The 72,089-nt window shown below is 45.7% G+C and overlaps 1 long non-coding RNA gene across 1 annotated transcript; it reads right to left on the bottom strand.

Annotated features, from left to right (window-relative positions):
• Positions 1–2,432: 2,432 nt before the first annotated feature.
• On the bottom strand, positions 2,433–42,093 carry LOC129386277 (uncharacterized). The gene is made up of 3 exons (XR_008613728.1): positions 41,716–42,093; positions 24,086–24,256; positions 2,433–2,712 (listed from the first exon to the last, which is right to left on the bottom strand). It is a non-coding gene; the product is annotated as an uncharacterized lncRNA (long non-coding RNA).
• Positions 42,094–72,089: the final 29,996 nt, after the last annotated feature.

Consider the following 72,089-nt stretch of genomic DNA (forward strand, 5'->3'; position numbering starts at 1 on the left):
GTAAGCTTCATGCAAAATTCATTACGACGATGTAACACGCTCAAGGCTACGGCTGCCTACACCTACATGCATGATTATCAAGGAGGCTATATGGCAATTCCGCTGCAATGACAGTGGTACAACTTTATGCCCTGAAGAGTGGGCCGTAGGTTTAAAACCACAAACGTTGTCGTGTCATATTGCGACGATGATTAACCAGTTCGTGCCCGAAGCTGCGAGTCATAACTATAACTCTTTAATGTACTAAATTTTTATTGGGCAGCCGCGCAATAAAGAGTTAGATTCGGGACTACATTACACCTGAGTTTTGAACGGAGAAGAAGAGGTTAATATAGAATGGGGGATAATGAACGTTAATTAGGTCATTCAATGGTGCATCTTTCTTTGAGTAGTATTTAGCCGACAACTTCATTGCTAGTGGGCACTAACCACTGCAATAGGAATGGCACAGCACCTATAAAGCACACTCTTTTGTTATTGAATGAAGAAAAAATGAGAATTTAGGCCTCGTTAGGGCCTGCAATCCCGAAGTCCCTGACACTACTCAGGAAAAAAAGAAAGAAAAGAAGATGGGAATAGCATGAAAGTAAGAGACGCACAAATAACAAGGAAGTTTAACGAGAAAGTCAATTGAACGAAATTGTTACGGCGCGTGACGTGCCCATGTTTCATTTTAGTCACCGTGAAATGGCATAAACGGACGATCTAATTTTCTGGCGCACTCTTTCAAACAACAACAACAACAACAACAACAACGACGACGACGACGACGACGACGACGACGACGACGACGACGACGACGACGACAGCAGCAGCAATAACAACAACAGCAGCAACAGACACAGCAACAACAGCTTTAACATGGACTCGCCTAGTTATACAATTATATATTTGTAATATATGATTACGAGAAGCAAATTAAAGGCAACCGGATATCTAAAAATCCCAAGAACTATTCTGGCAAGAAGATGAGGAGGAAATAAGACAGAAATAAAAAAAAAATCATGCACGTCACCTTCTATAACACAAGCCATAAGCATGCAAGTCAGAGTAACCACGCGTGGATGACGTATGCTACAATTCTGTCTGCCGTTTTCGTCTCAAGGGTGCATGACCTTCTGATTCCTTTAATCATCCAGCTCATTGCCAAGAGGCATTATGAAACGGAGGTGTGTCACTCAGTGAAAATAAAAAGAATAAATAAAGGATAACTATTTAACTTTGCTCTTAGAAGCCAGGCGTAACAAGCGGTGTGTTATTTGAATATTGCGTGAAAGTATTTCTATGAGGATTGCAATCGTAGTGTATCATATTCATGATTGAAAGAGAAGTACTATGCTTGCTCGACCTAGTAGCGCTCAACTAGATTTAAAGCTCAAGTTATGTACTTTATATCGTAGCTGTATTACGGGTATACAACAGACCGTTATGCTTTAGATGCTACGTTTACCAGTCTGTGCGAACGCGTAATGTGTCATTAAGAGCCAAAATGGCGGGTAATGCGCATAAGAAACGCTTCATCTAGGCTCGTGAGTCGTTCGGTGGGAAACGACCATTAAGGCCTCCGGAATAAATAAATTATGCACTGAATTATGCAGTCAGCATTGCGTAGTAAAGCAAGTAACAAGAAGAAAAGAGAGATACAATAAGGGAACTGTTTAGTTCTATGCATGGAGCTGGAGGTATAAAAAATAAGAAGTGCACAAAGTAGCAAAAATTATGAATGCGTAAACTGATGCGTGGAGGCTGGTTCCTGCTGCGCTTCTTACTGCCGCGCAGTTTCTTTTGTGAACTTTGTCTTGACATGTAAGTGCACACAATTTATTTTTACTGTTCTCGCTGCGTATATTTGCGAAACCTTTTCATCTTATTGGCGATGCATGCGTTGACGAGCATTTTATCTTACGTTACATTTAATATTTCGTTCACCTAAGCACGAGTACAAAGCGTGGACGAGGTTTTTTTCTATAAAGGCCGAGGCTTTTTTCTTAGTGATCAGATAGAAATAAAGAAAAATAAACCTAGGAAGAAACCACACTAAGAAACAGCCAAAAATTATACGCCACGGATGTCGAAGCCAAGTATAAAAAGTGAGGGAGCTGAAAAAGAAAGCAAGAAAGAAAAAAAGAAGTTTAAGGCTGCAGAGGGTCTCATGTCGGCGAGCTGTGTTTGAACATGTCGCTGATTATCGCTTTCATTGTTCTACCAAGATGGATGACCTTCGCCTTGTTCCAAGACGTCTCGGCCATATTTGCGCCAATGCCCTTTTGTGTCCCCCCCCTCCCCTTCCCATTCCTCGCCCTTTTGTTTTATTCTTCTAGCGTTTCCTCGCGAGAAGTCGTTAATACAAGCTCTGCTCTTTTACCCGTACGTCTTTCGCACACGGGCAAAAAACAATCGGGAGCTTTGAGTAAGAGAAATGGAGTCGCCGAGAGCCCATGGTTTCCATTTATTTACCTTGCACCGTGTCTCCAGTTGTTTTCCTATCTTTCGTGTTTTAGTGCATTCCCGGCGGCAATCACCAGAGCGGACTTCTTAAGTCTTCTATTGAGTCCGCGTAGCCGGGCATTGCTTAAGTTTGTTTCTTTTCGTTTCTCGGGGTACCGGTTCAACAATGGCTGCACTGGCTGGACGGTACAACCTGGTCGTCGAAGCCGTATACGTTGATACGGATAATGAAACTTCCATGCCGCAGAGGCCCATTTGTCACCGCTAAACGGAAACGCAAAAAAAAAAAAAAGTTTGTGAATGCTTTGTTTGTATGGTAGCCACAGCACACCCGCACTTTTCGTAATATATGGCTATCCTTTCACGTCGAGGCTTTAATATTCTCTTCGCCTTATACCTTTTTACGTTGGACGAAAAAAAAAAAAAGAGAGAAGGGTAATGCAATCCCCAGTAAGCGAGTGCCTATGAAGGCTTTATGAGCATTCGTCCACGTCCACGTTAGCATCTTACTTTTTTCTCTAGTACGAGCGAAGAGTAAAGGTTTTCAGTGCGCACTTAACTTTACAGAAGAGTAGGCACAGAGTAAGGTTGCAATGCCTGCTTTGGGATGTCTTCGGCAGCGAGCTGGTGGCCGCCCTTTTTAACGAAATCACGCCGATGATATTCGCGCTACAATTGAAGTGTTTCCCACGAAGACTAAAAACATAACTATAGCTACATTCACAGAGAACATTGTCGTTTCAGAAGAAGATGATGATGATGACACCGGATACTGTAGTACACACTTAGTGTGCGGGATCGGCAAATAATCGAGACGCGCGGGAAAAGAGAATTTGAAGCGTATTCGATTTCCGTTAGATCTATGAAAGTTTGACTGCAGGAAATAGGAAAGCGGGACTAAAAACAATCAGACGGCATGAAAAGACAAAAACAAATAAAGAAAATAATATGGCACGAGAGAGAGAGAGAGAGAGAGAGAGAGAGAGAGAGAGAGAGCTAATCAAGTAAGCATGCAGACGGCAAGATTAAATACGTAAATTTTGCATCGCTTTGCACACATTCTTGAGGTCGTGCCCGAGAGAGAGAGAGAGAGAGAGAGAGAGAGAGAATCAACTTTTACACTGAGCCCTTAAACCAAACGAAAGAAAGCGAAATTGACAGTTTCGAGGGAGGGCGAATTACTGAAAGCGACATCAAGGATTAGCGTTGCGCTGAAGGAGTCACGGAATGTTAAATTATGGGGTTTTACGTCCCAAAACCACTTTCTGATTATGAGGCACGCCGTAGTGGAGGACTTCAGAAATTTCGACCCCCTGGGGTTCTTTAACGTGCACCTAAATCTAAGTACACGGGTGTTTTCGCATTTGGCCCCCATCGGAATGCGGCCGCCGTGGCAGGGATTCGATCCCGCGACCGGAATTCGATCCCGGGACCTCGTGCTCAGCAGCCCAACACCATAGCCACTCAGCAACCACGGCGGATGGCCACAGAATGTTGGCGTGAAGAGGGGCGCCGATGCCGCACCTCGATCACGCACGAGATGAGACCAAAAGAAAACCGTCGACATTTGTCAGCGCACAAAGAAAGAATTACACAGATTTAGCCTGATGTTCGCTGTCCCTTCTTCTCAGACCAGTGTATGCCCCATGTTGTGGTCTGCACCCGAATTGTCAGGATAAACACTAATGTGTGCGCGCACAGGGCTAATGACCGCAGCGGAAGCTGCAGTACACTGCCCTTCCTCCGGCAGAGACAATCGAGCGGAACGCGATAGAACGTGACGGTGCTTCCATTTGGATTCTTCGTTTTTGCAGCCATTACGCTCTTGTGCTCCAAGGAAATTAAGCGCGCCGAGGGAACGATGTGTGTTGGTATTGTTACGTTTCGCCTACAACGCGCGGTAATGCCGGCGCGGATGCAACGGACGCCGGGGCTTTGTTCAAAGCGGCGGACATTTTGGCCCGTCCGACGCCGCCGCAACGCCTACCCGCCAAGCGTGTCCAGGCGTGTTTCAGTGCCACGTGTCTTCGTGCGTGCGTGTGTGTGTGTGTGTGCCCACGCTTGTCAAAGCGCGGCAGCCGGGGAGCGGAGTTCCCCGAATGAGGAGCCTGGAGGTCTCTCGGCTCAACCGTTCGCGCCGTCGTGTGGGCGGGTTGGCGATGCGTCACTACACTCGGTTCAGCAGGTCTCTCGGCTCGACCGTGCGCGCCGTCGTGGGCTCATGCTCCGCCGTCCCGTGACCTTCATCCCGTGACCTTCATCCCGTGACCTTCCCTTTTGGACCGCGACGCCGAGAGTATAAGAGCAGCTGCCCCCGGACGCCAGGAGAGAGGCTCCGATTTGTACTGTTGAGTTACGTGCTCTCCCGTCTCTCCACTTCGGTCGACCTGACCGGCCGCTCTTTTGCTATGTTAGAATAAACAAGTTGTTCTGTTACCAGTCTTCTCTTGCTTTGCCGGGACCTTCGGATGCTTCCAGTGCCCCAGGCCGCCAGGCCAACGCTACCCTTGGGGCTTGCGACCCATTGGCAATAACGGGCGTCAGCACCGAGACCCCAACAACTCGTGCCAGCGGTGCGATTCCAACAGTATACTTAGGAAATATGTTAGTCCAGATTTGGAGATTCATTCATAAGCGCAGATTTTTATTACCTCGCCATGGTTAGGATCGCTCACGTTGTGATAAGCGGAACAACTTGGTCTGCAAGGGAATCATCCGCTGTGGCCAACAGGCAGGCAGCGACACTTTCACTGCGCTACCGCTTCGCTCTTCTCTGCTTTTTCTTCCGCACGTGTTCTGCCAATGGAATGCGCCATAGGGTTGCGTGTGGAAGTGTTAGCTGCCAGGAGGTAATAAGGGGAGAAAGTGACACGCTCCCGCTGGTGACGCAATCTGAAAGAGAATGGGAAGTCTGGAGCCGCATGGAAGCTATGAATAGCGCGCGCGCACGCGCTCTAACTCGTGCCATCCGACGTGTCGCGTGCAGTAGTCGTCTCAATGAGCTGGCTGGCATTGGCACGACCAGAACATGCATGCGATCGTGGCTTACGATAAAAACAAAAAGAAAGAAAAATCTTGTAGGACGCTTAAGCTTCGTCTCTAAGAGTGGAACGCGATAGATTTCAACGATCCCTGACTGTTTGTCGCGCTTCCCGGAAACCGCAGCTTTCTTGCGGGTGCGCGGAGGTGAGCGCGATGGTGGTGTTGCAAGGAACCAAGCGGGCCGCGCCACTCGGATACGGGGGATTGTGTTTGAGTTTCCGCACGAAAGAATTGCATTTTCTTGTATATTCAAATTAAACTCCGACGCTATCATACCTGTAGCTCGTGTTCAAGTCGTACTTTACGATTTTTCTATGAATTTTACTTTGAGGAGTTCAATTCTTTCAGTAACATCTCTGCGCCAAGCCTCTGTTTCGTGAGGGCCTGCGTGGTTGTGGTTCGGGATGATTTTTCGCCAAGCGACGTCCGACGCCGATATCGGATATTTTGTGACACGGGGCCCTCGACGCTAGCGCGTCAAAAGTGTGATCTTGGTGTAATGGTTAGACAATCGTGCTGCTGTGGTTGGCGGCTTGAGAAGTTCGATCCCACGATCGGACACTTGAGTTTTCTTTTTATGAAAATAAGGCGAGACAGGAACCTACTTACATACCTACTGCAAGTGTGCCTGGCATGAAGAGGAGGAGGACGTTGTAGGCGGATATAACCTTGCAAGGCAGGCCAGCAATTGCTCGGCCCGAGTATCTCCTCTCAGAAAAGTTCGTCCCTGTTCAGGAGTGCAGCACGAGATCGTCGAACAAGAAGACGCGCACAGCGATCTGGGAAGGGACACGAGTCTGACCAAAGACTGCTTCACATTAAAGCTTAGAAATGTGCGACGCCAGCGATAACTAATACGTGAAACTGCTGACCGGACGGCGTTGCTTGTTTTCAGTCACCGCAAATTACATTTGCAGTAGCATGCAGAGTATGACTTCAGATCTTACTGCAGGGCAGGGAACGCATTTCTCAGAGTTACCAACACGGGAGGGAACTCCTATGTCGTTGACGCTGCACAGCTACGGCGCTAATGCCACTGGTACCTCTAGCTGTGCTATCGATTTAGCTGCCTCTTTCATCGAAATATTTAGCTGTAACCGGCAAAACAAACGGATACTGCAACTCCAAACAAAGCAGCACAGGCAAATCTCGGCGTAAGTGGACACATTCACCTAGTTGAGCACGACAAGGCAGTCGTGGTGCTGTGGCACTGACTATGAATGCTTACTCGGAAACGCACATAGACAGAACGACGTTGAACAGAGTCCCAGTGTCCCCGTGTGTGTGTAATTTTGTCATACATGCAAAAACAATTGGCCACGTATCGGCGTGCTCCGCTGCAAAGGACGTCTAAGTGCGTAAGCACGGTGGCGTTTAACTTCAGTACGTCGTGGAATGCAAGGAAAATTGATTGCACATATTTTACACCGGTGTCGCGAAGTGACACATAGTCTTCACACTTCTGCATTCCCCTGTAGGGGAGTCTGGCGTCCATGTTCCTTAAAATTTTAATAAAGTTCTGTTTCGTGAAGTGGCACATTGTTTTGAGACTGTTACATTGTGCAAGGGATGTTCGGCGCGCATATCTTCCTTAAAATTCTACTAGTAACGTTCCGTGTCAAATTCGGTCACTTTGTTGTTGCTCCAACTTGTTAGATGGGCTGACGCCTTCTACAGTAAAAACAGGCTTCAAGCAGGAGGCTGCGTTATTAGCGCAACTTGCACTGCGGCGCATAAGTTCAGATTGAGTGTAACAACTTCCTCATTTAAATATCTTAAAGGAAGCTTAGAAATAAATCTAAACAATAAAATTTGTAGACTTCTTCCATAAAGAAAATTATTGTTACGGAAACCGTATTCAGAAACTTAACAACCGTCTTTTGAAAAAAAATTACGGAAATCTAGGTTTTTTTTTTTTTATCGGAATTAAGGGAAAACAAGTATCGAAGGCTGGAAGCACTTCTAGGGACCCAACCTAAGTGGAGAAGACGCAGATGATGATGAGACAATGAGTCCACTCACATTACCCCATTACCACAATACCACATACCACATACATTACCACATACCAGATGGTATGTGGTGATGTTCCGTCGTATTAAGTGACGAACCGATGAATAAAAATTAAATTGTGGGGTTTTACGTGCCAAAACCACTTTCTGATTATGAGGCACGCCGTAGTGGGGGACTCCGGAAATTTCGACCACCAGGGGTTCTTTAACGTGCACCTAAATCTAAGTACACGGGTGTTTTCGCATTTCGCCCCCATCGAAATGCGGCCGCCGTGGCCGGGATTCGATCCCGCGACCTCGTGATCAGCAGCCTAACACCATAGCCACTGAGCAACCACGGCGGGTAACCGATGAATAAAGGATGAGTTAAAGATAAAGGATGTAAATTAAATATTCTTCTTTATGGATGGCTATAACGTAAAGCTATGTTATTGTGATTTTGTTCTAACCTCCAGACGTCAAATTTACGTAACCGCCTACGCAAGTATGGGCGGGAACTAGCAGTGTTTTCTGAACAGCCCAATCAAACGTTCTCGTCTACAGGTGGTTCCTCTTCCTTGATTAAAAGCGAATAAGGTTGCCTACTGTGACATCCTATCTCATCGACTGACGAGAGGAGAGGAGCGCACACAAGTGGAAAGAGTGTTTGGGACTGAGCCAGTGGAGCAAAAGTAGCACCGAGAGAGGAGGGTTGTGCCGGCGTCGTTGCAGGAGCGACAGAAGTGGGAAGTGGTGCCAGCGCCTCCGTTCCCCTAGCTTAGCTTGCGGTGTCGCCTAGACAATCACGGCGACGGGCAACGGTACGCCAAGAACTCTGATAAAAGCGATACTAGCTCAGCGAAGAACTGGTAGAGCGACGTCGTCTACGTGCCGAAAGGGCTCGGCAACATTATGCTGCCAAGAGGGAAGCGAAATTACAGCACCGAGTGGACTAAATGAGAAAGTTCCTTGTTCAACGCCGTGAATCGGAGCGTGTGCAAGCATTCCTCGATTGCTGCGCTAACAATAATTTCGGGAAGCACTTCGTTAATGAATATTCCGTGCTGTGCGCACGATTGGCTGCGGTTCTAGTGAGAAAGTTAATATAGATAAGCTAGTAAGAGATAAATTGACGTCATTGATTGCACCACGAGAACAATTGTCTTTACTCATACAAACCATTACACAGCAAATATCGTGCATACATTATTAAAAAAAAAATCACTAATGCCCTAAGCAGCGTGTCTTCAGACACTTGTTAGTAGGTCCATTGTATGTCAGTGATCCACGAGCGATTCACCGGGGTAATAAAGCTATTCACTTACGTAGATAATCATCTTCGATGTTTTCTTAACAATTTTTGTTCTTAGAAGGTCCTTATAGCAACTTCATTCTTGACAGAAAGGCCTAATAAATGAACAATTGCGTACTTCTGAAAGTAAGACGGTTTTGATGTGAAAGCATCAAATGGGTCATGGAGCGAAAAAGCCGGCGTCTGTAGCAGGGAAACGGCACCTAAAATCCCATTGGCTGCGACGTCACGGCACGAGCGCGCCTCGCCGGAGCAGAGCGGGCGAAAGGGGCCTCCTGTTGCCGCAGTATATAGCGCCCCAGGTCTTGCGTGAGGGGAGAGGGCATCGCCGCGACGCCACGTCAACCTCGCTGTCGCTCTCAGAAGCCTGTGTTATCCGCGCAAGCTATCGCCTGCGTTCTTGCTGGGCCTTCGTAACGATAAATAAAAATGTGCCAAGCGTCTCACCGCGCTTGCCTGCCCGCGAGGAGTTCATAACTCGAAGGACAACTCAGCGCCGTTCAACTGGACATTAATGCTTTCGCATTCACAACTCATACGAAGTGATTAGGCGTCCTCGTTCTTTTTATAACCTTTCAACTTAATGAGGTAGGAATATATTTCGAAATAAACACAAGTACTTCGATTTTCCCGAGCCGCCGCTACATACGCGTCGATTCCACATCCTGTACATCTAAGTCATTCAGCGCCCACAAGATGACAACCGGCGTTGAAACGTTGCGTGAGCCACGTTACCTTCGCTTTTGCCTACATATAGGGCTGCGGGATGAAGTCTTGGCTACCGAGGTGTACTTTCGACCGAGGAGTATCGTATTTGATGCAGTTGAGCGAGAGACCATGAAAGAGTAGAAAGAGTAAAAGGTGAGCGAAAACCGTTTTACATAACTTTGCTGCGCTCGGGCATAGGCTAAATAAGTGCGTGGTGTTTCACATAGAATATACTCTAATTGTAGCTTGAGGCTCCGTGTCGAACTTCATTTTTATCATACGCAAAGAAATCCGTACTCGCCCGTGGCTCCGAGAAACCAACGCCATAGGGATAGGTGGGCAGCCATCTCATATTCCTTTCGGAAATGGACAGTCTCCGACTATTGAAGTTTCGACCAATAGCGGAAGGCTAACGGCGATAAAGCGTATAACGACAAATACTTTTTTTCTTTCTTTTCTGCTTCCCCCTAGCCTAACTAGGGAAGAGGCAGTAACCCTCAGAAAATGGCAAACCGATAGCTACGTCCACGGTATCCTATTGCACCGAATCTCGCCTACTCAGCATTCATACTTCTGCACGTACTGTAATGTCGCAGACACCCTATGTCATATGGTACGGGGATGCGTGGGGAAAAATGGCACTGTAGTCACCCAACCACTAAGCGAAGGGGCAGTGGGAAGCCAAGCTATCAGACCCGGACCCGAAGAGACAGCTTTTTTTCAGCTTATATATTTTTTTCAGGTATTGCATGGCAAATATCAAACTGAAATATCGGCAACATTAATAGTGGACACATCACGTTCGCGCACAAAGCACAGTAAGTACATAAAGCCTTTGAGACATAAGACAGAGCGTTTAAAAATTCATTTATTGTGTGGGCTAGGGATACATGGAACAAGTTACTGAATGGGGGGGGGGGGGGGGATGTTGCACTGTGCAATGGCGTTAAAATATTTGAGGAGGCTTTGTTGAGCGAAATTACGTTTTGTACTTAACATCACTTCCAAATATTGAAATAAGAATTGATATGTCCCAATTTACTGACTTGTGTCTTGCTGAGTTGTGCTAATATGAGTATTGTACGGTAGCATTTTGCTTGTTTGTTTTTGGCTTCTTTCTTTAGTTGCTGGGCTTTTGTATTTCGTAAAAAGAAACAAACTATGTATTCGCGTTGATAAATCCTGTATTCCTACCTAACACAGCGTAGCTCCTGTTTTGGCACGTATGCTAACAGCAAGTAGTGAGCAAGTATGGATAAATAAATATGTGAGTAAATTAATAAGCATGTTGTACACATCACCTTGAGATGGGTAGATTGTGCGGTTTCCTTGACGCCGCGTGACAGGCATGTGAAGCGGGCGAGGTCAGAAAAATTTTGATCAGTCGCGGAAAGTTAATGGCGGAAGTGGAATAGAAACAGATTGGAATAGCTTCCGGTTATGGTGCTTTAGAATGATCAATAAGAATACCGCAATGTACGCATGTAGGAGCACAGTCAAGACGTCGAATACCAGTCGATGAAAGCAGAAATGGAAAGACAAGCGCATTCTTTGTCCCCTCTTCTAAACCAGCAGCATGTGCTTAGACTTTCACACTATTCTTTATGGAATGCACGCAAAATTGCCGGGTGACTGGCCGCTCGAGGCACTTCGAGTGTATTCACGGGCTACTTTCACGTTCGAAAAAACACTTATGCAGCTTGTATTGAGCAACAGAAAGCTCTATCGAGAGTTTTTATATTGCTGTACAATTTTCTCATTGATACTTTTCATCTGACTATAATATTTGAGAAGTTGCTTAATTAATAAGACTAATTATGTAATTAGGCGGGATGCAAAATATAATCTGAGTATCTCCAAACGACGGCAAACAACATTACCTTGGTTCTATCCCGCTAGGTGGCGTGTGCATGTTTTTACATATTGCTGCATGATAGTTGGGACACCCTGTATAAGGCACACGTAGCTCATTTCGGTTCTGCCAGCTGCGCATGGGACTTTTTTTTTCGATCTACCCGTGTCCTTTATTCAGAGCACGTAATTTATTCCACGTATTGAAAGTATACGGTATGTTTCTACCACGACAAGTGACACTTCTGATGTGAGCTATCACTTCACATCACCCAACGTCTATGGAGCATGCGTCCTGCCGTATGCTCAACGTCAAGGAACACAGAGCTATATCTCGGTTCTGTTATATCTCGGGCTTCAATTTTTTTCTCGTTATAAATTGCCTTCAGGATAGTTTTACATTTCTTTACCCGTTTTTCGCTCATCCCAGTATGTCGTGCCCTCTTAGTTAGGTTCACCCATTCTTTCCGTGATGCTCCAAACTTTATTTTATATTGTTAGGCAAGAATGAACATGCAAATCTGTGAGGATGTTGTTTTGTGGCTGCGGTAGCTATTTATATTTTGCAATAGCTTAAATGTTAAGAACACAAGTGAAATGCTGTGCGTAGTATTCAGCAATTCATTTCAGTAATTCAGCTGGTGGCGTCAACGTATATTTATTGTATGTTGAAAATGACAATTGTTTGGCCTTCAGACGTATTCCAACTACGTTAGTGTTTGCAAGCGTAATTCGTTAAGGCCCTAATACACTGCATGCCACTCTAAATTGAAGCTCAGAAGAGGAGCGGGTAGAAATACTGAGAAAAAGAAATGCTTCCCGTGCTCTAGCTCTCATTCGTTTTAACTGTTTGCAGTGCTTTCAAGTAATTTCGTCATTCAACACTGATATTTGAGTTCCATCGTAACGCCAATAAACAGCCAGATTAAACGAAACTGAATGAGAACAAGCGGACCAGAAAACTGCCATAAGCGACCCAAAGTCTGTAGGCGAACGCAACAAGGTGGAAGCAGCTTCAAGTAAGCGGAACTGGCCACAATTGCCTGCATTCACTCACTCACTTTCTCACTCTTTAACTCACTCATTCTTTAAACCATTCAATCTCTCACTCCTTAACCCAATCAATCTCTCACCTCTAACTTCCCCCCTCCTTCCTCCTTTCCCTCACTTTTACCCAGAGCTCCAGGCATTCGGCGCAAAGAAAATGTCGCCAAACGTCGGAACCGGCACACTTTGCGCCTGAGCAAACTGAAGTGAGTCCTTTCTTTACCTGCCTGCCGTCAAGACAGAGATCATGCGAGCCAGCAAGGAGTCGTCGGCTATTCCAGCATATACATAACAATATTTTCCTAAAGTACGAACCCGCTCGAAACGGTGGAAGCATATATATACCGAGTAATCACTTTTAAGGTTTACGGAACTTCTAAATATTGCCTGTTGCAGGTAACATAATTTTAGTTCTAGATTATTCAGAGAAGCGTACATTATTGCACGGGAAATCGAAACCCAAATTCAGCTAATTAACAAAGACTCACACTTTAAATTCCTAATAAATTACTTTATGGCAAGTATTGCAAATTAAGAACTGTAGCCGGCGAGTTTGCAAGGAATATTCACTTGGAGTTAATTTCTAGAATGAGACGAGTTTGGAGATATGCGTCATCAAAGACTTCGTAAACATGCGCTATTGTTCCACTTACTTCTTTAACAAAAAGCTATTTTATACATTGAAGCACAACAGTATGAGTGGAACGCTCATGTATTTGGTTCCACAATTTGGGAAATATCTCGGCACTGATGTCATCACGGAAATTCATTTCAAGTGGGTACATCTTGCAAGCTCACCAGCTGTATTATGTAAATTGTTATACGTGTCGTAAATTATTGATTTAGGAAGCTGATTAGAGAAATTTTATTAATTAGTTGGATATGTGTTTCGATTTCTCATGCTAGTAATGTCCGCCTCTTGGAATAATCCAGCTCGAGGAGAAGAATTAGGCTATCCGCCAAGGGCGATTCTTAAAAATTCCGTACAACTTAAGAATGGTCCCACAGTATCGGAGGCGCTTCAGCGGATGTGTGAGTGTGCTTTTAATGGTGCTACTTAATGAAGTCATAGCAAGCGCTCAAAATGGCTGTTGATAGCATGATACGCAGGCAGTTCTTGATCCTATCAAGATGAGCGGCCAAATACACTGAGTGTCTGAGCGCATTCCGTCAGTCGGGGAGCGTAGTGTTTCGCCTAGTCCGCACGAAATCGGCGATGCACCATCACATTATCTCGCTCTGTGCAGTTTGCGATAGAAGAAGCACAAGAAAAGAAAAAAGAAGAGGCCCTAACGTTGTGTCGTCGTCTCATACGCCCGGCGGGCACTACGCACCGCCTACGGCAGTGCGGTATGTGCGCGTGACAGTTCCTTCCCTCTCTCCTTTTCCCTTTCTCGGGCCACAGTTTTCCCCGAAGCGCCACATCCCTTGACGAATGGCGTTTGCTAATTGGCGGAATAAATGGGCCGCCGCTTATCGCGATTCCTCCTCCTATGCCAGCGCCTCTCGCGAGCTCGCCGCAACCACGCGCGCGGTCCACGCGTTACCGACGATCAGTGGTGCCGACGACAAACAAGGGCTTCCCGCGCGCGCTCTCCTTCTTTCCCTCTTTTTTTCCTTTCCTCCACCCCTGCAGACGACAGCGCACCACCACCACCACTGCCCCTCCCTCTCTCGTCTTCCCGCGCACCCCTAATTTCCCGACATTACGTGTTTGTCGCGACGCGCGAGTGCCGGCGTTGATGACGATGGCGATGATTACAATAACGATCACGGCGATGGCGATGCGGGAGACCCGGAGCGAAAGAGCACCGCCACTCGCCTGCCGCGATCATAAAGCTCGCATAAAGCGGGAGCGGCGTGCAGCGGACGCGAGCTTGACTGCGGCGTTCTCCCCGTGCGGTCCGCTCACCGTCGTCGTATAGAGTAGCGCCCGCGTTGCCGCCAGGTGAAGTGGAGTGTGTCTTGCTCTCACTCGGTCGTTGTCGTTGCGAGGAAAGAGCGCGTCTCCCTCCCTTCCAACTCTCCCCCCCTCCTTCCTCCCTCTCCCTCTCTCTCGATTCCACCTCCTCTATATATCGTGCACGCGCGAAAAAAATACACCGCTGCACGCGCATGAGTTGTTTCCTCTGCCTGGCCTCCCGCCTTTTTCACCTCGCTTTCCGTGCGCCGTCATTCGGTGGCTGTGAACGCGGAGATTGCATTATAATGACTTCCTAAACGGCTAAGGGGAGGGCAGGAATAAAGGAACAGAAATATAATGTCGCAGCGAAGGCCCGTGGCCGAGGCGAACGCAAAAAGCCGCCCCGGGGTCGCGTTTCTCTGGCAGGTAGTTTGGCCGTGAAATTAAGCCACCGCGGCGCGGCTTGCCGAGAGAATAGTGCGCGGAACGTCCAGGAAAGGAAAGCAGTTCTCGAAGGTTGCGCCCTCTGCTGGCAGATACGGCACAAGCCCCGCGATGTGTATATACGGTGCCTCGTTACTAATGCCATATTGATGATGCTCACTCGGTGGTTCAGGAGCGGAAACAAAGCTGTTCTTTTGTTATGACGCTTAATGCGCCTGCCTTTTCTTTTGTTAGCCCTAATTATCCCTTCATGCGTGCCAGCAGACTGGTTTAAATAAGCGCGCCTGTTTTGCTGTGAGAACGAGAAAAAAGATGGCTACGTTCATTAGTTGGGAGTAATTGAACTGGGAGGTTAAGACACGGGACTGGCATGCACGTGCAGTCATATTTTAGCCAGGTATACTGCGTGGGCAAATTAGGAAAGTAAATTTTTTGCTGTACCGCAAAGCGGGATGACTCAGTTACATTTGCTGCATGATAAATTTCAGCTTCATGAAGCCGAGAGCACCGAGGATATTTTCCTCCAGCTCAATACATTTCGAGCGAGCAAATGCCTTTGTAGCGACAGATGCTGAATTAAGCGATTAGCGTTTCGTGCAACGTCTCCGACACTAAAATTGTACATGAGAACGTACGAACAGCTCAAAAGTTGACTGCTTTATTTTAAACACGACAGTGCTTAGTGAACCTGAACGTAAAATAATGTTCCATTTCCAAAGCCACCTGCACGGTGGCTGTATAGGCGCGCAGTTTCTTTATCGAAGAGGCCTTGCCGCGGGATGACTCTTTGCTTTCTTGCGGGCTTGTCTTTCTTAAGCATATAATAAATCAAGCGTAGCTTAATATTTTCGAAGCCACAATGGCCATTTCTGTGTTTTAGAACACATGTTCAGGATTACTTTGTCTTATTCGTGCCAGAAAGAGAAATCGAAGTCGAAGCTTAGTGTTCCTTTTATCGGGTAAACAGTTTACCAGCGAATAAGCCGTGATTGATATCTTAAATAGCAGTTAAATAAGACTTTTCGATACCAAATTATCTAAAGGCGTTTGTAGAACATGCTCATTTTGTCAAAACAATGATGGTCATGTAACGGGTGCAAACCGCAAACATTAACCTAAACAAAATATCAACAAAGCCAAAGCTCTCACGTACCCTAAGCTTAAATGCACGTCGGGTATCCGGGGATAATATTCCATCGTACTTCAAACCATCTGTTCATTGCTCTTCACAATGCTCTTGCTCTTGATTAGCGGTCATATTTTTCCGCGTGCTCTGGTATGACATTTGCAATGACTGAGCACTTGTTTAACTGTTAAGCTGTCCCATCAGCTATATATAGACTCCACGACTACTAGCGCTCGACGGATAGTTCAGTACGTCCGTGTGCTCTGTGCTGGAGTTGATATCTTTGCTGTTATGACATAGATGTTCCGTTTTATGCAGACTCCACACCATGGGTTCGCGAAGAGGCTCTCCCCGAGGGCATGTACGGCACAGAATATTGAAATCATCATATAGCGATGTATGCAAGGGTAAAAAAATGTGAAAAAGAAATATTTTGCTTACTTAGTGAATATTTCAGTGTAACACCTTGGCCCACCAAGTGCCTTCTCCAACAAATAATTCAAAGAGAAGTATTATAACAGGCAATGTTCAACTTTACATAATTGCCTATCATTATGCATGTGCACGTTAAATGGTGTATTTGAATGCTATAGCATTAGCTTTCTTAACTTTATTACTCATATATGAAAGGGTTCGTCTTAACGTACCAATGCATAAACTTAATCTTGAGAGCAACAGAAGCAGCCTTGTCTAACACAGCAATGTTATATTTTCTTTATAGGGCACAGTGCAGGAGGCGCCACAACTGGAGGTGCCCTCAAGGGGACATCTACAAATTGGAGGATGCTTAAGTTTCGCCTTTAAGAGTGGGACGTGGTAGTATTAAAAGATCGCAGACTGCTTCTCATGCTTCCCAGGAACTGCATGTTTTCCTGCAAACGCTTGCGGCGGACGCTGTGCACGATGGCGAGCTTTGTGGGTTGCGCCGCTCCCACTATAATAGAGACCTCAAACGGAAGCTGGAAGAGGGGTTTGTGTTTGAGTTTCCGCGTAACATAATTATGTTTTCTCGCATGTCCAAATTACAATCCGACGCTATCATGTCTGTATGTTGTGTGTAAGTCATACATTATGAATATTCTGACGCAGTTTGCTTTGAAAAATTCAATTAGTGCAATAACGCCTCTGCGCCACGCGGAGGACCTGCATGCATCGGGATGCGTGGTTCGGTATGATTTTTCTTACACGGACAACGTCGCCGGCGCCGACGCCAGATTTTCTGCGACACGGGGCCCTTAGCGCTATCGCGTTAGAAATCTGTTCTCGTACCAAATGACACGGTTGTGTGACATATCACTTAATAGAAAACCGTAAGTTATTTAGGTACCCATACAACAGCTTCGACTAAAATTCGTATTTATCTACATTGGTTGCCCAATCATTTGTATTTTCTTGAATTTTGATAAATTCCGTGTACAAATTTTAGCATGTCTAGTTTGTCTCTTTTTCGTACATTGTGAAAATCCAAAGACCCTTTTATATCTATACATAATGTGTACACAACAGCTGTACGTTGTGTACACAGCGGTTTAATCAAGCAAATGGTCGAAGCGAAACAGTCTGGCGTGAACTTAACAAGCTTTTAAGACCAGACCGTGAAGATGAGTCGGAAGTTACTGTGGCTGGCAAATTGTTAAGGGGCGAAGAGCTAGCAAACAGCTTTAATGACTACTTTACTTCTCTAGCCTCAAGCAATTTCAACAAAACAGCAATTGAGTTTTTGGGTGTACTATCCAATAAACATTCAGCCTTTTTTGGGCCAACGTCTCCGGAAGAGGTTTTCTTAGTTTTCATGTCCCTGAAAAACAGCAAAGCGTGATATTGATGGGGTGCAAATAACACCCATTAAATTTGTGCTCGATCTTCTGTCACCTGTCCTCACTCATATATTCAATATTGCTTTATCTACTGGAGTCCTTCCCGAAGCAATACAACATGCCAAAGTTACTGTGCTGTTTAAATCGGGGAACAAAAGCGAATTTTCAACTTACAGACCAGTTTCAGTATTACCTGTAATTTCAAAAGGATTAGAAAAAATTATCTGTAAAAGGGTTACATCATTTTGCGAAAATCATTCTATCATATCCAAGCAACAGTTTGGTGACAGTGCTTGCTTTACTGTCACAAAATCAATTCATTCTTAACGGTTTTGAAAATAAAAAGATAACAATAGGAGTTTTTATTGACTATTCTAAAGCGTTAGACCGGATTAACCATTTAATTTTATTTGATAAATTACGACATTATGGGTTTCGCGGCACTCCATTAGCACGTATACAGTCCTATTTAACACATAGAAAGCAGCGCGTCTCAATTAAATTCCACCGATCAACTCTTCAAAGAATGTTGCAAGGAGTTCCGCAAGGCAGCGTTCTTGCTTCAACATTGTTCAACATCTACATAAATGACATCGTTCATATATATATAAGCAAAAAAACACACTTCATAATTTATGCCGACGACAGCAGTTTGTTTTTCCAGTCAACTAGTCTGGCTTACCTTTCGAACCTGGAAAATGACACCCTGAGTAGTTTACTTAATTGGAGTAAAACTAACTCGTTGGAAATAAATAGTACGAAAACAAAAGCTATTCTGTTTGCTCCACCACAGAAAAAAATTGATAGAAACATAATGTTAGCGCTTGGTGCAGAAAGGATAGAGCTTGTAAAAACAGTAAAGACTCTAGGAGTAGTTTTTAATGAGCATTTATTGTGGGATGATCACGTCGCCCGAGTTTCAACGTCTTTGGCCAGGGCTTGTGGCATACTATGCAAATTCAGGAATGTTTGACCCCCTAAAATTAAACTTTTAATCTACAACAGCCTTCTTGCTCCTCATATAAATTATTGCAATCTCGTATGGGGAACCACTTCCTAAACGAATCTTCAGAGACTACTAGTCCTGCAGAAGAAAGCCGTTCGCAATATTGTGAATGCCTCTTACGATGCTAATACAGCTGCAATATTTCGCTCCCTTAATCTGATTCCCGTACAACACTCGTACGAAACAAACCTTGTTTTAAAGTGCAAAAACAGTCTTCTATACAACAACACATTTTTCTTAGATATATGGAAATTAACTTTCCCCACACATGTACCGTACAATATGAGGCAAAAGTATGCTTGGCTACTGCCATTTTCAAGAACAAATTATGGCTTTACTAGATTAGAATATCGCGTACCGAAGTTACTAAACGCCTTACAGAGTGTTGATATAACCCTAAATTATATTTCTAGGCGAACGTTGACAGCGCAACTTTCAGAATACGGCGCATTTGCGTGGAACCGGTGACACAAACGGTTGAGCAATGTGATTAAAATGTCTTATATAACGGTATTTTGCTTATATTTCTTGAGTATACTTTGTACGAAAGCATGTTGCTGTACTAAATTATACCCTTATAAGTGGCTGTATAGGTTACAATGGCAAGTTTCTGAAAAATGAATGTTGTAACAATGTTTAAAGAACAATGTTTCAAGAAAATGCTATAAATGTACTTGTCTTTTTTTCTATTGGTGAATATGCACGCACTTCTTTTTCTTTCTTTTTTTCTCTCTCTCATTGACAAACTAACAGGAAGTTTTTTGGTATGAGTGTGTACATATGCGTATTATATGTGCTCTGAATATATGTATCAATCTGGGCCTGTTGCCAAGAAAAGGGGCAAGGACCTAGTCAAGCTGCTGTTTTGCAGATTTTTGTTCTTGCCCTAGTGTTCTTTTTCTGCTGTAAAAAAAAGAATGCTGAAATAAAATGAAATGAAATGAAATGTGTTAAGATTCATCTGTAACCTTTATAAAGCCCCTGCGTCGCTACAGTCAATACTGTGACATTGTCGTGACGGTGAAGAATCCGGTTGTGGAACAGTGGTGAGTCACAAAGCTAACTCTTTACTGGGCAAACCTGTGCCCACAAAAAAAACAAGAAAAAGATCAGGTAACACTTAGAGCACAACGAAGCGGTGAGCACGATCGCCGATTGTCGAAATCACACCTGCAGGTCATAAGCGTCAGCTATTTTTGCTGGACTCAAGGGAAATTCTAGTGATCGCTGATGCACGCACACCTTCTGGAATGTACAACTATTCGAGTCACGCTAGCAATCTGATTGCAAAAGGTTCGGCGAGAACGCAAGCAACAGATACAATCGGTTACAAGAATCGAGAGTGTGCCACCTGCGCCAAGCTATAACATATAACGTTTGACAGCCTGTGGAAAGCAGTCGCTGGAAAGAGATAAGCCGGTACACGTATCAATAGGTGAGCCAAGGCTTAATTGACTGTTGCTTTCATATGGTTTTGACTAAGAAAAATGGGTCCCCTCGGTTCCCCGTCTTCTCGTTCTTCAATATGTGAGTGGGATTATCGGTGTTGCCTGTGCTGAAACCCATGCGATACATCCGTGTACTTAGATTTAGGTACACGTTAAAAAAACCACAGGTGGTCCAAATTTCCCGAGTCCTACACTACGACGTGCCTCATAATCAGGTCGTGGTTTTGGCACGTAAAACCCATAATTTTTTTAACCCATGTTTCGTGAAGCTATACTGCATACTTGTAAAATTACTACAAAAGACCTCGTATATGTTTGGCTCATCATTCAAAAAATTTAGAATGTCTACGGGCCACAACTACGGTCTGATTACGAGGCAAGCCGCAAAGAGGGTCTCCAGAATAATTTGAACCTCCTGGGGTTTTTAACATGCACCCAATGCAAGGTACACGAGCGTTTTTGATTCCTCCCCCATCGCTTGGAACATCAACTGTCTGAGCGAGCGTGACGGCACAAATTCTGATATGCTGTGCATACGGAAACCTGTTGTTTTGACAAGAACCAACAGCGTTAAAGGAAGGGTGAGATAGGGACAAGACAGTTATGGTTTATATACAGTCATCGTGCTGTCCTGTTGTTTTGTTGCTGTTCGTCTCGTCAAAATAATGCTGCTTCGTGTTAAAATATGTTTTCTTTTTTCAAGTGCCATGAAAGTGCAGGTTGCACAGTAAAGAATATATGCTTTCCAGTGAATTTTAGGGCTAGATTGTGGCTGCAAGTTATTGCAAAATGTCGCATAAGGAAGAACTGACATGCACGCCGCCATACGTACTACCGCCCCACAATATTTTGTTCTAGAAGGCCATGGGAAACTAATATTTCGTAGCGTTCATGGTGCCAACACGGCTTGTCGATAAAGAAGCAAGAGTGCAAGCTATATTATAATGAAACATGCGCGTAATAATTCATGTAAGGAAAGTTGAATTCATCTCCACACATCTCTATCTGATTTCGTTTTGCAACGAATTATAGTTTTTCTCGGCTTGTGTTTCAGATCGATGTTTCACTAGATCATAACTTGTCTTTTTGCTGCAATGTACGAGTGTATAACGCAAGCTAACCCGCTTTGCCTGCGCACGCGAAGAAAACCTGCTCTGCACTTAAATCTGCGTATTTGAGACGATTTGTCGCGTCATAATGTCACCGTGACACAGAGATAAAGCTTTTGTGTGACTGCTGTGCGTTACTTAGTGGTTACGCGAAACAAGACTTTACTTTCACTGCATACGTTTCTGGGACACCTCAAATAATAAAAGCACACAAGAAAGAAAGAAAGAAAGAAAGAAGGAAAGAAAGAAAGAAAGAAAGAAAGGAAGAACGCTTTTATTAAACGGCACGCTACCAGAAACGTCTGAGTAACCACTGGTCTCGGGGACATGTCGTAACTGTGACAAATTACTGTGCACATTTACTAGAAGTTGCAACATGTAAATGAGATTATGCTGCCTCCATTTTAGAAATGCATAGGAAATAAAAGATGGAAAATGTGCCCCTTTAATAAAGGTTGCGAGATTAACAGTGTATCTTTGTTTCTGATCACATCCCTGTGGTTAATAATAATTTTCCATAGCGTGTACTTGAGAGTATCCGAGTACATCATGCAGCGTCAGTTTCTTGTCCTTCCTTTCACACCCGGTGCATCAACTCTCCGGCAACCAACATTTAGTTGCTCGGAGGAAGTAGTTCTAAGAATTTAATATTACTGGTTTCACCTGAACTATACGGCCATGCTTTTGCTAAGCGTGCGCAAGGTTCCCTGTGTTTGCTGTTTTCTGGAGGTGTCCGCTACATACGCATATGAAGATTTAATAATGGCGCATGGAATTTTTTTTATTGAGGAATGATAGATGTGAAGGTTACTATCGCATCCTCTTGTAGAAAAAGTACCGATTTTCACTATGTGCCCACAGGTGTACTGTAAGTTAAAGTATTGGCGTAAATGAAGGTGATCGCCACTGTATTCCCCTTGAAATGTAACATTTGAGGCCATAGAAATTTTCCCATAATACAGAGCTTATGAGATGACAGCTACTGAGCGTATACTGTAGCAGAATATGTGGTGGCGTTCGGCCACCGATAACAAAGCGTCGGCTGCTAGAATGTTTTACAGGGAAAAAGAATTTGGCCATCATCGCCCTCTCATGGAGGAGTAGATACCAACGCAACCAATTATCTGCTCCTTGGCGAGGTTTTGCGTTCTTCTTCAATAACTTTCTGTATGGTTTTTAAAACACCTGTATGTATTTCATCTAAGAAGTTTTGACAGCCTGTCATGCTAGTTGTTTTGTTTTTGTCAGGTTCACTATCACACGTTCCACACGGAGGGAGCATGACCACAGGAAAGTCATTTGCGAGCATGAAGTCGTATGGTTATATCTAAGGGCAAAGAGAAGAAAAAAAAATCGTAGTTTCGCTCGATAGGCGAAGCGTCGATTGCGATAGCAAATTAGAAGACAGCTATGCGAAGTAAGGATATGTTAGCTTTATCGGCCATATAAACTCGTAAACATTCGATTAGTAACTAAATTTACAAGCACGGTGTCGCGCGCGCACGGGCAAACATAAACACGTCTGCCCAATTAGCGCGGACGCTCTGTCAAAACGCTGCGTTAGGAAGAGCGACATCTGCAGCGGGCGAATTGACCTTCGTGCTGCCTTCTCGCTTCGACGCAAGCTAAGCGGCGAGAACACAGCACACACGAAGCTATGAGCCCCCGGCGGACTTACACAGCGCTCAAACCGCACGAGAAAAATACGTATGTCCTACTCTACTGCGTAGGCTGCCATCAAGTTTGTCATTCAGCACTCGCTTTCTCGTGCCACTGCACCAAGTCTTTCAGTATTTTGAGGCTTCAGTAACTCAATTTCTAGGCGCTTCATTTCGAGTGCATCACGCACTACACGCTCACGCTCCTTTTCTTTTTCCGCAATGCTCTCTAGACATTCCTCAAGTTCATCGTCGTTTGCCCCGATCGCTTCCATCACCTCAATGATATCCAGCTTTCCCTTTGATCTGGCAATTTGGAGGCACAACTCTCTGGCCAAGTTGAACAATTCCGACTTCTTCAGTGCCTTCAAGTTCATGGCTGCCCTTAGTGCTGCTAACTCTTCACTCTGCAGCAATTTTGACGTACTCCGAATACCGTGAACGGCTACACAAGGTCACTGCTTTATACTTTTCCCCGAAAACGCGCAAAGCTAGGCGATATCTCAGTAAAGAAAAGGGAGAGAGAGATTTCTTTACAGAAAGGCCGAGAGGTCGGCCTGCGCTATAACTTGCTCTGGCCTGCTACATTACACTGGGGAAAAGGGTCGGGGAGGAAAAGGGCTGGCGAATGATGGTATGAGCAAGAGATGCGTATATACAAGTTCACAGAGTTGTGGCATCTCTAAAGCCGTGCGTTCAGCCCAATTGCTTGGAGAAAGGCTATAGCGGTACTTTAGCGCTGCGCTGTTTGCATTATAGGCCAAGGACCTAAAGAAACTCATTTGATAGCGGCCTCTTATCCACGTTTGCAATAGAAGAGACACGTTGCTGTTGTTATTGCGCGTACGCGGGACACACGCAAAATATATGAGCAAGTGTTTCTGGCACCTTACAGTATTCACACTTTGGGCTAGTATCACTGCAACTTATCAGATGTCTATAACGGTTGGTGAATGCGACACTAAGGCAAATCCGGTGCAACTTGTTTGGCTTCTTTTCAGATTGTGAGGCATATAAAAATTTCATTTCTTGGTCCCATTTGTGTGCTCGCTCGGTCGGCGATCTGGTTGGCTCCAGTGCTCCAACGTACGGTTGCATATTACGCGACGAAGTAGGGCGTTTGTGTCTGTTCGTGAAAACGAAATGCGTACAGTGAACAAAAGCCATGCACTCACCATATGCAGTCATGAATCCTGGCACCTTCCTTCCGAAGTTGTTGTCCGGAGGCGTTGGTTCTTGCCAGGACAAAGCGTAGTCGATCCCACCAGCAGCCAACCAGTTTGCGATTCGGGTGTCCAAGCAGTCATTAAGTTTCCGCAGCTTGTGATGTGCGAGGTGCGGGCAATCTAGAGGTCCGGGGTGACGTCCAAGAGATGAGAAAAAGGATTTAAATAATAATAATAATAATAATAATAATAATAATAATAATAATAATAATAATAATAATAATAATAATAATAATAATAATAATAATAATAATAATAATAATAATAATAATAATAACGAAAATAAGTTTATTCGCACCAAACACACACATGATGCTGGAGACCAGTAGAAAAAGCTGCCGACATGGACAGCTTGATGAAGCCACAGGCCATTACAATATAGCGGCTGCACAGTTACCTGACGCCGTATACATAAATCGTAGTGAGTAGCAAGTACATGTTGAATAGCGAAAATTTTAGGAAGACGATATAGAAGAAAAAAAATAACAAAGCGAATTTCACATCTACGGATAGTTGCAGTGGTAAGAAACAAAGGCTTTAAAGGGGTTCGAAAAAAAAAGTTCAATTCCTTCAAAGTTATGGTATCTAAAGTAAGCTCGTATCCATGTAATGTACTTAATAGACTAGCTAACTTGTTCTGTTATGTTTGTTGTCCGTACGTTGCTTTGTGTGTTTGCACTTTCCAAGGTTCATTATTTCTTGTGGGATACACGGCTTTCCTGCCAGATATAAGCCCGTTGCTGTAGAAAGAACGTGAATTTTTTTTAGTTCTTGCTTATTAAATTTTACGAACTTTATAGTCATAGATCCTAGTGACTTGTAAAATATCGTATTTGCGGGACAAAGAAGAAGTGCAGGTGTAATTGGAAACACCATCTATAGCTCGTAAAAAAGTTTTTGTAATATGGTGTAATTTCTGGAGGTTAATTTGTGTCGTTGTTCCCCATACCATATGACAATAGTTTAGCCTAGATAGAAACAAGGCGCTATAATCTTCATAATGCTATGTGGTAGGACACTGCTGTTTCGGCGAATTAGTCCAACCAAATGCGGCAGCTTAGCTTGCACGGTGTGAATATGTGTATTCCATAGCATACCTTCATCAAAAATTATTCCTAACGTTAAAGTTTGGTACAATATCCCCTGTGTATGCAATTATTTATTGTAACACCTTTGTAGCTGGTGTGAAAAAGTAGTGCTTTGGACTTCCAGAAGTTTATTCTTAAATGGTTTTGTTTAGCGAAATCTTGTAATGCTAATAGTAACAGGTTTCCTTCAATAATTAGTTAAGTATATGATTCTCTTGTTAAAGAATGCTGGCATCATCAGCGTAAACAATTAATTTAGCAGATTTGCTTATGAATATATCATTTATATAAATATTAAATAAAAACGGCCCGAGAATGCTACCCTGAGGTACACCGGACGTAAGCGGCAACTTGTCCGAGTAGTTACTACTTACGCTAACGATTTTTGAGTTTGATACTGAAGGTAAGATTTGATTAGGGATGCAGCTTTTCCTAGATAAACGCAACGTTTGTTTATTTATTAGTAATTAATGATTAAGGCTGTAAAATGCCTTCGAAAAATCCATATAAAGTACTGAGAACTAGTTTGCCTTCTTCAAGTTTTGTTAAAAAGTTTTCTTTTTGTGTGGAGGAGGAGGAAGGAGGAGGAGGAAAAAACTTTATCTTGTCCTGTACAAGGTGTTGCCACCCGCCTGGCTAGTCCCATGTTGGGACCGGGAGGTCAAGCCTCCTAGCCCTATCACGGGCGTACTGGACAGCCAGGACTTGAGGGATATGATCTGGAGATCTTATCATTCCTAAAAACCGATTCCGGGAAATGCCAGGGCCGAGCAACCCACACTCCCAGAGCATATGTTCAAGCGTGCATATCTCCTTTTGGCATGCTTTGCATATAATATTCATGTCTGCAATGTCATACCATTCCTTTATTTGTGCAGGTGAATAATAAGACTCTGTTTGTAATTGCCTAAGTGTAACTGCTTGTGCTCTGTTTAGTCTATAGTGAGGGGGTGGAAACTCCCTCCTTCCCATGTAATAATGTTTTGTAATTTCATTGTATGTAATGAGGGTATCTCTCTGTAAGTTCTCCAATCCAGCAGAATCAAAACCATATGTAGAAGCGGCCCGGTCTGTAAGGTCGCGGGCGACGCTGTTGGCCGATTCATTTGGATTGACAGGAATACCATCAAGTGAACCAAGGTGCGCCGGGAACCAATAAATGAAACGCGTAACATTTGTTTGCCTTTTGTTAATTATTTTCGCAGCCTGTGGGGCAATTTTTCCCCTATTGAAAGCTCTAATAGCTGTTTTCGAGTCGCTATAAATTTCTGTAAATCTATCGTCTGTTAGTGCCAATGCAATGGCAACTTGTTCAGCGACTTCAGGTTTGCTAGTGTAGACCGTGGCGCAGTTGGTGCAATTGCCCTGATGATCCACTACTGCCGCCGCGAACTTAGTTCGATCGTTGTAAGCAGCCGAATCAACAAAGCAGGCTCCTCTGCCCCCTTTATCCATTTTCTTGATTAACGCCCTGGCTCGCGCAACTCTCCTGTTGATGTTATGTTTTGGGTGCATATTCCTGGGTAGCGGTGCGACAATTATGTTGTCTGCGAATTCTTGATTAACTTTAGTGTACTGTGCTGGATCCGTAATCGGGTTGATCATAATCTTGTCCAGGATTGATGTTCCCGTGCTGGTTGTAGATAGTCTCGCTATTTGTGATGTTTCTTGAGCCTCCGCGATCTCCATGGTCGTGTTGTGTATTCCTAACTTGAGCAATTTTGCAGTGCTGGTTCGAATTGGGAGCCCCAATGCGCTTTTAACAACTTTCTTGATCGCTGAGTCAAGCTTCTTGAGTTGAACCTGTGTCCAGTTGTACATGGCAGCGGCGTATGAAATATGACAGAGCACGAAAGAGTTGATTAAACTGATGAGGTTATCTTCTTTCATGCCCTTGTGTCTTCCTGCCAGGCGTCTGATCATCCTGCACGCGTTATCCGTTTTAAGGGTGATTTTCTTGACCTCCGTATGGTTTCCACCGTTTGCGTCAATGAAAAAGCCTAGTACCCTGATCACGGTGACTCTGGGTATATTGGCACCATTTTCTGTATGTAGGTGTATATTGCTTTCCGATAGAGGTTTCCAGCCTTTAGGCCTGCCCCCTTTTTCACGTCTATAAAGTAGCAACTCCGATTTATGTGGGGAGCACCTGAGTCCAGTGGGTCTCAGGTATTCTTCCACCGTCTTGATCGCTTCAGTCAGTGCGTCCTGTATGTGCCCTTCACTGCCACCAGCACACCATACAGTGAGATCATCAGCATAAATGGTATGGTCAATGCCCTTAATGTTGCCCAGCTTTCTGGACAGACCAATCATGCACAGGTTGAAAAGGACGGGAGAGATCACCGATCCTTGGGGGGTTCCTCGATCTCCGAGCTGAACCACTTCCGAGTTTGTGTCTCCGACCTTTATCATCGCCGTGCGTGCTTCAAGAAAGGATTTGATGTATTTAAACATCCTCAACCCGAGTCCAATGTCTTCTATTGTTTTGAGGATGTACTCATGCTTGATGCTGTCGAACGCTTTTTCCAAGTCTAATCCCAGTATGGCCTTAGTATTTCTGGAATATCCGTCGAGTATGTGGTGTTTAATTTGCTTCATGGCATCCTGCGTGGAAAGTGCGGACCTAAAACCCAGCATGTTGTGGGTGTATATATTATTATCCTCTAAGTGGTCCTTTAGCCTGTTGAGGATTGCGTGTTCAGCGACCTTCCCCACGCATGATGTAAGTGATATTGGCCTTAAGTTGTCCAAGCTTGGAGGTTTACCCAGTTTCGGTATTAGTATAACTTGTGAAGTTTTCCATTCTTCTGGTACTTCGCTTGAGATCCATGCTTCATTGATGAAGTCTGTCAGCGATTCAATTGACGGCTCATCGAGATTCCTAAGTGATCTGTTTGTTACTCCATCAGGACCGGGGGCTGACTTTCGATTTAGTTCACTTAACACCCTCCGGATTTCGGATGTGCTGAAGGGTTGGTCGAGTTCAGGTTGAGCGGCTCCCCTGTATTCTGATTGAAGTGGCTGGTCCTGCTCATTTCTAACTGGTAGGTATTTGTCAATTAGTTGTTTGGTTACTGTTTCGATGGGCTGATCCTTAAGGGCTATGTGTATAGCTCGGGCAAGGCTGTGTCTCTGGTTGGATTTAGTGCCTTTTTCATCCAGCAGATGCTTGATCAAGTTCCACGCCTTGCCGTTCCTTATTTGCCCATCGATTGACTCACAAAACTCGTCCCACTGTTGCTGGCAGAGGGTGTTACAGTATTGTTCGATTTGTTTATTAAGTTCTGCGATTCTTTTTCTCAGTCTACGATTTAGTCTTTGGGCCCGCCACCTTCGGGTTATGGCTTCCTTGGCTTCTATTAAGTGGGCAAGTTTCGAGTCCATTGCCTCTACATTAGTGTCTGTAACAATTCTTTTGGACGCTGTTTTAATGTCCCTTCTGATGCCCTCACACCAGTCTCTGAGATTGAGTTTGGTGGTTTCTTTTCCGCTTTGGGCTCTTAACTTACGAAAAAGGTCCCAATCTACGACCTCGAATTCTCGAGTTCGGCCTTTCTCTACTTCCAGTTTGACTTCTATTACGTAATGATCGCTGCCAAAATTCATGTTTGTGTTAGTTTGTGTTTTTGTGTAAGTAATGCATATTACCCTTGCGGTACCCGAATTGTGAGCCTGACAAAATACTGTGCTTGTTTTCAGAAGCCGTAAGTCGTTATGCAATAACTTCTTCTAGAGTTTTGGAACATATGGGAAGTATTGATCGCGGTCCATAATTTCCAAGGTCGTTTTTGTCACCTTTTTTTTTGGTACAAGACAGTTACACGTAGGATTTGCATATGATTCATGATTACACCCTGGTTAAGCCATAAATTAAACATACGAACTAAACACGGAGCCGGAAATTGTATACAGCTTTTGATGGGTTTAACTTGAAAGCCATCAATGCCTTTCGCATAACTGTTTCTTAAGCTTAAAAAAATTCAGATTACTTCATTTTCAGACATTGGAATAAGAAAAACTGAATGTTGGTTAAGAGGAAGGACATTAATGTGGTTTTCACACTTAACATTGCTACCTACCAAAACAAAGTGCTTATTAAAGCATCAGCAAGGTCCTTGCCTGTAAACTCTGAATTATTGATAATAAGCTTGTTTATTCGTGGTGGACAAGCGTTGTACTTTAACACGAAGTTAAGTCTTTCCCCCGTTTTATACATAGATCCAGTAATGTCGCCTAGCCTTTATGACGTCTTTATCAACGACTTCGATAAGTTTCGCATGGCTTTGAGAAAGTCTTGATCCTTGTTTCTGATGAAGTCGTTAAATAACCAATATTTATATGTAATTCATTTTGATAGTTGAGAAGTCATCCGTCGTTTTCGCGTTTTTTTATATGGTTTAGAGCAAACATGAGGAAAGCAAGCTTCGTAAATCGGCTTTAGTATTCTAATAAATTCTTCGTAAGCATTATTTGCATGCTTGCTGTGACATACTGCGTCCAAGGAGGTTTCAACAATTTTGTTATAAACAATGGAAATGTGTTCCGTGATGTGTTGCATAAAATTAGTCGAGCACGTGTTTTTAGGTCGCACAGTGCGCTTGGAACAAAGAAATATAGGTAAATGATCGCTGATGTTAAATGTGAAAACACCAGTTTTAATGCCATCAGTGCTTAAGTTTGCGAAAAATATGCCAATTAAAGATGATCAGCTTTCAGTCACTCTCAGGAAGTTTTATTAGATTATGGCAATCATAACAACACAACAAAACGTCCAGATTGATCCTAGTTACATCACTACTGCTCATATTTATGTTAATGTCATCCCCACAGATGAGGGTGAAATTATTGTCTTTGATGAAACCAAGGAAGCTTTCTAAGTAAGAAAAGAATGGCAAAACAGCTGCACTTGGAGGATGATAACAAACAGCAAGCACTGTATTTTGCACTTTCCCTGATAAAAATTAATAATCATTTGCAATTAAGGGAAACTTTGGCAGTAATTAACATTCAACAGTATTCTTCACTAGCATGCAAATGCCTCCGCCACGACTAATTTGTCGATTTAAATAAAACATGTTGGCCGGAACCCCAAAAAAATGATGCGTCGTCTGTCGACCACGTGTCAGTTAACATAACATCAAATGTATTTTGGAATTGCTCTAAGAAAATTCGGAGTTCTGTCTCTTTGCTTCTAATTGAGCGGATATTCAGACGGGAGCATTTTAAGGATTTGAAGAACGATTTTCCGGCGTAGTTCTAGAAGAAGTGCGTTAGAACGTACGATTGGTTATCGTTGTATGCCACTGAAAAGCAGACGAGACAGTTTTCAACTTACACAAGTTTATCGCGATCACTGGCAGTTATCGCCCGTGCAGCCTGCAGACCATTAGACTTGCGCACGAAAAGGCAGTTGTTTCTATGCCAAACATACTTGTAGTTCTTGCTGTTGGCCCACGATTTCGTCTCGAGAAGAAAGGCACGGGTTCTTTTTGTGAGGTTTTAGGCAGGAAAGAAACAATCGTTAGAACTGCGCAGCCTCTTTCTAGTTTTCCACCACGTGTCCCTAACGGACTGTTGAACAAAACGGCAGATTAAGCCCGGTATTTTGCCCTTCTTCGCTGGCAGGCGGTGAAGCGCCACGACATATTTTTTTCCAAGAGTGTTGTCACATTACTACGTGCAGCGACCGCGTTCATGTTGCCCAGCAAGTCTTCATTTTCGGCTTGCTGAATAGCACGAAATTCTAGGTTAGGACGCCGACTTCTCCATTCGACATCGTCCACGTAAATTTAAGTCCTGATTTCATCGCCTTGCGCCTCAAATTATTCCACTCTCTCCTTTAATTCGCTTACTTCTTTCTCATTTTTGTCTGTGTGTTGAAGGAGTGCTTGGTACTGCGCACTGATGAACTGAATAAAGTCCTCAATGCCGTCAACTGTATCTTTCAAAGGCGAAAGGTATTCTAGCTTGTCATTGATTGCCTTCAGCAACTAACGTATTTCACCCGCCTCTAAGTCATTTGTGCCTTTGTCCTCTGGTTTCTGATGAGAATTTGATTTTCTGCACACCGCACAACGCCACGCTTTTCGACAAACGTCTTCTTTTGATTTTAGCATCGAATCTAAAATTCCAGCACATTTTCCAGGTTGAAGATTTAAGGAGCAATTGCTGCACTGTATAATAGACTACGGTACATTTGACTCTTCTTGGCGGCCGCGGCGGCAGCAGCAGCAGCAGATGTCAGCGCGGAAAGGACAGCGTCGATGTCAGCGTCGAATGACGGTCGTGCCGGTATCTTGAGAAATGTCGCCCTTTGCAGATGGCAGCGAAAAGCAAGAAAAATCTTGATTACAGTCCTTGGAGATGACGTCACACCTTCAGATTCCGCAAAGTTCAGGATATCGTCTAACAGGCGGTCATCTCGTGTTGCTGCAGCTGCCAAAGTGGAGGCACGGTCCGCACAGTGCTTAGTTTTACACTGTAGCCGGCCGATTTCAGCGCCGAAAGGAAAGCGTCGATGTCAGCACCGAATGACGGTGGTGCCGGTATTTTAAGAAATGTCGCCCTTCGCAGATGGCAGCGAAAAGCGAATCTTGATCGCAGGCCTTGGCAATGACGTCCCACCTTCAGATGATGAGAGTTTACAACATGGCATCAACGTCACATCCGTGATGAGAGTTTACATGTGCTAGCACGAGTCCGAGTACTGGTACGAGCATAAGTAGGAGCACACGTACGAGTCGGAGCACACTCTCACAGCACTCAAGATCTACTTTTTACGCACACCTTTTTTTCCTTTCTCTCATCGGGGAAATTCACTGTTCTTCTTGGACAACCCCAATTGTAACGTTGAACCGTTCGAAAGATCCCGCCCATGACCAGGGTTGCCGGATTGGGCTATTAGTAGCCAAATTGCGCTACTTTTGTCCGAGTTGGCGTCAGAAATTTCCTTTTGTCTATGTGGCTATTTTTTGGCAACATATGTTTCTTGTGTAAAAAAAAAAGCAAATATAGTTAAGCACAAATGAAAAGCACCCTGGAATGAAAATGGAGAAGACAGCAGGTTAAAGAAATCGCGCCTGCTACAAAATCAAAATTTGCAGGTTCTATGTTCGAGAACACATATGCATGTGAAAAGGTCAAGGATCGCGGCGTATTGATAATTTTAATTAAGAAAGCTGGCCTCAGGAAACACGTCTCCATCCGCGAACTAACGCTACCATGCAGCGCGCGCGCGCCAGCGAACATAAACTGTTGCTTTCTGCACATGTGAGCTTTCGGCGTTCTACGTTTTAAGCATGAGATGCTTTTATCTTCCGTTGACGGTGCGCCGCGGGTGACCTCGGCGCCACAACGGAGGGAGAACACCGAGCTGAACCTAACCGAAATTTGCTGAATTTTCTGCCTGCGTGGCCATTTCGCTCGAACCCTTCCTGCCCAAACTGCCCCTGCTCCAACACCAACGTAGAACGTATCCTCTTCCGTTTCCCCACAGCACCACAGCCCCGCGTTCCCTACACAACTCCAAACCCTCCTCCTGTCTTCGCTATCACTCACTACCTGTATCATATGCCGCCGTCGCATGAGTGTTCAGCCAGGTCTCGCTCAATAAAATCGACCTTCGAAATATGATGTCGAACGAGACATTCGTAGCGCTCCTCCACGTGAAGTTTGGCCTGGCCAGGAACGGAGGCTGCTGCAAGGATTTTATACCGGGCCAAGAATATTTGTCCCGTTTCAGCTCTGACATTCTGTACGGTCCAAGCAGTTCCACTTCTCAATAAGCTCGTGATGCTTAATCACAGCACACTTTTTTATGTCTATAGATTTTGTACCAACCGCCATCTATTGTGTTAGGCATTATCTTGCAATTTTTTGTAGTTATTCGTTTAGTGCATTGCGTGGTTTTAGGCGACATTATCATGAGCTGTAAGTAATAATATTGAACGCCTGAATGCATACCATTGCTTAACGTGTTTACTGCGCGGTGCTATTTGTGTGTTGTTCTTTTCATGATTTTTCGGTGCTCTGGGAAAAATAAAACAGTGCATTTGCAATGAAGACCGCATTTGCCTTATTATGAATTTGTCTGCCCGCCTGCGTTTCTGCACTTCTTGTGCTTGCGCAGCATATATTTTCCGTGCTGCATGGTCTCCGTGACGATGAGCGCCGAGGTAATGCGTGGTCATGCGTGAAAAAACTGATATGTAGGTATTCTTCCCGAAAATTAATTCAGTATGCTTAAGAAAGGACTTCACAAAGAGACAAAGCTTTTTGGCTACATTTGGGCTACTGCGGAGGCCAATTTGGCCACCTGTGGTTGGAGCAATCTGGCAACCCTGCCCATGACGTCGCATCGTCCAGCCTGGCTCCGCCTCCAATGTTGCACGTTTGCCCCCGCATACGTGGCAAGGATGTGGCAAGCAGGGAACTTGATGTCGAAGTCGTTCCCGCGGAAATCCCCGGCATTGGCCCCTTTGATCAATTAGAGAGCCATTCGTGAGGGTCCGCTTGACAGGGTAAGGCTTCAGTAGAGTGGCATTCACGGTAGTTGTTCCTTCTAGTTGTTGCTGTGGTCGCCTCGAAGTGAGCGCCTTTATTTGCGCGTCACCGTCTATGTCGGGTCCATGTCTCGTCCAGGCGGGCGCTCGTCTCACCCGTCAGCTTCGGTTGCGCTGATTTAGTAGCCAGCTCCCTAGTCCTGAGGAAATGACGATACAGCGTGAAGGGCCTTTCATAATTGCACGCCTGCCGGTGAGGCATTGATCGCCGAGAAGGGACGCCGGGTAAACGTCAATCGCAACACCTTGCAGCTAACGCCCATCCACTTTGACCGGCGCTGCTTCGCTTTTAAATATGTTAGGTGGCTTCTTTCGTAACAATCGAAAAAAGAAAAATCATACTCAAAAGCTAGTAAAACTTTAGCTTTGTCCGATTCCAAGCAGCCCACTGAGGGAATTTCAGATTGCAAAAACTGCCGCGGGAAGGGATTTTCGTCGACAGAGGCAGCGGAATTGCATCAGCGGTGCAGCGCTAACTCGCTGCTTTTATTATTCCCCAGTGCTTTGGTTACTTCGTTGGCTAGTATGCACATTTCATCAACGAATTCGTAATTAATGTTCTTGATGGGACCTTCACGGTACCAATTCGGCAATGTAGTGTGTGTTTATCGGTAGCAAGATGACTACAATGTGTGCCGGCATCGGGCAGTGCGGAGTCGTTTGAGATATTCACTAAGGACATATGTCTGTTATTAAGGTACGGAAACAGTATTACGGCAAGGGTAGAAGTATAAAAAACTACAAGAAGCGATGGTGACATCGCACTCATCAACAAAACGAAGCAGCTGCTTAACACGAGCTTCGTATAGCTTCCACTTCGTATAGCTGGGCTTCGCTGCGCTTCTCAGCGGGACGCGCTGGGCGCGTATATATGCCGACTGGTTTGTCCCAAACGCCGGTAACATTGTGCACATGTCTTCCCTCATACAGACCTGCGCCTTTCCTGCAGCTGTCACCGCTGAAGCTGCGGCATGGCACGGCCTGCCACCCGAACAAAGGGAAAATCGCAGCCGCGAACACTTCAGCCATTCTTGCTGCAAGGTGTTGCCGTTTGCTATTACATCCCGAGTGTACCTTCGAAAGCGTCCGCTAGGTGGTTCTCACTGGTGCCTCTACAGGCGGTGCACTACGCGTGTACTATGCTGTTGTTTGTGCAGTGGCTGCACGAGCTGTGAACGGGAGCTTGTGACCAAAGAGGATCTTATTTTATTCGCCTGAAACATGAAATAAAATAATGAAGCACAGAGCTCTATGGTGATACAATAGGTACGAGGTGCTCCGCAGTATGTGAAAATTTGTAATCGTTCCAGGACTTACATTTGGAAATACAGTTGTTTGCTTGAGGTCAGGGGTACAATCGGGAATCGATGGTAACCAAAGGTCATTGGGACGCCTTACAGTGGACGCTCACGGGAAGATTACAAGTGAAGCTGCGCAGGGTGGTATGGGCTGGACAAGTTTTGAAGTGAGGGTAGCTCAAAGTAAAATTGATTATGAAGGAGGACTGAGGAGTATGGAGAGAAGTAAACGGGCTGGGAAAGTATTCAGATATTTGTACAGGAAGAACATTGAGTCACAGTCGAGGAAAAGGACTAGGAAGCTTACCAGGAAGAATGCGACCGGTATGGTAAGCAACATGGCAACAAAGAACGTCAAGCGGAAAGTCAGAGAGACTGACAATCTCATGAGTGGCGGCAATGGAGAACAAACTTGCTACGAGTAACTCCTTAAGAGGAAAAAACGAAATTAGGAAAGAAACGATTTATGATAACTCAAAGAGAAGCTCTCCACTTTTCAAAGCGAGATCAGGATGCCTTAGAACACGCTCTTATAAATCAAGATACAACAAGGAAGGAAAAGCATGTGCTTGTTGCAGTAAAGCTAGGGAAACGATGGAATGTGTTTTTAAGGATGTGAAGATATCTACCTGCCCAGCAGTCAAATTAGACACCTCTGGCCTCCTTGAAGCCCTTGGGTTCAGCGATAGCAGCGGGAAAGGAAACATGTCTGCAGCGGAGATTAATAAGAGACGATTGGAAGATTGGTGGAAGAAAAGTAAGGAAACGAGAAGCAACGGAGGCATACAAAAACAAAGTTCCCGATAGGGGTTCAGAAAGTTTGGTGATGAGAATTCTTCGTGTTTCTTTCTTTGAAAGTAGGTAGGACATTAAGCAATATAGTAAGAAGCGCTTAGTGGCGCAACTCACAGCCCCGTTCCAAAGGCGAACGCAGCGTACCGGAGCTTGTGATCAAAGAGGAGCTTATTTTGTTCGCCTGCTATAGTTTGGCGCAAAAAGTCGGCAGCTACAGGGAACTCGCACAAAACTGCCAGTCTTGAATAGGTCAACAGTACACTTGAAGTCTGGCGTTTGTGTTATTTTGTTTGAGTGCTTTCTTTGTCTAGATCATTTTTTATCGCCTTGTTGCCTCCATAATAATTCATACCAGCCAGATACTAGACCAGGCTACTGTCTTTACTGGTTTAAATCCACAGTTTGTCTTACTTGCTGCTTCACACATTCCACGTAGGTAAAATTTCAATGGCACTATGGCGAAAAACAATTTTATCATATACCGATAGGCTTAGTATCGTAGATGAAGAATATGCATCAAAGTGGCTTGTCGCACAAAAATGAAATCTTTCGACTCGTTCCGTAATACGATAGTGGAACCGGCTCGCTTTAGCGCGTCAGCAATTCTGGATGGGCGCTGCGAATGCATGCATTCGGGTGCATCGCGCGGTGGGTGACTAAGGGCGCCACACGTGGCGCTTTTGCGCCGGGAACAAAAGGACGACGGATGCGTGAGATGGGAGGCCGCGGATGTTGGGAGCAGGCAGGGCAAGGCAAAGCAAGCATGGAATTAAGAGCGCTCTTCGGGAGGGTAAGTACAGGAGTGAGTAGGAAGCGTGGCACGTGCGATTGAGCGGCGGTGCACGGGGAAGGCTGTGATTGAGGGCTCGGGTGGGGTGCGTGTTTGCAGCACGGGCGAGGAGCAGAGTGAGAGGGCGCTTCAAGCGGCGAGGGGAGGTAAGTGGCGACATCTTGCGGTGGCGGCGCCCGCTCCTAATCGCCCGATTTATTGTTGCGAGCCGCCGCTCTTATATGTATGGAAAAGTGTATATAGCGAAGGGGGCCTGGCGGGCGTCATTTCCCCATGGTTTCACTATTCTCAACGCTGCCTTTATGACGTTTTAGGGTGCGACGCGAAAAAGAGAAAGAAGCACGAAGTGTTGTCTACGTGACGGAGGCATGCTGTTTAGTATTTTCTTTTATTATTATTGTTTCGGACGGGCTTGTTCGCTTGCCGCTTGTTACTGTGTCGCGCGACGTTGAGGGCTCGTGGGCCTTTTCTTGGTCCGGTTTTCGGATGCGTTCTCTGACCAGCGAGCTAGTTTAATGCTTTTATGACGAGTGGAGTCAGTCACGAAAGTGCTGCATAGTCTGGGTTTCAATTATGAGAGAAGCTGGTGTGCCGGGCTGTCTGGGCGTCAGATGGTGCCAGGCGGCACGTTGCTTCCGCGATCTGCAGCAGCCGGCGGTGACGTCACTGCGCCTGTGATGTGCGTGCACGCTTTCCGTTGCTTCTCCCATTTCATGCCATACTAGGTCGGCCTACTCTGATTTCCAATTTTGTGTTTAGGTATTCAACGCAAAATAACTACATCGCTTTAACGACATAAACAACCTTTCGCTTTAACGGGACAGAATCGTTGGAACAAAGTTTGTCATCATGTTTTCCTGTCAGTGCAGTCTGATGACGTGCTACTGGTTATATTAAATATAAACTATATTAGTGATTATGAAAATGTCAAGCGAAGCTTCAATGTGAAGTACTTGACAAAAGAGAACCGAAGCTTATGGATAAGCGGAGATAAGTGCCGCATAGTAGGTTACTCTCTCAGAGTTTTCCGATTGTATAAGTTTGTGGTGCAGGACGTAACTTTTCTGTTTTCCTTTTTTTGCTGATCCACAAGTTTCTTAATAGTGTGGACGCAAACATTAAGCTAGAGGTAATGAAAGCATAGAAGAAATTATTCGTAATTCTTTAATTGAAGTGCAGTAATGAGAAGCTTACAGCAAATGGAAATGGAATAAAAAAACCAACTTTCAGCCGGTGGGATCCGAAGGCGCAAACCGCAATAGTTGTGGCTGACTAAACTCATGCTTCTCAGTTATTAATGGTTATCCTTAATCCAAAGTACCCGTCACGGCATCTCTCACACAGCGGCACTGGGATGTAAAATTCAATAATTGAAACTAACCATCTTTTATGTGTTTGTCTGCTACTCGAGCATTGACAACGGTGACTTCATAATGTAACGACACGAACGTTGAGGCCGTTTAGGGTGAAACCTCCTTATCAGCTGTCCACAAGCTTACCATTTTAGCTAAGGCCCCAATGAAAATAATGATTAAATCTAGCTAGCCTCGTTGATTTGCGTCAATCTGATATATCGCACTCACCTGTCGTTCAAAAACGACCACATTACACACTTGCACCAATTATTTTCTTCCAGATGTGCTGCTGTCTGTCCTGCTTGCTGCGGCTGCCCATGCAAGAGGGAGCTTACGCATTCTACATATTCTGCAGAGATATCTTGTAGATGGCATCGCCTACATATGAGTTGTTTTGGTTGTGTGTACTATGTCCACATTTAGGTGTGTTTAGACAAAACTCGTTAACAAGCTTGCGTCTATTGGCCTTCAAAAGGTTTTATTAGTCAACAAAGAGCGCAAGGCAATAGACCACAGATACTGGAGAAGTATGGGAGAGGCGTATGGAATAGACCACAGCTGGAGAAGTATGGAATAGACCAAAGCTGGAGAAGTATGGGAGAGGCCTTTGCCCTGCAGTGGGCGTAACTAGGCTGATGATGATGATGACTCAATACGGCAATTATAAACTTCATAGGAATACTTCATAGGGTACCTAATTAATTTCGCTTCAACAGGATTTGATGGTCTTGGTGATTTGAGAGTGTTTAGTGATAACGAGGTGGCCTTCTGCGCCAGGCCACCTCCTTATCACCAAACACAAAACTGGCGTCACCACCATCACTGGGGATTGACCTAATGCACCTGCGGCAACATGTAATCGACAGCAAGACGCGACAGCAAGTTAGCCGCCAGGGTAGCTTATAGTGGCTATGTCATAGCGTTGCTAACATCGAGGTTGCGGATTCGATTCCAACGGCGACGGCCGCATTTCAATTAGGGCGAAGTGCAGAAAAATATTCAGCCCCTCGAGTTCGTATCTATATAGAGTGAAACTTTGTGTGAGTGCACAAAAAGTCGGAACACAAGTTCGTGTTTGTTGAATGTTCTCACAAAATGACACGGAAGGCGTCATTCAGGCATTGCAGAGAGGCTAATGCAATACTGCTGCCGCTGCTATTGATGCGAGCGCCATCTGGTGTGGGTACAAGGAACTCAGCGGCGCACGCGGCGCGCATCCTCGGCTGCGATTGGTCGGCCTGCTCGGCTAGAAAACCTACGGCCACGCCACAGCCCCCGCGGTCACGATAAGCCGGCAATGTTCGCAAAGAAAAGCATTGCTTTTAAAACGCCGGTGTACTTCGGTTCAAGTGCACGTCAAACAAGTGGTCAGGTCGTCGCTAACGCGCTGCATTCGCTGCTCGCTACGACGACTTCATTTATACAGAGCAACGCCAAATTATTTTTGGGATGTAAGAGGCGGCAACGAGGCTGAGATGATTTGGGCTAAAGGAGGGCATATGACTGTCACGCATCGCGCGCTCGACACGTGCCGTCAGTGATTTTATTACAGCGCAAGGACCAATGCTTTTGTATATCGTTAAAATACGCATAACAACTTCGCTACAGCAACGGAATAGCTTCTATAGAGGATACGTACGCCGCACGCGTACATGCAAACACGTAGTGACCTTTCAGGCGACGCGAAACGCCGTCCACACTATGCGTGGCTCAGCCATTGTGCTCCAGGCGGCGACATCACTCGATCTCGCGGCCATGTGTGCGCGTCATACGCCATAGCAGACAATGCTATAGCGTGCGAAGACGAAGTTCTGCGCATATATCTATAGAAATGAAGTTGTTCTCGGGGAGACGGCGACAAACGCTGTGAGAGCCTCCGTGGTGTCGCAAAGAGCCCGAGGAGTGCTGGTTTTGCTGCAAGAGTCATCCAAGCGACGACGGCGACGTGGAAGGAATGTGAGCCAGTCGTTTCGAAATGTGGCCCCACTTTTACGCCAGAAGCGAAATAAACCAATATAGCTTGGGCACTTCGCTTTACGGGTAAACCAAGCAACGCGGCGCCGAAAATTATGGACTGAATTTGTGCAATCGTCGCTCCGCAAGGTTTAATAAGCTAACTCAAAATGTGGAAGGCCATGTCAGTATGGCCAAGTGGAGGAGCCACTAACACTTACTTTTGTTTACTTAATCGTGCATTTACAGAAGTGGTGACTTAGCTAATTATTTTCTACGCCATAATTTAGCGTCCCACGTTTTTACTGTAATAGAAATGTGCTCATTGCTTTTTAAAACGCAAGGACTCGTTTGCGGAGTGCTACGTTTCACGCAGCCGTTTCCTTTCTTTTACTCTGCAAAGAAAGCTTGCGATATTGATATTTAAATAAGTAGCTCCCTCCCCCTCCCCCCCCCCCCCAAAAAAAAATGTAGTAAAAGAAAGAAATCACGCACGCACGTCTAAGCTGTACCGCAATCACGAACAGATGCCAAACGTACTCAAAAACGTCATCACGCGCGGACGCACAATCTCACTCGTATGCGCACGCGAAACGTATCTTCCGATAACTCTCTAATAACCGGATTATTGGCGCAATTTTCGCGTTCCGCGATTCGCTTTTGTGCGCGCGTTGCCACCGAAAGCACGCCCAAACCTCCGGAAAGCTCCAGTGTTTGCTCGCCCGCCTAATATGTTTTTCTAAGCCGCATGCCGCTTTGGTAGAGCGCGATCCGGGTACTCTTTTCTATGCGGGCTCGTTTTTTTCGCTCCATTCGCGCGCTTCTGCTGTTCGTATGACGTTTAGCTAAACCTATACGCTTTCAGTTTTCAATTTTCCTTTTTTTCTCTCTTTCCTCTCCAAGGACCGCAGCATCTGCTTCCACACAGCGAGAGGGGAGCGAAGGTGTAGGTGACGAGTTTCATCTCTGCGCGTCTGCGAGGGTACTCCGTGAAACGCGCTGTGGCTTCTGCGTCGCTGAATGGCCCCTTTTCTCGTGGCCAGCCGCAGATAGACCTAATCCGGCAGTCGCTTTTGCCGGTGTTCCGCTCCACGTTGGGCGCACTATTGAAGAAACGGCGGGGGAACGTACAGCGTCATTCCCTCTGTTCGCCCCAACCGCCTTGCGCGCCGCTATTGTGCAGAGAAGCTGGGGTGCTTCCGTCTTTTCGTGTCGTGTAAGGAGACAAAAAAAAAAGCAAACACAAGAAAAGCAAACATGGTTACAGAAAAAAGAAGAAGAAAGAAAGGCAAAATACAGCGTATAGCCTAAAATGTAAGAAGGAATGAAGGTGATAGGCGTATACGAAACGCGTAGCGTGATACAGCGAGATAAATAAATAACTGAAGATAAATTCGGAGCCAAGTTGAATCGTGAAAAACCAAACAAACAAGTCCAGAAACATCATTATGGCCCGTAAGCGTGGCCTCAACAGCGACAACAACAACAAGCAGAGGGTTCCTCGTCGCGTTGAGGCTCTCGTGCTGCTGAGTCGAGGCACCAGTGGCACAGTTCTTGTGGCTGTGCAGTCGACGGCACACGGCTGCAATACCGTGTGCTGCGTTCGGCATCTCTGACGTCATCAGCCTGAGCGGCCGCGCTTCCCTTAGACCTACAGACCCGGGCTGACCTATAGACGCGGATGACGGGCGCCAAACGGCCTGTGCCTCTGGCAGGCCCCGTGCCCAATGACGTACCTCAGCAACGGTGCTCCAGCCGGCGCAGCTCAGCAGGCCTCGCCCTCGGTTCTAGGACTGGCATCCGCAACGGCATCGCAGCAGGCGCCCGTCGACAGCTGCGCAGGGTGGCCGTCACTGGGTGCAGGTCTTCGGCGGGAACGGCGGCTGGAGCTCTTGGGCCGGCTCCTCGTACTGGTTTTGCGGGTCCGGCAGCTTCGAAGCTCGAGCGCTACTGTGCACGTTTGCGCTATAGAGCAAGTGGGGGGCAACAAAAATCGAGAAAGCCAATGCGCGGAAAGAGGGCAGCACTAATGTTGAATGCTTTCTGTTCATCGCCTTATTTATCTGTTATTATTGCGATAAAACGGCCTCTTCAGCCTTTCTTTAACACCTCGTTATCCTCTTTAAGGCCGGCTATAATAGAATGCCATTTAGAACGTTCATTAAGAAATCCTATCAGACGTTTACTTAGAATGCTTCGCAATGCACGTTTGCGTCAAGTTCATTTCTTCTCAGCTGAAAAACCGTTTGTATCTTTTTTTGCGACCTTTTATAGGTCTATCAAACTCTTTTAGTGCCCAACATGAACCAACTGTTCAAATGTCAAGCGCATGCATACACGGCGGCGGAAGCGCATTTCGCTTGCGAGTGACCGCGCAGGAACGCAGCGGCTGAAGGAGATCAACATCGTCATGGAAAAAATGTGCGTATCAGAGGTGAGAGCAAACGCGAGAGCGTTGAACCGAAAGTTTCAGTAACAAGAAACACGTGCACGGGGCACTAAGCACATTGTTGTTGTTGGACAAGGACCACCATAACACGAGTGCTTACTGTTTAGAGCAATGTGAACGACAAGATTCACGAAGATTTTCATACCATTTGTATTATTTACGCCATATTCTGCCTCAGCAACAGTTTGATCTCGTCCACTAAAAAAAAAAAAAAAACAGAAAAAGAAAGACGTATTTGTTTTTCACATATCCACGTCCTGCTCGCATCTATGTGTTTTGCGTTGAGTGTAGATTATAGACAAAACAACTTATTCTTTTATATCAGTACAGTGTTTGTGCCTATAGGAGAGCAGGCTCTAAAGAGACCTGCCTTCCAGTTTTTCTTCTCTAACTAGTAAAATAAATAGAAATTATAGCGCATTTGACCGATACGTGAGTACGACGATGAGCCTTCCTCACCCGGACACTTCCTGCGCTAAATATACGTGACGAGAACATTGTCGATGTCCAAGTATCATGTCCCAAACATTACGGTCTTGATGAATACCTTAACGAGGTTTCAAACCGCGTGAAAGCTCTTTCGCTGTGCCCCTGGACACAACTGACGACTTCGGGGCTGGCGCTGAGCGGCATTTTTCTATCACGCACGTGTGAACAACGCTACACGATATGGGCTTGCATACGGCAATGGCAGCGTTCCAGCTGCTAAGGCGCATTGCACGGAGGCCATCATAATGCGCGGCCGCCGAAAGGGAGCTGGTGGTGATGGAGCGTAGTGCGAAAGAAAGGCCAATCCTCTTTCTTTCTTGTCTTTTTTTTTTTCGTTTTGCCTTTCTGACGTCTACTATATTCGCGCGGCATGTGCCATCCGACGTCCTGTTGTTACGGCGACCTGCGGAGGACATGCCAAGGCGGCTGCTAGGGAGACGCAAAATAATAAGAAAAAAAACCGAACCCTTGCGTGACCAATTGGCGCGGACAATTTGTCAGCGCAACGACGTCCATGCCCGCCCTCTCTTATTTTCCTTTTCCCCCTTTCAAATCGCCTTGTTCGGAAGGAAGAAGAGAGAGAGAGAGAGAAAAAAAAAAGAAAGCAGACAAGATCATTTTGAGCATGAATGCGAAAGAAAGGAAACAATGGGACAAAAAAAAGCAACTAACATCTCCATTGCTGGCGGGGTCGTAGGCTGACGTGCGTCCTTTTTTGCGCCTCCCTAAGTGAGCGCCGTTTGGAAAACTCTCTGGGCGCGAAATGGTCTTCAAATCGGATCGGGGTCGAACCAAGTGCGGGTCGAACGGTGCACCCTCCCTCTTTCCCATTCTCTTCCTTCTTTTCCCCAGCCCTTGACCCGTGTTTACCAGGACGGATCCCGCATGCGTTCACTGCGAGTCGTCTATGAGTTCAACTGCATTGGTGCTGCAACGGGATGTGTTATATGCCGAGTAGGTCAGGGATAAAGTTACCATGATCACATTGGCGTTTCGCGTTTTTTAATGTTTACACAGGTTTTTCGAGCATTCCGTGAAGGTCAAGATACCGATTTAATTATCATGCCCTTCTATGCTACTGATGTCTTCCCGTGGAGTGCAATGATGCGCTTGTGTGGTCAAACGCCGACATTGGTTGCGGCGCATGCACCAGGAACGGCTGCGCTATATCCGCTTCTGAGAGCATGCCGGGAATATTACAGCACATGCAGCTAAGGAAAGTCTCATTAAGCTGATAAGCAAGGACGTTTAAGCATTTGCTCTCACGTTTACAGGAGGACAGTGGTCCTATAGTTTTACATGCTATGAGGCCTGCACCGGGCTCAAGGTGAGTACCCTATATACAAGGTAGAGATCGTTTAATATGGGCCACCCACCTGACATCTTCAGTGCCAGTATTGGGTAAACGAAGCGCCTGTAAGAGTCCGTACAAGAAGGCTGTATGCATTGCGGAAAGCACGGTATGTGTAAGTTAGCTGTGTACACACAAACTTGCGCACGTACCGCGAAAGCGCGAGGCGCGCGCGGAGTTGGGGGGGGGGGGGGGGCGAAGAAAGAGGAGGTCAGATGCGGTTAGAGGGATTACGCTAATCCGACGTGGCCGCGGTCGTCAAAAGGGAAAATGCCGCGTCCTGAATGGCCGGGAGCTCGGAAGCCAATCCGCCACGGATTCGACAATGGGCGCGCCCGCCTTGTCGTCGTGTGCAGCGGAACGCCGCCGATAAAAGGTCTCGATTCGGCGCGGCTGGGCGGCCGCGCAGAATGACGACGTCGCATGTGCTTCGCCCTCGGAAAGCTCGAATTCGCGCACCGGTGTCAGGGCCCTTTGTGGCCGCACGCCGTGGTTGTACAAATACATAAACGGCGGTAAGGTTGGTTTAGTACATGAGAACGGGCCCCGGCGTTAGTCTATATTGAGACGTGGCCACGCTGTGTCGGGACCCGCGTTGACAGACATACGCGTGCCTAATCGAGTTCTGGCGGGTGTCGTTGTTGCCTGGGAGAAAACGTACGGCGAGAACATAATACGCGACACCGCTGCGGGGTTCGGCGGCTATAAATGGCCGCGCACAATGCTCGACGCCGGATGACTAAATTGTGCCCGGCCACATTCAAGCCTGCGAAAAAGTAAGAAATAAATGAAACGCCAAACTGGGATGAGCATTAAAGCGCCTGCATATTAGGTTAACTTTTTTTCGTTGCGAGATAGCTTGTATGGCGGCCTCTTGGCCTCGGTGAAACACCTATGGAGACGGTAGCTGCGATGCGCAAGCCCAAGTCGGAATTCGGCACGCCTTCATTCTTTTTTTTTCCATTGAAACAGTCTTACTTTCATAGTTCTTTTTTTCGCTTGAACATGAATGGATGCACATAATTACTTCGAATATTCTGCCGAAAGCATTGTTAGCGTATTTCTAAGCAGCATTTGCGCTCCTGCAGTCCGATGGTAATGTTGTGCTGGCGAATATTCACTTGTGAAATAACTGGGGGACAAATGTCGTAGCAAAAAGACATGCAAACCTTGTAGAGCTTATAGGCTTGGGGTTCATATTTCTTTTCATCTTTTACATGTTTAAAAGCACACTAGCTAAAATCGCCTTGGATAAATGTGTATATAGCCGCACACAGACAAAAGGAGCCCTGATGTGAATTGTCAGAGGCGCGCAATACCATGGCCCGACCATTTCTCACGCGGAAATCTTTTACCTGGTGGCACCAGGAATGACCGCACTTCCCGAAAGTGTGATAATACAATAATGCACTGTTCGCGCGGAAGCGTTAATGAAGATTCGGTGTAGATTACTTCGCGCAATGCAAGTTAAAAATAAGTTGTATTTTTACTGTGAGCTCGAAGCATTGATAGTGATAACTAAAGGGATAGCTTATGCAGAGTATCGCCATGATAAATTAATTTTTAATTATTATGCAATAGTTTACCTGCATCAATCGCGAAGGCTTGCCACCACCACTTCGTTGCAGAACACCAGCAGTTCACCTCACTGTAGCAGCGCCTAAACAGACACCCATCAAATCACAATCTTCTCCTTTCTCATTAAAGCCGAACGGTTTTCTGCTTGCCCCGCTAGCTATTTGCCCTTGCACCCTGCTTGTCACAATCAAAGAAACCGCCGACACAATATGCTGAGCGCGTCACACTGCGGCTCCAACTAGCATCCACCGAAGTATTTCTACAAATAGGTTGGTGCAAGGTTGCAATAGAGATATGTCGAAGAGAGCTGCTCAATACCTTACATGAACCCACAATATGTCTGTTGACAATGTTGCCCTGCTATAAACATTCAGTGTGGTGCGAACAATCTGAGCATGATTTTCGGATTAGACCCGGAGTTGGGATGCAACTAATCGGTCTTATGCCAATGTTGTACATTGCCCTGGCTTTCCCTGAGCTCAAGAAAAAGCACGGTCGGTTGGTCCCAGCCTATAGTCCGCCGTCAGGGCAGGTGCCCATGAACTCTCCCGTGTAGGGCTTTTGTGTCATCGCAAAAGCATGTACAGCCTGAGTCTGTTTACCGCGCAAACGAGACGATACGTATACACGGAAAGGCGAGGCGACACAAAACGAGCGATGCCACTCTGTGTCGTCTGGGTTGCGCTGTAAACAAGGATATGAGCCGACTATATAGAGTGTGTTCACTGATCTATGACTACAGGGAAATGGTGATGCATGCAGCCGGCTTTCTGTCTGCTATCTTGCAGAGTAGTAGTTACTAATGAAGCTGTGCATGGATGGATGAATGAAAAAGCTTTATTTAGGTCCATTAGGTCGCGCTAGTTTTCTAACCCGAAGCGGGCTGCTCCCACGTTGGGACCGAAAGGCCTAGCTTTTCGGCCGCTTCGCGGGCCCGTTGGAGTGCCCATAGCTGTTCTTGTAATGTGAGACTGCGTAGAGCTGCGTGCCACCGCTCTTCAGTGTTGTCTTTGTCGCTGCGTAACACGGAGCAACACCAGTACATATATGACTAAGATCTATGATGTTGTTACATTTATTGCACGTTGTAGGAGTAGAGAACTCGGATCTTGTTGATTAATAGCGGGTTCGGATAGGCTCTTGTTTGCAAGAGCCTTAGCGTAATGCCCTGAGCTCTATTTGTTTACTGTGCGGAAGGGGAAGACCCTGCGTCCTAGGTAGAAGTGCTTGGTTGGCTCGTTGTACGTGAGGAGGAGGTGGTCCTTAATACCTGGAACATCAGCATCTTCTTGCCTTGTGGCTGCATTGTTGGCAAGTCCTCGTGCAGCATTGTGGGCAGATTCGTTGAGGTCCGCGGGAGCACCGGTGATTTCTGCCATATGAGCTGGAAACCAGATGATCGTGTGGGGTTTGACGACCTTTCCGTCGAGAATTGCCAGGGCCTGTGTAGAGATGGCTCTTTTGGCAAATGCTCCGACTGTTGCCCTAGAATCGCTGTGGATCCTGGATCTCTACGAGTCTAAAAGTGTCAATGCGATGGCTATCTGTTCTTCAATTTCTGGTTGTGTGGTGTACATGGAAGCCGAGTTGACAGCTTCACCTTTGCCTTTCAGAAGGACCGCTGTGAAGGCTCGTCTACTGGACATGAAAGCTCTGCCCTAACCAATTTTGGCAAATGACTGCTTACGCACGCATTCTTTGCTCGTGTACGTCGTTCATATTTGCCTTGTTGCGAATGTGGTAACAGATGGAGAAATTGGACAAATCTACATATATGTTCTAATAAGTTGTCCTCGATAGCAAACATACTGAAGTCTTTGGAACACTACAAAACTCACATGATGAAAGGTCCTTAACATGGAAGACTTCGGCCGCCGAGTAGCGCATCAGCACAGTGAACTTCTCTGAAGCCTTAGGAGCATACTTAAATGTTAGTGACGTAATATCAAATTATTGACATGCGGGGAGCTTTAGACTTAGAAAAGTACACTTTATTTTGTTTTTATTTTTCTTAGTCATTTGTATTATAGTTCTGTTCATTTTCGTAGGCTGCGCATTACTATTTGTTTCATGTGCCTCATTAAAAGTATAATTTCATGCTTGCCTATGTGTTTGATTTTGATGATGTATCATATTTTTCGTCTGGCATAGCAACACTGTGGGAAAGCTTTCTTTCTTTCTCTTTTTTTTTTGTTGAAAGTGACTGCGAGCGCAAGAAAGCAGTTTTCTTCGGTCTATATCTTGGAATATGCGAACCATGCTATATTTCTGTTTGTTTTTTAAAGCACAGCTCTCAGGTGCCCGTTTCTGTGTTGAGCGTCGGCGTGCCTCGGCATTCCTCAGCGTAACAGAGCGAACGAGCGCAGCTACGGATGAAAGAGAACGCGGCCGGAGCGCAGTGTGTGATGAAAGACGATGATAGCGAAGAGAGCTCGAGGAGAAATGCGGAGCAGGCAGCTACAGTGAAAGTATGAGGCGGAAGAGGAGAGTATGGCCAAACGGGGAGAAGGAAAGCATAGTCCGCGCAAGACGGGCTCTGCGGCGACGACTGCTACGAGATCACGCCAGAGTAGCGCGCCGTCGTCTGTTCGCCGATGGCATGTGGCGAGCGCGTCGACCGATATCATATATGGAAAGAAAGCGCAGCCTGAGCGGGTGTCTGCCTGCGGCGGCTGCTGTGAATCGCGCTCAGGCGTCATCCACGCATTTCCCCACGCGATCTCTCGATTACCTAGGCAGTCAAGCTGTTCTTCGCTCCGTTTGCAATGTGCCGCACGAGACAGGTTGCCCGCGCATAGATCTCGTCTCGTCTGTTCAACAAGAAAAAAGCCTAAGGAGACTGTCAGCGGTGATGTTCCTGGACGTTAAAGGCGCTTATGACAACGTAAGACATCGAGCCATCCTGGACGCCTTGGCATCCTGGACGCCTTGGGAGATGTCGGCCTAGGTGGACTTGCGTTTCGATGGATATACAGCTACTTGACGGACAGGCCATTCTTTGTGCAAACAGAGGATGGTGCATCATCACAACACAACACGTCAGGCACGTACGCAGGATTTCTTTTCGGGGGGGGGGGGGGGGGCAAACCTAGGTAACTTCTATGCAAATGAGGGGGGGGGGGGTACTTTACTAGTACAAATGGGAATAACGTCCACCATTCACCATAAAAAAACTCGTAAACCCACAAAAGAGAAATGAAATAAGGTGTATTTTACAGGTACGCTTTGTGCTATACACCTCTCCTTTACTTGTCAAACAGGCAACTACGTCAAATGGACTTGCGCAGGAAGAACACTGCCAAGGAGAAGTAAAGAAGCCAAAGTGTAAAATAAAGATTACGTTAGTAGAATACAACTTAAAAAAAAAGCTGCAGTTGGCAACCAAGGCACACAAACCGCGCGCGGTTGTGTTACTTCGCCAGCCACTCACAGAAGCAAACAAAATTGTCGTCATGCGGCCTTTTCAAAATGCAGTCGTACTTGATACCTCCGGAGCGTCTGCTGTTCTTGAAGAGTCTTTTCATCGGTGGAAGCAGTAAGGTGTGCTACAGACATGGACAAAGTGTATGGAGTCTGAGCATTTCACTCTTCAAAAGTCTGCGGTGCCGTTCATTTCACTGCTGAACCCGTTTTACTCATGAAACTTCACTGCCAACTAAAGCGAAACTTGACAAATAGTTGCAGCAAAGCAAGCATGTTATTTCAGTTCAATAAAGAATTAGGGTTTGGCCATTCCACTGTAATAGGCGAGGCAAAATGTATAAAATTACGCGCTAATAATTTTATTTTTGTGGTTACCGCCTTATTTGGGTAACAGAAAAAGTTCGAAGTACGAATTATTTGCAGCCTCCTGGAGGAACAGTGGCTGGTGGTTATGAGGGCGTGGGCGGGGCTTCACTGCAGACTTAATTTGTATCCGACTATAGTAGCGTTTTTTGAATTAGTTCTGGAAGAACTATAGAGAAATATATATTTGAGGAACCATCACAGTTCTTTTGGATCCCTCGTTTATGCTCTACCAAGTTAAGTGCCGCAAACGACTCGTATTGTTATTTGGGAAGTTACGTAACGATGCGTGGCTGCCAGTCCAGTACAACCTCGCAACGCGCATGACGCTGCGATTCTAGACGTACTACCCCCACCGCGGAAGCTTAGCAAGACACTTATATAGGCACAGCATAGATGTGGCTACGTCGGGCGGCTCGACTGATAACTGTAGAAGCGTCATTCAAAGCACACGGAACTGTTTTCCACTTCCGGCGGCGTTTTTTCTACTTCCTCTTTAAATAAAAAGATGTTGATCTATAAATATTTTCATAAACAACGGTTAAATTTGTTAACTTTAGCTCTTTCTTCCTGTTTGGCTGTTGCCTCGGTTGCCGACAATGGATTCCTTAGTAGGTCGCTTAATTTCTCAACGCCTTGCGACTCCGGTTCCAGTTGGCAATTTTGCACGAAAAGTGCTCTACAATTAGGCAAAAACCAGACGCGGTAACGGATGAAATTCATGTTGCTTATGGATTTAACGGTTATTGCAGGGTTTCATGATGGACGCTGTTTCGCATTATTTAATTTTTCACCTTCTCTAACTCATATCGCGGTTATATGGTTCCGAGAACCTGTCAGCGCCGCGGCGAGCCGTAACACGAGGAAATAATGAAGCAAAAGGAAAAATTAGACGCAATTGGCGTTTTCTCTGGCAGCAACTCATTCCACGTGCATACGGACCAGCTGACCACGAACCGAATCCCTTTCTTGGTCCCTGGATCAGTCTAAACGAAGAAGGCTGCACTAACGAAGCAACAGCGAAGCGCGTGACCGTCGAAAAGATGGTGACAACTGAATGCATCTCGAGTTAATCTCGTGGGCACCGAATCGATGAGGGAACTGGCCTTCACACCCCAAAAGATGCCAATAACTACCGTCATCCAAAAGGAGTGAAAAAGGCAACAACATGTTGACCGCCGAATAGCTGTCAAGTTTGAACATTGATTTGGCGGCGCTATAGGAATCTGTGTGAGAAGTGGTGGCGTGGGCGGGGAGGGAGGGGGGGGGGTCGGGCTCCCCCTTCGGTACGTGCCTGCAACACGTACCGTGCAGTACCACAAGGCGGTGTCTTGAGCCCCACTCTATATAATCTCGTGCTCATCGACCTGGCTCACACCCTTCCACAATCCGTCCATGTGTCGATATATGCAGACAATATATGCATTTGGTCATCAGGAGCGACGCGTCCACAGGTGTGCGCCAGACTGCAAAAAGCGGCCACACTAACATCCAGCTATCTTCGAGCACGAGGTTTGGAGGTGTCCTCCCAGAAGTGCTCTATGGTTGCTTTCACGGGCAAAGCAATGAGACAATACGTTGTTAGAATTGATGGACAGCCTATTGCCTACGAGAAGACGCACCGTTTTCTAGGAGTGATAATAGATCGAGACCTCTCCTGGAGTCCTCACGTCTCTTACCTAAAAAGGAAACTAGTGAGGATGACAGACGTGCTCAAATTTCTTGCAGGAAAGTCATGGGGCGCGTGGATACCGGACAGTGTACCGGGTCACTGCGGAATTTCGGGAAATGACAGTGCGGATGACGCTGCCCGGTCGGCCCATGATGGTGCCCAGATTATACCCATACCGCTGCCAAGAACAGATGCAGCCACAAGTCTTCGCTCCCTCGCACGCGAGCTTACGCTAACTCTGTGGAACACCAGTGAATTCACGAACACACGTCTTCACAGATTGGATCCAAGTTTGCAACTCCGTCTTCCACCAGGGTTGCCACGAGCGGAAGCAACACTTCTGTGCCGCCTATGGCTCGGCGTGGCATTCACGAACTCCTATTCCTTCCGCACTGGAATGGCCGACAGCCCTGCCTGCGACACCTGCGGCTGCGAAGAGACGATCGCGCACCTCCTCCGTGACTGACCACGTTACAATGTGCCAAGAAAAGTGCTCGTGACTGCGCTCGAAAAACTGAACAATCGCCCCTTCACAGAAGAGAAAGTTCTAGGACACTGGTCCAGACAGGTTTCGGCACTCAAGGCCTTAAGGGCTTAATTTACTCAAGTTCTTAAGGGCATGTGAATTGTGCGACCGCCTTTGACTATTGTTGCGCGTAACATCGCGTTACTGTGTGCATTCTTCTTGTTTTTTTCTCTCTTTCTTCTCCTTTTCTTCCCTTTACCCCTTTCCCCAGCACAGGGCAGCCAGCTGGTATTTACACTGGCTAACCTTCCTGTCTTTCCTTCCCTTTTGTCTCTCTCTCTTGCCCGCGCCATCCAATATATCGCGAAATGAAAACACATATACAGTTCCGCTCAAATTTCAAATTAGGGAGCATCGTAATTGTCGGTAAATTTTTTCTTACTAATTCAAAACAACTGCGTCGAGCGTGGGAGTGAACTGCGACAAAGTTGTAAAGATCCACCTCACCTATTATCATCCTTTCATTCGAAGAATTGAGGAGCCGGCGACATACTGCATTCGATGTCAACGTTATCAATCAATCAATCAATCAATCAATCAATCAATCAATCAATCAATCAATCAATCAATCAATCAATCAATCAATCAATCAATCAATCAATCAATCAATCAATCAATCAATCAATCAATCAATCAATCAATCAATCAATCGACGGCTTTACGAAACTCGAAGAGAGCGAGACAATGTAACACCGTAAATGCGTTTCCACTTGTGCTTTATTCCTTACAGCTTGTTCTCGCTAGTGCTAGTAGCCGGATTTGCTAGATGTGTATTTTTTGCACTCGAAACAGGGACGACATCACGGAGCCTTAGGGACGTGCAACTCGATAACGTCAGCAATCCCGCAAGTACGCTGTAGAAAATGGCTACAATAACTGTCGCAATAAAGTTCTAGTGACAAACGGAACACGTGTCACAAGTGAGGAAATGGCGCTCATTTAGGTCTGTGAATAGTGATAATGTGGCGTGTACAATCGCGTATCTCAAACATATTAGCTGACAATAAAAGTTTTTCACCACCACAAACACCACCTAAGAAATGACGTCGTGTATTTAATTTCACAGCCTTATAATACCGTCAAATTTAACACAACATGCCTTGCTAACTGCCCGAAGCGAGTATTTATTGTAAAATAAGACGCCATAGCAAGTAAATTAACGTAACGTCGTTTTCTAAATACCCGAAGAAAGCATTTCTTGTTAAAGGAGAAACGCTGCTTCTGACTGCTAGCTCCGATCCACGTCTGCATCAGACGTAGCGAGGGGTGAATGCTTCCCAGGCAGCAAGAAAAAAAAAAGAAGGAAGAAGAAACTTTGTGATCCAGGTTGTATCCGTATCGTGAGAAGCCAACAAACAAAGGCACCAAGGACAACATAGGATAAATTATTCGTAATGTCGCCTATGTTGTCCTTGGTGCCCTTGTTTGTTCGCTTCTTATGATATAAGTAATAAAAATCGGGCACCTCTGTTCCCATTTTTTCTCGTTCGTACGTGTCTGTCATGCGCCGCAAGTCTAGGTAATGTCAGGTGATTAAGAAGATATGGAGATTTCTTGCCTCTTCTGTTAGTTCTTGCAATCACTGAATAATAACGATCACCTTATAAGCCGTTCTAAATATAACAATCTAAACGACAGCACCTTGAAGCCGATAAAAGTATACTGATGTGTAACCTGTAGCAAAAGGCATGGAGAGCCTCTGACTGTCACGTTGAGTAACAAAAATGTAAAACCATTTGTTAACCCCATTTAGCTCTGTACGACAGCTATCCTGAAGAAGCAGACTTATAAAAAAAGTGAGCATATTGAACATATCCCATGTAATTATCAGATTTCGTAGCGCATTTTAGCGATCTCTTTTATGAAGTGGCATAAATTGATAAACGAGTGCGAAAAGCGCAACAATCGTCGAGGTAGGAGCAGTAATTGGTCCAATCGGCCATGGGAAACAACAAAAGTGCCCTTCGTATAAGACAGAGTCCCCGATGAAGGTATTTACTGTGCACTGCAACGATCAATCCCCACAAAAAAAGAAAAAAAAAGAAAGAAAAGATTCTATATCTTTCAGTCTATATTTGTTTCCATTCATCCTTCTGGTGAAACTATTTTTCGGGCAAGATTTTTCCCTTTTGCCCTTCGCTTCAAAGCGTGAGCTTACGCGTAAGTTTCATTTTATATTCCCCGGCAAACAGATTAAACCATGATATTTCGAAACCTATTGCAATTCTGTTGTGAAGTGGTTAGTAATTTACACGCTTATTTACCTCGTTACGTGCCGTTACAAGAAAGATGCGCCTTAAGATAGGGCGCCCAATTTGCACCATAGATACCTCACGGGATGTTACGAAGGTGCACCTATAGAAGAAATTGTGCTACACAATCGAACGTGAGCTCTACTTAAGAGCATGGAAACTTCGGCGAGCTTGTAACGCTCCATGCTTGCTACACTGCTAAAAAAAAAAAAAAGAAGAGACCTTAGAAAAAACAGGGAACCGAGGAAGAGTAAACACAGCAGTTACGTTGGCGGCGGTCACGCCACCTCTCACAAGAAGTAGTCCGTGTTATCATGCAGAACGAAGCGTTTATTTTCCGCAGAGAATGTATATACCAAAAAAAAGAGGGAAAGGGCAGGAGTGAAAACAAATGAGAGAAGGGCACATGCGCGGTCCACAATTGCGCTGATCACATGGAGTGCGTGCACTATAACAATAGCCTTGCATTTTTCGCGGTGTTTAGCAGTAATGAAATCCACTGTGTAAAACTTTCTTTGTGCCCCCCGTTCATAAATTGAGAAAGGCTCAGGAAGTAGCCTCTTTCCGCTTCACTGAAGTATCGAAAGATGTACCCGTCATTAAAAAGAAAAATATAATAAAAAAGAAGAATAAAACAAAGCCCACAAATAGGTAAAAAAAAGGAAAAAGAAGCATGCTACCTTATCTAAGCCGTCCACCATCTGGTGCTGCAGGAGTAGCTACGAAGACGAGCCGAGATAAATCAGTTTTCTCAAGCAGAGCTATGGCTTTGGGTTTCGGCCGCAGCTTTTGAAGTGCGACACGTTATCATCAACCACCTGCTTCACTGTGCTTCCGCAGTCGCAGTGGTAAAACGTGAAGCGCCTCTCACTTTGTGTGTCCTTTCGTGGCCCGATGTGCAAGAAAACTGTTCTCTCACTGGAACAGCAGTGCAGCCCTTTGGTCACACGATCAAACTGCCAGCAGCAGCAGGAATAGCAACCCAGACACCGATTCGCGGAACGAAAACCGGCTCGAGCGTGAAAAAGGCAGCCGATAATGCTCGCTCATCCGAGACGTGGAGCAGCGTCGTTGCGTTGGCAACGATGAATGTTTACGAGCTTCCTCCTCGTTATCGATGCCCGGGAGTAACACGGGGCATCTCGAATCGCGAAAGTCGGAAGCCGGCCAGCTACAGCTTCCCCTCGCCAAGCCGTGAGAACCTCTCGCAGCGTGCGATACACCGGCGAGCTTCGCTTCACGAACAGCTGCGGGCATGGCGTACAGTTACACACTGGCGCAAACAATAGAATAAAAAAGAAGAGTGTCACCGAGTGGCTTCGCCGCGAACGGCTGACTCGGGAGGGTGAGTGGGAGGGACGCTAACCGCAAATGAGGCGGAACGGCGCTAAAGCCAGGACACGCGACGGTGGCGTATGCGCCTGCCCGCAGCGGCCATGCGGATCCGCGGCCGCGTGTGTATACTTTGCGACGCCAGTGTGGCCCCAGAACCTCTGACACTCGTTGCAAGCGCTTCGCGTTCACGGCTTGGTAGGCACACAAAAAAGAGGGTGCGCTCTCCCACGGCAATAACATCATAATCGTCGCTGCAGAGGTGGCGATCAAGGCGTGTCATCGTTACGACCGCAATGGATATACCGAAACGCGTCCGTATGCTGAAGGTGCACCGCATTTTCACGAGCGTAACTCGGCGTACACGTTGCCCTGCACTTGACCTCAAACGCCGACCTTAGCATGCACATCGCAGTCTAATAAGACCTGTATGTAGATGTACAATCGCAAGAAAACGGTTGAACAAATCTCGGAAGCTTTTCTTTTCCTTTTTCATCTTTCTTCTTGCAATTTTTTATTTCGAAGCTTAGGCATCCAGGACGAAGTCCAGTCACAAAATGAAGAGAACATGCGCATGTCGGAAGTGTAGCGTTTATAGACGCGCCATCAGGTATTTGCTGCCGTCGTCTGCAAGCATTCTCCCCGAGATGGTAATTGCTAGGTGCGTTCAAAAAGTATCAAGCCTTTGGTTAGCAGAATACATTTATTGATTAGGAGGTAAAAAATCCTAATCCCCTTCGAAGTATCCTTGACAATGCACACACTTATCCCAGCGCTCCAGCCATTGTTAGAAACACTTCTGCAACGCGTCTTCTTGAGTGGTGATCAGGCGGACCGTCGCATTCCGCATGATGTCTTCTCTTGACTCAAATCGGGTTCCTTTCAGCGGTATTTTCAACTTGGGAAATAGCCAAAAGTCACACGGAGCCATGTCGGGGGAGTAGGGGGAGATCTGACGAACTACAGGAATGTTGTGTTTGGCGAAGAAAGTATGAATCAGATGCGCAGAATGGGCAGGTACGTTATCGAGATTGATTGGCCAAGTTTTTGCTGGCCACAGGTCCGGTCGTTTGCGCCACACAACACCACCGAGGCGACTAAGACCCTCTTGGTAGCATTCCTTTGTGATGGTTTGGTCTTGTGGTGCATGCATACTCATCAAGCAACACCCCACGGGAGTCGAAGAAAACGGTCAACATGACATCGACATTGTTGCCGACCTGCCGTGCTTTCTATTTCGTTTTGGCCTATGGGATGTCGGATATTTCCACTGTGACACTGCATCTTGGTTTCTGGGTCATACCCATAAACCCACGACTCATCGCCTGTGATCATGGTCTTCAGGAAATTGAGGTTACTGTTTGCATTGTCCAGCAGGTCTTGTGTGATTTCAAGAGGAGTTGCTTCTGCTCCATTGTTAGCAGTTTCGTTACAAATTTCGCGGACACTCTCCTCATGCCCAAATGCCCGGTCAAAATTGAATGTACTGATCCAATGCTTACCCCTATCTCATTCACAAGTTCTCGGGCTGTGATGCAACTGTCCTGTATGACCAAAGTCCGCACTTGCTCAGCGAGATTCTCATTTCGGCTTGTTGAGGGTGTGCCTAAACGGGTTCGCTTTCCAATGATGTGCGGCCATCGTTGAAGTGGTTGTACCGCTCCTTTATTCGTGCCATGCTCATGCAATCTTCCCCGTAAGCCTGTTGAAACTTGCGAATGGTTTCCTTCTGGGTATAGATTGTGGCAAAATTAATGCAATATCGCTGCTCATGTTGTTTTGTCATTTTACAGATTACTAGAATCCGACAAGCTCTAACTACACGTCCTCATTCATAGGCAGGCTGCCGGCAAGTGATTCTTTCTGCAAGCAAAAAAAAAAAAAAAAAAATTCATGCATGCGCATGAATGTCCCCTCCATATCTCCACCGCACTCCATTGGTTTACATGGCAAAGACGAAGGTTTGATACTTTTTGAACGCACCTCATATATCAGACTTGTAGGACAAAAACACACATGGCTAGCAAATGAATGAATGAATGAATGAATGAATGAATATCGCAACGTTATAACGGCAGGGGATCACCTAAATTTAGAATCTGTAACTAAGGAAGCTGGATTATGCCTTATACCTCAAGAAAGAGAAGGTGAGTTCTCTGTACTTCCAAAAGACGCATTCTTCAAGAAAGTGCGAATGCATTTAACTCAGTCTTTTCATTCAGAGAAAGTGTCTCTGACATCAGTAAGGACAACTTCAAAGAATTTATGCAACATACCTAAGCTTCCTCATTTGGCTAAGCACATAATGAAGTGTGGCAAGCTACGCCTGAACATGTTTTTAGTGTAAAGAAACATAAAGTTAAAATGCCATCTGAGTGATCTTTTCTGAACAAGGCACGGTACAGAAGAGTGCAGCATATCTTTCACAACAGAAGTTGAAGTAAGCGCTCGTGTTTTGTTGTTCCCGTGTTCCCCGTCAATTTGGCGCTGCCTGACAGCAGGGATTCGTACCAACTAGCTCAACCAAATTGCCTGTTAAGACATGTACATCGACAAGCCAACATTTCGCCTAGGACTTCGGTTTAAACAAACGCATACCGTGTGTGCGTAACGCGGCTAAACGGCAGCACTATCACCGCGACAGACTATAGAGCGGCTTCGGAAGACTCGGAGGCCATGGAACTGGCTACAGTACTTTTTATGCGTGGTCCTTTTTGTTCATTTAACAGTTCTTTTCATGTTTCATTTGAGACTAAGGAAAAAGTCGCAGTTTCGCCCTAAAGGCGAAGCATCGATTGCGATAGCAAGTTAGTTGACAGGTGAACGATATAAGGATGGTAGTTTCATCGGCCGTATTAACTTGTAAACTAAGGCATAGTAGCTAAATTAACCAGCATAGTGTAACGCGCGCTCAAGCAAACATGAACACAGCTCATTCGATGACCTCGGAAACTCGCTGTCAAAGCGCAAACTACGCCGCGAGAACACAGTGCAGCGCGAACTCCGTATCTGCCTCAGATGAGTTTCCAGATGCAGCGGCCCGGCCTGGCGCGAGCGGCCGCCCGGGCCGACCGGAGTAGAACGTGCCCGCCTCCCTACCGTCCCCCCGAAGCCTTGCTCGCAACCGAAGGTGGCGCGCTTCCTCAGTGCTTTCCTCCGTTGCGTGCGCGAGATTGAGCTGCGTTCGCCGGCTCACCCTCGTACGCTTTATCTCGCACATATACAACATACGGCTCGCGACGATGATTTCATCGCCATTGGACTTAATGCGGAACCTCACGCCAACGCCGACGGTGACGGTAGAAATGCGCCTGGAGTGTCTAATATAATTGGTATCGCAATAATATATTTCATATTTCATGATCCTCCCTTTAATGTGGCCCTGGTAAGACAATCTTGTGAACTAGGAGAGTAAAGTGATAACGCGACCTTTGCTTTTTGCGTGATGGGAGAATACGAGGCGGAGTGTTCCTTGCTCACTAAAGACATTTATTTCTCTCTGTATTGGTATCCTTTGGTATTGACCATATGAATGAAAAGTGAAGGAGGTGGGGCGTAAGAATTTCAGTCAGTCTTGGATAGTGATCTTGTCTAATTTCAATTACGAAATTAGAGATGTTGTCTTTGTTGATGCTCTCTTTAATGCGTCCCTCAAAACAATATTCTACATTAGAAGAGTAAGGTTATAACACAATCTTTTCATTTTGTTTTATTCGTTAGTTTTAGTTGGGACACACGTAATGATGCGAATTATTTTATTGATGCTTGCGAGGCGTTCGAGTGGATTTTTCGAGAGATATACCCCGATTGTTACCTTATAACTGCTTAGCGCAGTAAAAAAAAATGTGATACTGATTTCTTTGCCCCCTTACTTTTAGAATGAAGCGTAGAACAATCATGCAACAGTACAAAGAGAAAATCTCCTGGCTTCTTTTTTCACCTACTACAAGCCCTCATTGGAATAGCACACTTTTCTTTTTATCACTGGCCACATGTTCAAATAAACATTCCTCCCTGTCCTCACGTACGGCAAAGTCGTGGCTACCACAGCTGCTGTGTGCGCCTTGCACCTTGATAGAGACAGTCGAAAGAAAACAGAAAGACAGAACTTTAACCAGAGTGAAAAATAAGGTTTGCTGCCCCGCAATGCCAAGAGAGGGAGTTAAAGAAGACAGTAAATGGGAGATGTAGAGCTCAGACAGGCGATCACGATCACCGTACGCTATCGCAGCGCAGTGTCACTTGTAGCACAATGAATACCAGTGCAGGGGTGCTATGCAGGATGCGCCGAGTTTCTCGTTCACCCGAGTTTTACCCGAGTTTGCTCGACGGCAGTCAGTGAACGGAGATAGCGTGAAACGCGCAAAGGCTGCAGGCAAAAAAATATGTAGACAAAAAGCCACGTATGACAACATGAGCGCACCCTGCGCGGCACGCTGCTTCCACGTTTCAAGCGCAGACGGCTGCACAACGAAACTCGCCAGCGCCGCGTATTGTTATCAACGGATTATCGCAACTTAGCAATACCGTGACTGTCCCGCTGTCTGTCTGCAGACTTGCCGTGAGCCGCTTGCCACGCCTTTCCCGGGCGCGTCAAGGGCGTGCCTCCTCTTTCGGCAACTATCTTTATATCCTCGATCGAATGCGAACAGGGTACATGCGGCGCATTCTTGCACCTACGCTTTCTCTCAAACGAATACGCTAAAATACAACAAATAAAATAACGAACATTTTTATTTCTTTAAGTGTCTGTTTTTCGTTTTGAATGCTAGAAATTTCTGATGACAAACGGAGATCGAGCAAATTATTAAATTTTGCACTTCTTGCCGCGAGTGGCGACAGTGAGGCGAAAGCTTAGAAGCGCATACATTGAAGCAGGTCGCACGCACGAGGCAGTTCATACGGTGAGAAGTCGCCTAGGGGCGCTACAGTGCTATTCTCAATAATGTCAGTGATCACCACTCTTTCTCTATTAGGGGAATAGAAACGCAGCGCTGTGGTACGGCTGTTCATCGCAGGCGCCTTAAGGCCACCGCTTAACCAACTAAAAACGATACACTAGTCATAAATACGGGAGCAACGGCTGTCGATGCAAAATGGTGGTCCGTAGTGACGCAGTTTAGTGAAAATGTACCAGTTTATCTTTGTGCGCGAAGCCTCGGCGATGCATTGCGAAGAAGTGCGTGCTTCCCATCGACACAATTCATCGCTTGTCATCGCTTGCCCAGTGAAAGTGCCTCTGAGCGCATGTACGCAGTATTTGAGTGTTTTGTGCGCACCAAGGTGCTTGCGGATTACTTATGCTGGAGCCAGCAGCGATCGCAGAAGGATATCGTAACGACACCGCAGCAATCGCATTTTGGCAGGTGAGGGCTCTTGTGTGCGGTTATGAAATGAGACTTCGAACTGAGGAAGGTGGTGGAACTGTTGAGTGCCGAGTGCTTGTGATGAAGAAATGCCATTGCACTGGGTCTAGAAGAGCGAGCGATTCTCGGACGCTGATCGTGTTTACGACGTTGTGGCTCCGATATATCACCGATGACAGCAGCCATCTCAAACGACTGCTGCGATACGCAATCCTCAGCATCGTCGTCACCCTCGGCGCATCGACGCTTTGCAAGCAGCTACAGTGACGTGCCGATAATTATTTACTGTGCGCTACGTCGCCACAATGCAGGCAGTGAAACCGTGCTGTGGGGCCATCTCAGCCCGAGAAGCCAGCGACAGTCAACGCTTTGTTTTTGATAGTAGTGCGCAGTACATCACCGATGACAGTGTGTTGTGCGTGTTTTATGTCGGTGGTGAATATTGTTGATGCCTCTCAGCTCGGCACCGCGTCGCTGTTGCCGAAAGATAAGTTGGGCGTGGCCCAACCGTGGTGGGCGCGCGCACAAGAGTTACATGCCTCGCGCGGGGCGTGACCTCTGGCTTTGATTGACAGGCGAACTCGTGCTAAACTCGTACATCGCGAAACCCCCTCCGAGTTCAACTCGGGAACATGGCGGCGGCAGCAGCAGCCTGTGTTATTGCAGCCAGCGGCAGCAAGCGTCAGTATGACCGTCTGGACCCGTTCGCGTACATGACCGCCGTGGAGTTTCAGCGTCATTTTGGCCTGTCGAAGACATCAGTGCGCTGGCGGTGTGACGAGCTAGGCGAAGACTCTCGTCTGTGGAGACAGCGTGGCGGGCTTCATTCGCTCACCGTTGAAGGGCAAGTCCTCTGCGCCCTCCGTTTCTACGGGACTGGGAGTTTTCAGGGAAGCGTCGGCGCCGAGCGTTACATTGGACGTCATCAAACTATCGTGAGCCTCTGTGTCAGAGATGTCTGATGCGCTTATTGATGCGGCAGTGCGGAAGCGGTGGCTGGCTTGCCCGAAGACTGCGGCTGAGCGGGCATTTATAAAGAAACGCTTCTTACTTCGCGGAAACATTACGAACGTAGTCGGGTGTGTCGACGCAACGTACGTAGGAATTAAGGTGCCTTCAATGTCAGCGTTACTGTGATTAGCATTGAAGCAATGTCTAGACGCACCATATTGCCAAATTTGTCACTTCTCTGTAGCCGACTTAAATTTTGTGTTTCCGACGTCACACATGCGGCAGCCTATGATACTGACTTTTTCGCTGGTTGCTGACTTTTTACCGATTGTTCTACTTGTCGATCAGGGTGCCTTACAAATGGCTCACTTTTGGGGGAAAGAGGTTAATGAAGTATAAATAGATAAATGGATATCACAAATTGTGTGAAGTACCCTGTGAATGCTAATCTCATAAAGAACTTGGGTTTTTTTATGAGATTACTTAGTACGTAGTACAAGTTACTTAGTATGCATAATGCTGAATTTTGGTCATGCGTCATCTATCGGCCACACTATGAAACAGCAAGGCATTGCACAATTTGTTGCAGTGCGAGATGCGGATGTCGCGCCAAGCCGGTTGTGCCTATGCATTTATGGCAAAATGAAAATGCATTGAGAATCTGAGTGTGCTGGCTTGCATGAAGAAAATACTTCAGAGTGTTTGCTGTGTTCACTGTTGGTGCATGTGCCAGTGGTTCAGTGTATTTCTTTTGGGGGGGGGGCAGCGTTATTCTGTATGGACAAGTCGTATATTTTCGTCTCATAATAGGGCTCTAATTCTTCAGCAGTAGCATTGCTCTGCAGAACTCGGTGTGCGTGAAGATGTCGTGAACCACCAAGGCAAAATTACATATCGGGAGAAATGTGCTGCAGATGCCAATGAAAAGTGGGTCTTTAACCCGCCATGATAAAAATAAAGATTGCAGAGCGAATAGACCTTTTGTACAGCTTTAGAGCAATGATTACACAAACTGTGGCATGCTCAAACGTGTAAAAGCTTGCCGCAATGCGAAAGTAGGATGAGCAATATGCAGCATATTTTGGCATTGAACATGTTTTGTAAATGCTATTTTTGTTGTAAGCCTCAAGCCTCGCTGTCACGCCTTTCCCTCCGGCACTCCCTTTACTGAAACGCAGCACTGTCTTTCTATTGGTGTCATGATGATGATGGTAACGGCAGCAGTAAGGCTGGTTAATGCTTGCCCCTTTGATTCCTGCGAGTTGACTGGTACAGAATATAGCACGTGCATACATCTGCGCAGCAAAATGTTATGCTTGTGGTGATTTGTTGGAGAGCTAATTCGTGTTGGGACATTTCAAAGATGTGCGCCATTGTGGCTTAATAACTAGATCATTGGAGAGGTTGAAGACTCGTATCGGTATAGAAGCTTGAAGCTGAATTGCACCACAATTCGACGGGACACAAAGAAGAGAAATACACACAGCAGAACGCTCTGCTGTGTGTGTTACTCTTCTTTGTGTGCCGTCGAATTGTTGCGCGGTCCATCTTCAAATAGAGCATTGGGCCTCTTTGGTGCAGGACCGAGGAAGTGTGAGCTATTCGACACCATGCCAGTGCCTTGCCACACAATCATGGAAGTCTGAAGGTTTGCAAACAAAGCTTTGCTTTCAAATCCACCTGCTCATGTAATACAAGCACTGATTGAAAGAACCATCATACAAAAATAATGGTGAAATGAATGGCCTTTGAAAATTTGTATGTTGACACTAATGACATAATAGGTGCCACAGCAAACTCGACAGTTGTACTGGACAGAGCACTTTGTTTCCTATGTGAAGCACAAGCTTTCATTACATGCTGTGCAGATAACCAAGCTCAGTTTGTTTTAACGTGGTACACAACATTCACTGTAATCTGTTTTTGATTCTAAAGTGCCAAACACTACCTCTTTTTCAAGGATGTCATGGGAATATATGGTGAGAACTGTTTACAGCCCCTCATAATGGAAGTGTGGCCAGCCAGCTTTGCTTGGGTGCCTTTATAGATTTCTGTTCCTGATCATTGTGTGCTATCAAGCTGCTAAAGTCTATGCAACCAGTGCAAGGCATTACGTGATTCTATAGTCGGATACAACTTTAGGAGGCCGCAGAATCTGCACTTCAACGGCAGGTGAACACAAGCCTGCACCAATGGGCACACACTCTACACTGACGTCGTGCCGCTGGACGCACTAATACCCGCTCATTGGAGAAGGACTATTTCTTTAGACGTGGAGGCAATCGGCTGCTGCGCTTTGGTCATCTGGGTGGGGCCTCTCCTGTCTTGTGAAGTTGTATCCGACTAGAGGATGCCGGTTTTCATACAACACAAAAGGACAAAGTGTACAATTATTTGGCCTATGAAATGGATACATCACAAGTGAGCTATGCATGCGCTTAAGCTGTGTGAAAATTAGTACATGCAAATATGACATTGTTAAAGAATATGTGGTATCGAACGTGCATGTAATGGCACGTTTAAATCGGGGAGTGTTGCATTCATGTGCACAGTCTATAGGTGATAGCATTATTAAGGTCATGCCGTTTCCTGTCTTTCCATTGTGAAATACACACACCGTTCATCTTGTGGCTAATCAATACCCACTGTATTCTTGCACATAGAAAGAACAAACAGCACAATGACGTATATGCTGCATTAGTGTCTTTTTCATTTACACGGTCCAGGTTGTTTTTTGTGTTTGCCCATTTTGAAGAGACATCAAGTGCATGTTACAAGTGTCCCAATATGCACAGCACAATGTTTACTGCAATAATTTTATTCATGCTCTTGAATAATAAACAAAATAATAAACTGAAAGCTCCTTTATAAGGTGTGTTCTGGGGGCTCGACTGGAAAGCAGTGAGTGCACTGATCCTACTGTTGCAGAGCAGCCCTCTGGACCTTGCCACACTCTCAAGAGCATGTGCCTGGCGCTCGCCTACTGCCACCAGGCGGTTGAGTGCCTCCAGCAGCAGAATGTTTTGCTGCAAAAAAAGTGGATTGTTGGAATGAAGCAACCGCATATAAACCATTATTTACAAATAAAAATGCTCATTGCACTATTGGTACTAACTGCCCTTGACTGTGGAAGCCTTTAGTGTATGCATAATAAAACAATTTGTCGGGACAACATTGCTTTATTTTCATAACGGGTTGTATTTTTCAGAGCCAATTGTGATGTTTATTAGTGTGCCAACAGCTAACGTGTCCTCGAACCTTCACGAGTCTCTACTGTCAGCACCACAAACCTATTTTTCTTCACTGCAAAATCAATGGCGCTCCCTACAATCCCGTCTTATGCGAGCTGATTGCATCCTATGCCTACAAACATCATATTTTTGTCCCATTACGCAATTTTCTACCATCTTCGGCTGCAGTTCTCTCTCCTTGATATCGATTCTGTCACGCTTATGTAATCACCTGTTATAAATTGGCAACAAGTGATTGAAGATGTGCATGGCCTGCCCACCGATTCCATTTTTTTTCTTAATCTCAACTAGCATATCAGTTGCCACGGTTTACTACGCCACTGTCTTCCTGCCTTAATGCTATCTCCAACAATTTTTGTTACTTCACTTTCTGCACAGTCCTCGACTTCGCAAGTTTCCTTGTTAACCTCCAGGTTTATGTCCCATATTGCATAACCGGTAGAATGCAACGATTCTAAACATTTTTCAAGGATATCGGTAACGTGGCGATCACGATTCGGTAATGCCTCCCATGCGCTGTTCAACCCATGAAATTTTTGTATAAGTTTCCTGCTTTATATCAGTACCTGCTATTGATATTTCACCTGGATAAAGATACTCTTCCATAGATTCTGCGGGCTGAATGTCACTGATGAACTTCTGTTATATCACTAAGTCAGTGAAGGTTACCTTTATCTTTTCCATATTTTCGCGGGCCCACGTACATGTAAAAGCACGAATACTCATTGGCTCTCAATGCCTTTTTTAAACTGCAGGACATTCAGTTCGTTACTACGAAAGTGACTTAATCCGTGCACTATTATTATGCTAAATATGAAACAGTAGAAATATACTTATCTGCAGTTTGTCGATGCCTCCGTCACTGTGTTGGTTGCGAGATCCATCGTCGGCACCACCTCCTTGTCGCATCGTAGCTATATCGGCTGTCTTCCTTTTGCACACACTATGCAATATTCGTGACACTCGCAGTCACGCAGAGTGGAGGAACTCGGCGCACTCACAGAAGCAGCACCGGATAAGTTGTTTGTTCAGGATTGTGCCGTGAACAGTAAGTACGCGTAGCGATCTGTAAAATCGCCTAAGCTATTCGCAGTCTTTCGAGGTGCACGGAAAGATTGCTCACGGAGGAACAGAACTATCCAAGAAATAGTGGTAATCGTCGAGCCTGATCACTACGTCGCGCACTGCAAGCTCGTTGTACGAGTTTGTTTACACTGGGCTTCTTCGATGTTTAGCCGCCATGCTCGCCCGATGAATGTATGTGATGACGCCGCCACAGCGTTCCCTCGTGGTATAATGTGAAGCGTACTAAATTACAAATTAGTCGAATACACATTCAGTGTACATCTTGTAAGCTTTAAAATGCTTTTAAACCACGTTAAACTAACTAATAATATTGTATTAAATGCATTTGTTTTATAACTCACTTGTGCGTTTAATGCACTCGGTGGAACGACAAACAAGTGAAAGAAGGCGCGACCATGCACCGACGGTATGATCACGTGAGCCCCAGTTTGTCGACCGCCCAGAAGGCAACGCCCAAGGAATGATAGCCACCCAGAGTGAATCTAGATAAACCAATGAAACTGGAGGCTTCTCGAAAGATAAACTGTGTCTCGGTACCATTTGTGCTTTCATCTTGGGGTGTCGCCAGAGCTCGTGAAGATCCCGAGTTTCGCCAAACTCGGCGCATCCTGCATAGCACCCCAGGTCTGGTGTTCTCAAAAACTAGAACAACGCCTTAGTCACCCTTTGCTGCGATGGCTTATGTGGTCGGTTTTCCAAAATGGTTTGCTCTGATAATGGTCTGCGATCAAAGCGAGCTAGCGTATAGTTGCCAGCGATCGTCTCTGTACACTCTCTGTAGCGAGGACTGTTACACAGAACGTGTCGAAGGGTCTCGTCGCGACCACAGTCGGCACATGCATAGTATAGGGTTGTGCACAGAGAGTAGACCAGAAATGTGCATATAGGCACAAAAGATTTGCCCCGGCTTTGATTCGGTGACCGTTTCGGCTACAGGAGCCGACAGTGAACGCCAACGAATTGCTGATTTACAGACTTGAGCACAGGAAGTGCGACCGTGTAGAACTGTTAAATGGAAGATCTTACTAAACATCTGTCTTACATGACACTTGTTGTAGCTACAGGCAAAACTTCGATCACCGTTCGCTTCGCGAAGAAGCTATATAGACGCACTTTCACACCTAACAGCGCCTTGCATTATAGCATGTGATAATAGGCAGCAATTTAGCAATGACAACGACACATGATCCGTTATCTTGTGAATGAAACAAAATATTTTATAGCTGCATCCAAACTGCGTAGCCGAGATATAAATTCTGGATAGTATCTGTGGCGTCCAATAAACCCATATGATATCTTGAATATGCCATTAATAAATAGCGTAGCAGAAAACCTTTTATATAATTTGAATATAGTAGTGGGAATATCCAGTAGGCATTGTGCATATACATGCGCGACGTGGGTGAATGTTCTTTTCTTCTTTTCCCGTTAAAGACGAGAACCTGTATTACTGTTATGGTTTCCCGTGCAGGATCAATAAACGCATGTTACTGCATGTTGTAGTACCTCAGGTGATAAATATTAATCCGAAGCTCTCCACTACGCCGTCCTTCGCAATCCACTGCGCAGTTTCGGGACGTTAAGCCTCTCAATTTAATTTCTCCCTATAACAAAGCAGGTAAATGTTTTACAAACCGCAAGATCTCTTTTGTTCTCATTTTGTACTCCGAGAAGAAACGTCACGATGCCATGTCGAGTGTGATGGCGTAAATGCTGCTATGGATATGAAAACATGCGCGAATACGACACCAAGATAATGGTAAAGATAACGGTAAAAATTGATTATGTCTCAACAGGTTTTACAGGAACAGAGGAAATCCTTTTATAAATGCGATGATAAACTGATGCGTTTTGATAAATTGGATATTCTGCCTGTGTATGCGGCTTGTACTGGCCAGTATTTGACAGACGTGCACAGCTGTGCAGTTGTATCGTTTGTTGAAAGTATATCTTTTTCTTGATCGAGGCAACATCACGTTGGTATTTGAAAACACGCGCCATTCCCTTGTATTGATGCACGTGGCCCCCTCTCTGGAAGTTAACTAGAAGCTTCAAAAATGGGGTGGACTTGATTCCCGTCGGTCTGGGTAGGTAGCGTCCCTTTATTGCGTTAACATAACATTTCTCCCTTGACATAGTATCGTTTAATAACAGAAATGTGAGCGTTAGGCTATATTATAACATGATGCTGTTACTTTCGAGCGCAGCCTCTCTCGCAGCGATACCGCTTGTTTTCAAAATGCTGAGTTTATAATGAGGCGACGCGAATGGTGGAGAGTTTAAGAGCTAGAGAGGAAAACGGCACATTACGACTGTAGTACTACACGTATACTCAAGCGTAGTTATTACAGCAGAAAACACACAATCTTGATCGTTTTACTAACGAGTCAGTATAATACACATGTGAGATGTGAATTAATGTTACTTTGATTATCACTCTTTACTTCCAGATTTGGAATTTTTTTGCGTTAAAGTTTACATAGTCTTGGGCCGAAATTACAGAACCTCTCGTTCGTAAGTGCGTTTTGCCACTGGCCAGCCGCTTTCCTTAATTGTATGTCCCGCGTCAGGATTGGCTATACTTTTTTTCTTACAAGCAAGTCTTGCGTAAGGGCTTTCTGTGGACACGGGCCTATAGGCGTCTGTTTCGCTTGTGTTTCAATGAGGACGCGAATCGTACGTTTCATAGCTTTTTTATTGCTATATGTATTAACTATATATATATATATATATATAACCCTTTCACAATTCTTCGATGAATTTTGGGGTTCACCTACATAAGAAAGTGATGTAATCATTGTAATGTTTTTTTTTAAATGTTAAAATAAATTTGGATAGTTTCCGGGCCCTCGCGCTGATGTGTGTGTCTGATGTTTTCATCAGAAAATACACCTTACAAATATAACGTCGTTTAAGGACCTATATAAAGGGCCGCATTAACGCATTGGAAGTTCTCTTATAAATGCAGCATGTTCAACAGCATGAAATTACATTCCCCGCCAGTATCAAGCGTCACATACGCCAATTTGGCGACGCAATAGCGATGGGTTTTGCCTACCTGCACGACCTGCTTGCTGTGCATGTAACGGATACCTATTCATTATATGCACCACGAATTCAATCTAGACCCTGCGCTAGTAGCGTTGCCGAGTCCACGCTGCTAGCTGTGCTAGGTATTGCTCACGAATGTACTTGTGCACTCCTCACAGTGTTGCTCATATCTGGAGGGGTTGAACTTGAGCAGCTGGTCCTTGCCTTCGTTCTGTCACCACGCAAACTTTCTGAGGAACTTAAGCCCACTCTTGACGAATTAAGATGGGGACAAATATTCCTCCTCAATGAAGTGAGAGCCACCCGCACCAAGTTGTTGCTTAACGACAAAACATTTGAAGATATGAGGAGCGTGCTCACCAACTAGGAGCATTTGCAAGTAATAAAAATAGGCCAGCCATAGTAAAATTCGCCAACTTCGAAGGGAAAAAAATGCGTTCCATCAAATTCATTTGAATTAAAAGGCTCTCGTTTCAGCATATCACCCGACTATTCATCAAGCGCTCAGCTCGTCTGCAAACAAGTTACGTTATTTCGAAGTCCCAGAAGAAAGCTTTCAGACCTCAAGATGACAAACTAACAGTCGGGCACTGCACTTACATTTATGATCATTCTGAACAAAAAAGTTATTCAACAACTGCATTAGCTAACTATACTAATTGTAGAGCAGTAACACGTTCACGCCCGCTGTCTATTCTTAATACTAACAGAAGAGTCCTGCCTAAATTCGATTCTATTGCAAGACTCGTCTGCAATACTGACTGTACTATTAATGGCCTAACTGAAACTTGATTAAACTCGCCAATAGAGAATTCGGAACTGCATGCTACTTTTACAGCACTAGATATATGTCGTTGCAACATTGCTGATAAACGAGGTGGTGGTGTGGTAATATGTTAGCACCTCGGTTTCCACTGTCACGCCCTTGATTTAGCTTGCCCTTCGGAAATTCTGTTTGTGGAAGGTCACCTCAAAAGGTTACAATTCGTGTGCATGATAATTTCCAAATCATTGAACCTAATAGTACCATGGAACTAATCGATTCTTTTACGCTCACATCTCCCGCTGCAATAGATGGAATTAACGCCAAAGTTCCTAAAACACCAAAGCGGTTACAAGTATAATTTTTTCGGCCATACTTCAAGTGTTACAGCCTTCTGGAGTGATGCCGCTGGATTGTAAAATGATGGCTTTCGACGCTGAAGAACTTGTCTGGACGACTTGGTCGGTGGATCCATCGTCTGCAAGAATACGACTTTGCTATTACCTACAAGTGCGGAAAAAAGCACCAGGATGCAGACGCGCATTCTCGCTGTCCGCTTCCTACGACACCATGAAATGGACCTCCAACTACAATGCGTGACAAGCTTTCGCACGACCCCTCTTCACATGCTTTCTCGTTGGCCACTGTAGACGAGATGCCTACACACGACAACAGATTCTTCCAATCTCATCAACTTGCAGACTCTTACTGTCGGCGGATCATAGACCACCTTCAAGGAGCTTCGCGCCCGCCTAACGCCCGCCTTCGTCGACAGCTGACGCAATTTAAGATTCACAACCGCGTCCTGTACCGTCATGTCTATCAGCCTGACGGTCAACGCTGGGTTCCTGTCCTGCCACGCTGTCTACGTTCTCATGTTCTACAGGCTGCTCACGATGACATGACTGCTGGTCACCTTGGTTTCCAGAAAACCTATGACCGCATCAAAGGTCGCTTCTACTGGCCTGGCTTGTCCGCCAGTATGTCTCTTCCTGCGCCCTATGTCAGCGTCAAAAGCTCTCTACATCAGCTCCAAGAGGACAACTGCAACCGTTTCCGTGTCCGTCGCAACCATTTGAAGTCGTTGGCATTGACCTATATGGTCTTCTTCCTGTGACTCTCACCGATAAACGATGGATTGTGACAGCCGTTGACCACTTGACACGCTACGCTGAAACAGTTTGTGTGAGTTCTGCCTCAGCGTCTGAAGTTGCTGCATTCATACTTCAAGCCTTAATCTGAGAGACCGTGGAAAAGCATTCCTTTCGCAACTAGTAGACGAAGTACTCAGAGCCTCCGGAACAACCCACAAGACTACCTCCAGTTACCTTCCGCAAACCAACTGCCTAACAGAGCGATTTCATCGCACGCTGTCAGACGTGCTAGCTATGTACATCGAACCAGATCACAGAAACTGGGATGCAATTTTGCCATTCGTGACTTTTGCGTACAATACCGCCGTTCAACGCACGACCGGTTACTCGCCATTTACCTTGTCTATCGTCGTTCGCCCTCTTCCTGTCTTGACGTCTCTTTTTTCGCGCCAACTGTCGATCGATGTCCATCCTCCTGTGAAGAATATGTGTCCCGCATTCTGCGTTGTCGCCAGCTCGCCCGCATCACCACCGAAGCACGGCAACAGGACCGCAAGCAGCATTACGACGCCTCTCACCGCGTCGTGTGCTTCCGCCCTGGCGAGGAAGTGCTACTCTGGACACCAGTTCGTACTTCTGCCTTGTGTGACAAGTTTCAGCATCGGCCCCTACAAAGTCTTGGAACAGACCTCTCCGGTTAACTATCGCGTGGCATCAGTTATTGTTCGAAATGACCGCCGCTGCCGCGCTGATGTGCTTGTCCCCGTTTCCCGTATGAAGCCTTTCACGAGGCGTTCTCCGCCCCTTTGAATTGCGGCCAGGATGGCCGCTATCGCGCGAGGGGACATTAGTGTGGGCATTTATAAGCTATACATTATCATCTGTACATGATCATCATCATGTGGGGTTCATATGGCGTTCTTCTTCATCGCTTGTGGGGCTCGCTCTCATGTGATCCGTGCTTTGGGAGTGGTCGGTTCGCCGCATCCCCGACGCTGAATAAACGTCGTGATAACTGCTGCATCACAAGATATATATATATATAGTCTCCCAGCTAACTTGTACCAAGATTTTGAAAAACCTATGCGTTCTTCTGAACAGAAATCGCGTGGA

This window comes from Dermacentor andersoni, chromosome 4 (genome assembly GCF_023375885.2).
Source record: "Dermacentor andersoni chromosome 4, qqDerAnde1_hic_scaffold, whole genome shotgun sequence".
Taxonomy (NCBI): Eukaryota; Metazoa; Arthropoda; class Arachnida; order Ixodida; family Ixodidae; genus Dermacentor; species Dermacentor andersoni.